Below are 72089 nucleotides of genomic sequence, written 5' to 3' on the forward strand. Positions count from 1 at the left end.
AAAGCTTGACCTCATTCAAACGAATTAGTAACAATGTATAAGCATATGCATATGTATATGCATATGAATATGTATATGTATATGCGTATGTATATATGCATATGCATATGCCATATACTTATTCTTAAGCATATGCATATTCATATACTTATGCATATGAATAAAGTATATGCGTAGGCATATGAATAAGTATATGCATATGCATATGAATATGATATGCATATGTCATATAGTTATTCTTATGCATATGCATATTCATATACTTATTCATATGCATATATATGCATATACTTATTCATATAACTATGCATATACATATTTATTCTTATACATATGCATATCCATATACTTATTTTTATGTATATGAAAATACTTATTTATATGCATATGCATATACTTATTCTTATGCATATGCATATTCATATACTTATTCATATGTATATACATATACTTATTCTTGTGCATATGCAAATGCATATACTTATTATTATGCATATACTTATTCTAATGCATATCTTATTCATATGCATATACTTATTATTATGCATATGCATATGCATATAATTATTATTATGCATATACATATGCATATACTTATAAATATGCATATGGGTATTCGTATCCATATTTATATACTTATGAATATGCATATGTCATATACTTATTATTATGCATATGCATATGCATAATAATCATATTTATTTAATTGCCTTATGCATATACTTATTTTTATGCATATGCATATGCATATGTATATGAAGTATTCATATGCATATGTATATATTTATTCACATGTATATGTATATCTTTACTCTTATACATATAGAGGCATTAAAAATGTTTTTTTTAAAATGTTAATGTGCATATGCATATGTTTTTTTTAAAAAATATGTATATATACAAAAAATATGAATATGCATTAAAAATGTATTTTTTTTTGAAAAATTCTTTTTTAAAATATTAAGTTCGAAATGTAATAAGCATTTTCATTGATTTAAAAAATCAAAAAAATTGAAAAAAATTAAAAAAAAAATTGTAATGCCCGAGTTGCCAGGTATCTTCTTTAGCTGCTTATAAAAAAATAGATAATTTTAATATATGGGAAAGGGTCGTACGTTGGGGGTACATGGGTGAGGCGCGAAGCGGGGGAAGCCCTTGCGTACGCTGGGCGTTCCCATGCATACGCTGGGTGTAGGCTGGCAGATGCAAACCCTAAATTTTTGGGTTTGCACCTTATATAAACACCTTAAAGTGTTTGACCCGAACCCTAAGCCTCTTGCTTGCACTTTGTGCTTACCTTGAGCATTTTTGGTGTTATTTGGTGATTTTAAAGAAGAAGGAGTTCAAAGAAGGAGTAAGGACGTGAAGAGGGCTTGTAGATCCAGAAGTTTGACAACATTTCTGTGACAACCCGTAAATTCCTATCTTGTAAAGTCAATCCAATCAACCAAAAGTCAGACTTATTTCTATTGCCTTCTAGCCTTGTTAAGGGTCATTCTAATAAGTTCTAAGCCTAATACACTTAAGGACTACGTGTTTTGAAGTATTAGCTCGAGATCAGAAGGCTGCACCCGAACCAGAAAATCGAACACATGAGGTTCACGGCCGTGAACACTCTTCTAGCCGTGAACCACCCTCCATATATAAGAGTTTGCTTCATTTTTCTTCATTTCTCCAAGTTCCAGCTGCAAACACTCCATTCTCTCTCAAGTATCATCCAAGAAAAGCTCTCATTTCACTCCCAAAACGTAATCATCTCATCCCTTACTTGTTCATGCTTAGCAATCTCTTTGTTCTAGCCTTGATTCATCACTCTTTGTCACCATCTTCAAGATCTTGAAGGGTTTACGGCCGTAAACCCTTCATAAGATCTTGGGCCGTAAACTCCCTAAAGACTTCCAATTAGTAAGTATCCTATCAATATACTTGTTGTCCATTAGAAGCTCTTGAATCCCCATGAAACAAACACCTTTTTAGCATGATCCTTCAAGAGTTCATGGCCGTGAACCCTTCATTGGGTCGTGAACCCTTCATAGGATCATGATATGGTCGTGAACTCCCTTCAATCAATCACATGTGATTTTAACACTTCATTGCAAGTGTTTCCTAGTTCCTAAGGTTGTTTCCCTTACATATTAGCTATTTTAAACACTAATTATACACATATATGTATCAATATATGTCAATTAGGACTCGTTTGTGCCTCAGGACTTCATTCGTGGAACTCCTCATCCTTACTCGAATCTTCAATTGAATCACCCACATAAGGTGAGTTCATACCCCTGTAATCAATCTTTTAAATGTTTTTAAATGCTTTTAAAGGGGGGGGGGGGAATACAAGTTGAAGAAAATGATATTGTGTAAATATTTACCTGTGATAACCATCACATTAAAGATTTCTTATGCTTTTGTAAGTGATCAAATCTATTCAACAACTCTTTTAAAAAGATGTTAGTTTATTGTTTATAAAACTCCGTTTTAAGGTACATGCTTAACTCAGTAGATAATTGAGTCTTTTCTTCAAGTCAGTAACAGTTCAAACAAGCATACTAGTAAACTATAATAGGTATAGTTTAGGGGTTCAGTTCATACTATAACTAGAACAGGGAGGAACATACTATAACTAGAACAGGAAAGAACATACTAATTCTAGAACAGAAGAACAAATCATGATTCACGAACTTATACTTTACACTCCCAGTAACCTAGGAAGGGAACGTATCATTAACTCATTGTTTATAACAAAATATGATAATATACAAGGTATAAGGATATATATATGCGGTACATCTACAAAGTACCAGGTTCTATATGGGGTACATCTACAAAGTACCGAATGTTATTTATAAAGGGTACATCTACAAAGTACCGGACAATAATAAATACAACATATTAATATATACAAAACTCACAACAGTATCGACTGAGGCGTTTAGCGTATAGGATTTCATTACTTCTAGTAGTCTTCCTAACAAATAGAACAGCGCCACATAACTTCCTAGTAACATGAACATTCAGTTAGAAGGGGGCCTATAATGCTAACTTTATGATTCCTTAGTGGATACATTAAGGATATATATTAATCGGATCCGACACACAGTAGGATGCGTGCTTTCCGCTTCATTTCCTGTTCCTTGTTTGGTTGTGGGCTTATAGCAGATTCACACAACCTACTATCTATTCGATCTTAGCTATATATATATATATATATATATATATATATATATATATATATATATATATCCTGTATACACCAAGTAATCATAGGGAGTAACAGGTATGGGTCAGGTCATAGCATACAAAATCAGTACACCGTTTTCTTGTACAAAACCATACTTTTCGGATAGAACATTAAGTAGGCGAACCTAGAACTTATCTGTAAAAGGTTTGATAAGAATTATTAAACCAGTATAACTTAAAGGACCCTAGGTAGTTTAATTCTATAATACCTTAGCTTATACATCAGGGTTATATGTAATTAATATCTGATAGGCAGTTGAATGTGTGTTTTCCGCCTTACATCTTGTTCCTTGTTTGGTTGTGGGCTTAGGGCAGATTCACACAATTAACTGTCCGTTCGATATTAGATTATATATAGCTAGTATAAACTAAGTGATTATGGAAGGAACTATTGTGGTTACCATTTTTACTAAAGGAAATGTATGATTTTCTTAAAGAATATTTTCACCAAATATAAATAACTATACAGTTAACTCCATAAGTACCAACTGAATACACCAGGGTTATATACAATGAAGATCTAACAAACAATGAGATGTGTGCTTTCTGCCTCATTTCCTGTTCCTTGTTTGGATGTGGGCTTAGGGCAGATTCACACAATCGATTGTCTGTTTGATCTAGATTTTATATAACTTGTATCCATTTAGTACTCATAGAAGGAATTGCAGAGTCATTTTTTACTTATCTTCATCATATCAGAAAATATAGGATTTTCTGGAGGAACAGGCGAACTTTTCTAAAAAGAACTTACACTTTACTTTTGACACTAAAATACTTATGAACTCACCATCTTAAATGTTGATCTACTCTTTCAAAATAACTTGTATTCTCAGGAAACTAGTAGACATGTACGCGCTCAGAAATTCAGAAGATGGAGCATAGTAGCTTCAAGTCTTGTTTTGTTATTTACTTGGAGTCAACCTTTTGTGAATCACATACTTTGTAAACACTTTAATATTAATGCAATGGTTGTTTGTTACTTTGATTACTATGATGCATGTGTTGTGATACTACATATGACGTCCTTCGCCCCCGAACATTTCCGCCGTTCCGGTTTGGGGGTGTGACAATTTCTAACCCATTTGAGGTATAAAGCTTTATCCTTGACCTTGCATGGATAGATCTAGTTTTGGGGTGTTTTATGTTATATTTTGGTCCCATAGTTGAGGTTCCTTGAGTTTTAGAAGTTTTCATTCCTTATGAGCTGTCCTTTTGGTCTCTTGGTGGTGTTTGGAGCCATAAAAATCGGACCTTGATGGTTTGGCCTCAACCATGCAAGTGCTAGATAGCAACTAAGTGAGCTTATGGACTTAATTTGTGTCTTAATCCCCATAAATGCATGCAAAAGCATTAAGTTTATAACTTTATGGTTTAGGACGTTTTTAGGGGCCTGGATCTATGTTTTGGACGTTAGGACTTAATGGATTAAGTCACAAGAAAGTTCTTAGGATGGTAGACCAGTATGCTGGGCGTACTCCTTGGTATATTGCGCGTACTGGGTCAACCTCCCGTGTCTAGTCAAGCCCAGCGTACGCCGGACGTACATGCTGAGTACGCCGCGCGTACGCATGCAGTGGATCAAAAGTGTTGTTTTGGGCAATAGGATATTGGGCCTGGAATTGTTGGGCCTCAAGCCCACCTGTGGACTAATGCATCTGGGCCTAGCCCTAGGATTTATGGTATTGGGCCTTACTAGGCCTTAAAGCTTAGTTGGTTGGACTTGGACATTTTATTTTGAAAGTTGGGCCTTAGGAGGTAGAGGCCCAATAGGGCAAAAATTAGGGAACCTTTGCCTTATGATATGAATCAGGGTTTGGACCTTGGGGTCGGGTTTAGATCCAATGAATAATTACGAAGTTTGTTGTGCTATAGGGAGAGGAGTCCCGAGTCATCCGCGGAGTACGATTTGACATTCATAGTTGAGGTGAGTCTCCCTTCGTGAATGTTACGGGTCGAAGGCACCAAGGCCAACCCTTTATTTGTTGCATAGTATGATGGTTGTCTATGTGATAATTATCATTGTGCACGTATTGCTTGATGATTATATGATTTATGTATGCTATTATGGGGTAGTGGTAGGGGTGAAATAGACCCGATAACCGATTCAAATAGACCGGAGGGTAGGTCGAGCACCCAGATATGCTTGGCAGGGTAGGTCGGGCACCCAGATATGCCTGAGAGTATGTTTGTGTTATATGTGGTATGGTGAGGGAAATTCACTAAGCTTTGTGCTTACTGTTTCAGTTTAAGTTTCAGGTACTTCCAGCTCGAAGGGGAAGGGGCCGACTTGATCGCATTGCATCAAACTATGATTTTCTACAGTAGAGATTTTGGGACTTATGTTCTGATAATGATTTCTACGAATTGTCTTGATTATACACTATAACTATCTTGTGTTCTCATGGTTTTGGAATCAATGATGTTTTGTGTTTATGAATTTGGTAAACTTAAAAATGAAATTTTTGAGTCGTATTTTTGGGATGTTACAAAATTAAAAAAATTTAAAAAAATTATGTTTTTTTCAAATAAGTGAAAATATACCTTATATTTCAAAACTAAGATTTAGAAAAGGAATTTTTCAAAAAGATACATTACTAATGCATATTTTTTTTTGTATATATATACATTTAAAAACAAAGTGCATATCTATATGCATATAATTTTTTTTTCAATTTTTTTTTTCATTTCTATTAGATATATGTATTTACATGCACATTATTTTTCACCTATGCACATTACACAGACACATAACAGCATTTGCCAGATTTAAAGGTAGCCACAAAACCATAATAAATGATAAATGCTATAATTTGAAATATTAAAAGTATTAAATTTAAAACAAGTTCATAGTTACAACTTTTATTTTCTTGTTATTAAATATAAATATCACAGAATAAAGTAAAATATAACTTACAAAAGTTAAAAAAAAAGTAAAACAAAAGACTTGTAACAACATGAACCAATTTGCATTTATAGTTTCAATCTTGAGACCGATGCAAGAAAGCGAATGGAGGCTAATAATTTAACGATGTACGAAAGTGAATGGAGAAAAATGTTGAAATCAGGAAATTTGTTCGATGTATAAGAACGGAAGCAATTGGGCCATCGTTTCAAAAAAATTTATAAGATTATATTTTCTGATTTATTGTGTGATATTGTTCAATTCCAAATAATTGGACTAATATTTTGCTGATTTGTTAGGACCCAGCCCAAGATAATATAGGCCTCAATGCGGGAATATATACTCAGTTGAAGTTTGATGTGAAAAATACTTGATGTTTCTCTGGCTGAATCAAATTGAGAGTTTTTGACTCATGTAAAGTCAACTTATCTGCTTAGAATATCTTTTCTATTTTCATTTCTTACTAAAACAACATTGTACATTGAAAAATCTACCTCATCACTGTTACATGAAAGTATATTGCTATTTCTTGCATTCCTCTTTATAAATAATGTTTTTTCTTTCGATTCAAGGTTTCAATGGTTTCAACACTCAAGCATGACAACTTTGTTGAGTTGTGTGGTTACTATGTTGAGGGAACTACACATGTCTTGGCTTATGAATTTGCGATCATGGGATATTCATATGACATATGCATATAGATGCATTAAAAATGTTTTTATAAATGTGCATGTGCATATGCATATGTTTTTTAAAAATATGCATATAGATAAAAAATTTGAATATACATTAATAATGCATTTTTTGAAAAAAGCTTTTTTCAAATATTAATTTCGAAATTTAAGGAATATTTTCGTAGATTTAAAAAAATAAAAAAGAAACAAAATAAATTAAGAAAAATTAAAAAAGCTTATTTAAAAAAAAAATTAAAATTATATGAAAATATGCCTTATATTTCGAAAATAAGATTTAAAAAAAGAACTTTTCAAAAAAATACATTTTTAATACATATTTATATTTTTTTATGCATATAAATATATATATATATATATATATATATATATATATATATATATATATATATATATATATTCAAAAAAATATGCATATATACAAAAATATAATTTTTTTTTTCAATTTTTTTTGTAATCTTCCAATATATACTTATTAGGCTAAGCGGAGTGGAGGTCGCCACCGTCCTCACTACGCTCGCTAGCTAACTTGAAACACCACCCCTAGCACTCGCTAGAGGGGTCGCTACCGAGCACTCGTCGAAGTTTTGGCGAGAAGAGAGAGAAACAATAACACATTGTGATTGGGTGGAAGAAGACGAAACGGAAATCGGGTGTGGTGTTATTTTACTTTTTGATCTGGGTTTGCGCTTGATGTTCTCCAAAACCATCGATCGGTTTCGAGTTGTCTGTGTTGCATCAAATCAGCTATTGAGAGTGAGAAACGATTGTTCAGACCTCTAATCCAGAAACGATCGCAACTCAATCGCTCGTCTCGCTGGTATCGCAATTTGACAATCTCTTATCTGCTTCATCTCGATTCTTCACAATTTGCTTCGGTGCTTCATCAGGTAATCGGCTACTTCATTGAATTATTGAAATTTGAAGGTACCTGTTAGTTACCATTCAATTAATTAGCTTCATTAACCACTTATCACCCCTATTTGCTTTCTGTGTTTCTTTGATACAATCAACATTGCAATTTGTTACTGTTGATGAATATTATCAGAATGAAGAGAGTACCCATCCTGCACCAGTTACAGATGCAAATAATCCTTTTCGTATTTGATCAAATTGAAAGACCCACTTTGTCTATCTGGAACATTGTGATCAGATGCTTTGTGCAGAGTGATAGTCCTATTTTTGCACTCTATTTGTTTGATGAAATGCGCGACCGAGGACCTGACCGCTGATTCAGATATAAAGCCTTGGTTTCTTGGAACTCCATTATTTGTGGGTATAGTCAATCTAACAGATATCAAGAGGTTTTAATTATTTGTGGGTATAGTCGATCGCATTAAGTTTCTTTATTGACATTAAGAACTCAAACATTAAACCTGATGAAATCATAGTTGCTAGCGTGCTCTCTGTCTGTGCTCATCTAGGCTCAATCGATATGGGCAAATCCGTCCATGACTACAAAAACAACATAAAATAGAATTTATACATTGGGAACTCTTTGATCGATATGTACTATAAATGTGGTTCAATAGAGAATGCATTGGAAGTGTTTGAAGAAATGGAACACAAAGATTCGGTTTCCTGGACCTTTCAGGACTTGCTATGAATGGAAATGCCAATTACGCCCTTGACCTTTTCTCCAAGATGTTAATGTAGTTGATATGTTGAGTCGATCAGGGGATCCTGATAATAGCGGGAATTATGTTCTTTCATCAAACATTTAGGACTTGGTGTTTGTTTGGTATTCTTGAATGAAGGAGGGAATGGAAAAGATAATTCCATTACTTTCAAAAAAAAATTTGGTTGATCACATGGAAATGATAGAGTGATTACCAAAGGAATGTGATTCCTTTTAAACTTTGCTTTTTTGATTCATCGCACACCCCCTATTTTTTATCATTCCTTCATTCAAAGAATGAAAACTACTGATTTTACCCTTTATCGGTTCTTCTTGAGTTTTTGTCAATATCACAACCAAATAGTGAATCAAACAAAAGTCAACAAACTTAACTGTTTAAAGCCAACTTGAGGATCAATTTCTATAGTGAAAAAAAGTCTTTTAATCGTATTGTTGAAATTATCCAGGTCTATGATGGATTGTGTACTAAAATAGTTGAATTTATGTAATATTTTGTGTTTGAAAAAATTATAATTTAATTAAATTTGAAAAAAAAATAGAGTGCTAAGAGTGTACCACTCCTTATGAAATGCTAAGAATTATGTGCTAAGATAAAAAGATGACGTGGCAGGCAAAAAAGTGACATGACAAGGTGTTAGGAGTGTTACCACTCCCTCTAGCCTTAACATGCACATGTGAAATTTGATAATTAAATTAATTATAGATAAAAAGTTTGTTGGTTCTCTCCCTTAATATAGTTATCCATTCATCTGGATATATATATATATATATATATATATATATATATATATATATAATTGTCTGTGAGTCGACTATTCCAATCAAATTGATTTTCAAACAATAAAAATATGATAGTAAATGAAGAAAAATTCAAGACGTATCAAGATTTTGTTCAAAAAATTACTCTGATTTGTTTATTAATAACTTGAATTAATTTTTTTTCTCATTAATATTATTATATCAAAACAGTTTAGTATAATTATAATAAGACAAAACATCATAAATAATCATTGTGGTTTCCTAAAATTTGGGCTTTAGTATCTAACTTTAAAAAACTTTATGAAAGGTCCCTATGGTTTTTAATTTTTATCGAGGTTGGTCACTCACACAAGTAAAAAGACTTCTATATCCTTTTTCATTTTTCATTTTAAATAAATCTATTTAAAAAAACAAAAGAAATGACCCCACCATTGGACCTCTCTCTCTCTCTCTCTCTCTCTCTCTCTCTCTCTCTCTCTCTCTCTCTCTCTCTCTCTCTCTCTCTCTCTCTCTCTCTCTCTCTCTCTCTCACACACACACACAGAGAGTAAAGGAAAAAGTAAAAAACAAACCCATCCTAATTTTCTTTTCCCCAACTCACCTTGTTTCCCTCCCCTTTGACCTGTTTGTGTTATTGAACCTCACAACAACACTTATGTCATCCCATCTCTCAGCAGCATACATGTGACGCCACCAGAGACATAGATAACTTTGCACCGTCATTTGGTGCTAGCAACAAGACACCCCTCTGTCGTCGCCATTGGGACAGAAAACTATCCCATATTCAAAAACAATGGCCCTACAATCCCTACGGGAATCTGAATATACCCCACCAATATCGGCCGCACACCCTCATACCATCTTCATCTCTATCGTAACAACCATCGAAGTATTAAAGATTTGGAGGTGCTTGACAATTTTGATTTTGATTTTCTATGTTTTCAGTTTCCTAGGTTTTGAGGTTCTTAAAGGCTTCGATGAACACACAATCGAAGATTGGAGGTTTCTGAAAGCTTATATATATATATATATATATATATATATATATATATATATATATATATATATATATTCACTGCCTGAATTTAGTTAAAAGTTGGGTTTAATTTGATTAAAGGCAATATAACACGTTCTTAGATTCAAAGTTGGGTTTATGAGTTTAGTTCAATTGTCGATTTCAGAGTTTTTCACCATCGATTTGCAGGTGTCTATATTAATCGCTATATGTGTGTGTATGTTTAATAAGATGAACGCAGAAAATCATTCTGGTGTCGGAGGTATGAGAATACAAAATTCTGGTGCCAGAGGTCTAAGAACACGAAAAAAGATTAAAAGCGTGATGGAGATCTGAGAACACAGAATTCCATATTCGGTTTTTTCCACAAAGATTTTGAGCCAAATTTCAATTTTTTTCACAAAGGTTTGAAGATGCGGATGTGTTTTCGTATAGATTTTCGTCCAGGTTCATTTTGTGTTCATGGTCGTCTTCAACCTCCACCTTTATCGATATCTAGATTTCCATCTTCGATTTTTTCTTCGAAGATTTTAATTTTTTTTTCAGCTTCGATTAGAACTAGATCACTATTTATTTTTTTTAATTTAATGTTAATTTGGTAATATGTTTGTAGTTGGATTTAAATTTGGTTAAAGAATCTTGATCTTCATGTGTTTTCCTATTTTTTTTTCTCATGGTTTGGAGTTTCTCATGGCGTCATGTGATATATATATATATATATATATATATATATATATATATATATATATATATAGGCCCAAGGATGGGGTTATTTATTTTGTTTTTTTTAATAGATTTAATTAAAATTGATTATAAAATAAAATAAAAATGATATAAAAGTCTTTTTAGTTAGATTAGAGACTAACCACAATAAAAATTAAAAACAATACCAAGTTTTTTGAAGCTAGGGACTAAAACATAGATTTTGGAAAACAAGAAGGGTAATTTATTAAGTTTTGTCTTATGATTTTATTATTGGTTTATTATTATCTAAGTAGTATATTTTGATTAATAATATAATAGAAAAAAAAAAGTTGATAACAATTGATTTTTTTTTTAGTCTTACAAAAGTTATTAAGTAAATAAAAAAGGCTAAATAAGCATTAATGGTTTAGAAGGGAGAGTAAAATCTAGGTAGAAGATGAGTTGGGTGACGTGATAGTGAGAGTGAATTTGGTTTGTAAAGCATATAGAGAAATCAAATATCCTTAACATTTTCTTTTTCCTTATCATTCTACTTATTAAATCGAAGATAGCTATCAAAACTAAGAGGGGATTAAGAGAGAATTAATAGTATTCATATTTATACAAGTAGAAAAATAAATGGGAAGAATAGATAAAAAGATATTTAATTTTTCAATCATATATAAATTAATTTTTAATAGAGTTAATTTGATATGTATTACTCGATAAAGGCATGGCCCCTTCTCGCCCTGATTTAGTTTTGTAAGTGGATTATTTTACGTTTTGGTAACGCGCCGTTAGTGGCCGACCAATAAAGAAAAATCAAGGGTTGGCCTGCACAATTTTTTTAAGGGTTGTTTTAATAGAAAATTTCATTTATGACGGCAGTTTCCGTCATAAACTCTGTCATTAAAGAGTTTTACTTACGGATTACATTTGACTGTAAAATAAACTCTGTCATTAAAGAGTTTTACTTACGGATTACATTTGACTGTAAAATTTGAAGGATAGCACGTGCTATCCCTGCTAAATACGATGCCGTTTCTTTTTCTCTCACACACGCTCGCTCGTTGAAATACAAAAATATAACACCTATTTAATAGAAATATATAGATAAAGATCAATGGAGGGCAACTCCAAAACTTATAGCATAACGATGACACTACATATAACAAAGACAACACAAGGAAAAACATGGTTTTCCATATTTATTTTGATATATAGTATATATGTTTTTAAATCTCGCATCCCATCTGTCGCTGGATGAATCTTAGTGTACCCTGCAACAACCAATCACAAAAAATAAATATCTTCTTCGGGTTAAAATATAGTTTAATAATTTGTTCAACTAATAACTATATATTAAGGTCGTTTTGATAATAATTATCTAAACCCTTATAGTTTAAAATTAAAATAAAAAATATCTACGACAACTATTAATGAAGGAAAATGTAAAATTGATTTCGGTTCGTGCCAAAAGAATAAGGAAACTAACGGTTTTTGGATGATATCAGATGAAACATATTGGGTTTTTCGAAGAAAAAAAAATAGTATGTTAGGTTGATGTGTCTAGTCGACGCTATATCCAGTTTAGCGGAATATTACTATTTTAGATCTATTATAAGACGAAAAGATGAAGCCTTAACATTACGTTTAGAAGATGAAATATAAAAATGTATAAATAGGACGACATACTTGGAGCAGTCGATGTCGGGGCTGAACTTAAAAGGAAGATTAACACCACACTTTGCTGGAAGGCCGACGGCATTGCTAGGATTGATGCCAGCATATTGTGTATAAGCAGTTTTCAGGCAACCACAAGCAGTCTTGCGGTCGGGGGTTGCTTGAGTGGCGGCGTTCAGACTCTTAAGACCACTGCAACATGGTGGAGGCAGTGCACCACCAGTCCTCAGGTAGGCTAGGCATGGCAACATCTTGCTCACCACCTGACCGCAGGTAATAGCAGCCTCTGCATAGGGTGCCGACAACACCATGCAAGTCACCACAACACATAAGGCCTTAATTATTGTCACTGCCATAGTTCAACTGAACTTCACTCAATTTAAATAGAAAACCTAACTAACACAAGATAGGTCTCTTTTACGTATATCGGTTTGATGCAAGAAACAGTTATGGACGGTACCACGTATTTATAATGATTTCTATGTATGTGAATGTGCGTATGGTTTCTAATTAAAGGCCATAAAATTCTGGTAGAACATACGCATGTTAAATAAATGTTGTACTATTATCTGAGAGTGACAAATGTTTGAGATTATTTATATAGGTTATGCTTCCTATTCTGTATTATAAAGGATATTAGTCATATATGTTGAATTTTAAGAGTTATAAGATACAATTTTTTTTTTGTAAAAATCAATTATGTATAAATAAATCATTCATACTTGCTAAAAGTTGGAAGATTTGAATTGAGGAAGGTTATTAAGAAATTTAATTTAGGGCAACATAACAATTTTAAAATATATAATTCATATATATAAATTAATGTACATTTTTTAAAATAGATACTGATATTAATTAATTTACATCAAATTTACAAACAGACAATATTAATATAAGGTCTAAACATAAATATTTTATTTAAAAGTGATAATTTTTTATTACATAATAACTAATAATAAAATCTAATAATTATTTTCCCGTTAAAAAACTATGCGTCGAAAAAACTATTTATCGTTGCCGCTTTGCGTGGGTACACACAAATAGGCCCGACTCAATACATGGGCGACTTGGGCTCAGGCCCAGGACAACAAACCATCGAGGGCATCAAAATAATCCAGGTATATGTATAGTATATATAATGATGGCCCAAAAACTTGGCCTATATTGTTGATCCGTTATCGTGAGAACGAAAGTTGGGGGAGACGCGCCAATTCCAAACAATCATCGATCTACTCATAGAGAAACCAAACGTCGCTCATGCCTAGAATCCTGTTCGTGTTGTTGTCGATGGGAGAAATCAATGCCTATATAGAATACGTCTCCTATAAAGAAAAAGTAAGAACAAATTTCTCTTTTGTTTCCTTCCAATTCGATAATCGATATTACATAGCTCTCAAATCTCAATTTGATCATTATCAGTCGAAACTTAGTCCGATATAGCAGCGATTTCTCTAATTTGGTCCAGTTTTCTCTAATCTAATACAGAAAATAGCGATTTTGAATTTTTGATTTAGTGATTCACCGATTTGGTTGTTATTCATTTCTTGTTGATTGTTTCAGACTCTGATTTAGGTGAGTTCATTCGAAGTTTGTGTTTATTTAGGTTTATTTCAGAAATCTGCTTGATTTCTTATTCATTGATGATCTGATCTCTTCTCTATTTCATTACAGGGAAAAATAGTCAAAGTTCCAAAGAGTTCATTCGAATTTTTCTATTTCAGAAATCATATTTTTGTTACAGCCTTTCATAAATCAAATAAGATTTTTCCCTTGTTTGTGTTTGTGCTCGATATTGCTGTTTCAAAAATCATCAAACCATATGTGGGTAAGTTTAAACTCGAAATTTGTGTTTACTTAGGTTTGTTTCAGAAATCTGATTTCTTTCAGCAATCAGATTTGTTTATACTCTTATAGAAATCAGATTTTAAGATTTTGGTTAGTTTAATTTTGATGTCTGTTTGTGTTCATTGTTCAATATTTGCTGTCTAAACATTCTTTCTAAATTTTTGTGTTTGTGCTCGATAAACATTCTTTCTGAATCTGATTGTAGAGGACTTGTTTCAAGAGCATCCCATGAGTAAAAGAAAGCTGAAGGAGCTGTTTGGGCACACCCCATCATATGTGGTATTGTCGTTGCAGGGCAGTGTTTGGGATTCTGGTGGCTTATATTTGTTGTTAATGTTCTTTTGGTGTGGTTTGAATTCTATACAAGATTGTTTTGTTTTAAAAACAACTTTGTTTGATTTTTGGTGGATTGATTAATTGTGAATAAAATAAGACATAAGTTGTTATAATATAATCCCAAAAAAAAGTTTCAAATTGAATTTTCTTTTTGTTTTTTAGAACACTAACTCATTTGATTTTTTTTTTATAAATCCCGTCCTCTTTGTATCAAGTTTGATATTGATATCAATTTTATGGACTATGTTGTTAAGTGATTGAAGAATACTATTTGGATAATAATAGTAACAAAAAATTAAATATAATTTTCAAGTTTATAAAATAAAAGATGTTTTTGCTTCAAATATACATGAAAGCATCTTTTAGATGGTTTTTGTAGGTTATTTTTGTATAATATGTTTGATTATAAAATTTATTGCATTTTTGTTTATATATATAATTTTATTTTTATGTTTTGTCCATCTTACAATACATACATAAGGGCATAAAAATCATATCTCGCCCCGGGTATCAAAAATCAATGGACCGGCCCTGCACACACACACACACACACACACACACACACATATATATATATATATATATATATATATATATATATATATATATATATATATATATGGGTTACGATTAAATGTGTATCATAAGTATTGTATGAATGTGTGACCAAATTGTGGCCATTAGATTAAAAGAATTAATGGCTGTGATATTAGGGTTACATGTTATTATTATGGAATAACATTTACCATATATTTTGATTGAATTACTTGTAACATCTATTTTTTTTCAAGTTTGCTTTCGGACCCTTGAGTTTTGATTTGTTGCAAGAAGGGTCCCCGATGTCAAAATCCGTGACTTTTTGGTGTTGCTCGAGTATGCGGGGCGTACGCCTTAGTACGTTGAGCATACAATGTCTCGTGCCAGTACACTGTGCGTACTCCGGTACGTCGGGCATATGTGGTTCAGACCAAAACCCTAATAATTAGGGTGTGTGCACTATTTAAACACCATTATGGCCCCAAGACCTTTCCCTATATCAGCCTCCATCCAAAGATCGACCTTCTTTGCAAACCCTAGTTCTTTTTGAGCATTTTGAGCTTTTTGGAGTGATTGTGTGCTTCCTTGGTTGTGAAGAAGGACCTTTAAGGAGTAGGCTTTGCTCTCAAGACTTTGGATCCATCATCTCCTCTTCATTGTGCACCGTTTGGAGGTATAAAGCTCCAAACTAGTCTTATGTTTCTTCAGATCTTAGTTAAGCCTTGATTTTCTTCCTTTTTGTCCCAAAGTCTAGAGCTTGTTGTGTAAGAGGTACTCCTAAGCCTTCAAGGTGTCCTTTCAAATGTTTTAAGGCAATTTCATGTCATAAAAATGCAAGCTTGGACCTTGATTTGTCCCCATTCAAGAGTTAGGGTGTTGAAATGGGTTAAGTAAGCAAGGATTTTAGTGTTGGGCTTCTTATAGCCATGCAAAGGCATAAAGTTTGCAACTTTATGGCCTTAGGGTCTTAGTGAGTCCAGATATAAGTTTTGGTCGTAGGGTCTTAAGGCATTAAGACATTTTGCTTGAGTTTGCATGAGGGGTGCGTACGTTGGGTGTACCTCCCTGTACGCCACATGTACTGCATCCCAGTCTCGATCCTTCCACCTCGGCTAAGTACGCTGCGCGTACCAATTGGTACGCCGAGCGTACGACCCAGTCCGGGTTGAGTGATTTTTGGGGCTTTAATCGTTGGGCTTTGCTTGTTGGGCCACTTCTAAAGTTGGGCCCATATTGGACCTTGGATGATCCTTGGGGTTGGGCCTAAGATTTTTGAGGCTTAAAAGACTAACTTGGCCCTTTTTACCTTGGACATTAGGCAAGTAGTGTAGGTTTTTAGTTTTGGGTTATGTCTTAATTATTAATTGGGACTCTATTGTTTAGTTAGCACGGAGATTTCTCCAGTCCAGCAGTCCGAGCGTTTATCTGGGTTTTTCAGCAGTTGAGGTGAGTTTCCTCACTAGATTCGTGGGTCGAAGGCACCAATGTCGACCAATTGTTTGTTGTGTAGAATTTTGGACGTCTTGTGATGATTATATGGAAGACCAGGATCTGACCCCTGTCATTTGTATGAAAGACCAGGATCTGGTCCTGGCAGTTATATAAAAGACCAGGATCTGGCCCCTGGCATTTGTATGCAAGATCGAGATTTAGCCCTCGGCACTGAACGGAAAGACTATGATTTGGCCCATAGCATTTATCTTCTTTCATCTGTGGTATGTGGTACATGAGGAAATCACTAAGCATATGCTTACAGTTTATGTTTATGGTTTCAGGTACTTCCGTTTCCAAAGGGAAGGGCCTGACGTGATGACACAACATTCTCCTCTCATGGATTCCGCATTTGAAATAATTTTTACTCTGATGATTTAATACTATGATTTGTATGGGTTCTGAACAATTAATAAATGATTTGAATGACTTTTAAATGAAAAAAAATTATTCCTATTTTGGAACGTTATAAGTTGGTATCAGAGCCTTGGTTTGAGAGATTCGGGCACACTTACGGGTGTGTCAGAACTCAAACTGAGGAAATGATAATTTTCTTAGGAAAATAAAAATTTTAATTTCTAAAAATGTTTTATAAAAAAGGAGAGGGTGTGATGCATGCGATCAGCCAAGCTCAAGTAAGTGGTTCCCAAGTAACCATACTTATGTGTTATGATTAATGTGCTTGATATGAGAATTGCATGCTAGATTAGGGCTAAGGATACCTTCAAGAATTATATGATAGAATTGCATGATTTGTGTGATGCCTTATAGCCCAATAGAACTTCGTGCTATGTATTACTTGGAATTGATATCAGCTCAATTATTTGCTAAGTGTATGCTTTCAAAGTTGTATACGATTAGGATTGTATCACCCTAGAATGATCGATTTAGCCTCATTTCGTGTTCCTTGTTTGGTTGTGGACTTATGGTAGAATCTTCATTTGACAGTCTATGTGATCCTATTTTGTGTGCAACTTGCATGCATAAGGCAACCAACGGTATTGATTGAGGTTCTTGGTACTGCAAATGGTGAGAGTTGAGAGTTCCTAGGAGAGCCTAGGATATGTATGTTGTGTAGAATAGGATTTATTTATGTTTGTAGTGTGGTAACATAGAGGAATCATGATTGACCTTGATGAAGGTAAGGTAGGTGTGAAAGGTAGTATTGGCCCGTACTACGGGAAGCACATGACCTGTACCTGAGAAAAGAGCAGACCTGGCATCTCTAAGGAGGCCTTTTTGTTGGGAATTTTCCTTTGAGTCATAAGTGATTGTTAATATGTTGTATCTCAGTTTGAGGATGGTGATGATTACTCGAGGAGGTTCAGGTTCGGGTTCTGGTTCTGGTTCAGGCTCTGGTTCAGGTGTTGAACCAATTGATGAGAGGTTGCGCGATTTCATATCGACTGAGGTTCCTCGCGGTATTTTGGATGTTACCCCCGTGTTGTTCGATACCATCAAGGAGGGGATTATGGAGTTGATGGATTAGAGGCTCAGTGTAACGTCCCAAAATTAAGACAAAAAATTTTCGTTTTTAAATTAATGAAACTATTATCCAAAACATCATCATGAAAACATGGTGGAACAAAGTGTATCAAATACATCATAAAACATTAGAGTAATCATAAAATGTGGAATGAGGTGGTGTGTGCACTACAATCATCCCAGGCTCTTCCCATTCGAACCAGAAGTACTTGAAACACAAACTGAAAACCGTAAGCACCAAGCTTAGTGAGTTCCCCAAAATACCACATACCATACATAATAAACACATAATGGGCCCCGCCCGACATCGTGCCCTGCCTAGTATACAGATATGTTAGCCATCGGGCACCGCCTGGTATACATATAATCATATAACAGATAAACACATAACACATGCAATAATCACAAAGATAAATAGCATACAGAATGGTCATCGGGCCCCGCCCGTTAAGCACACCAGCACATAACACATGCAAGAGTCACGCAGACATCTAGCATCCTAACATAAAAAACCATGGGCGGCATTGGTGCCTTTGAACCGCTAAACACAGTGAGGAAACACACCTCTAGCTGTTGAATCACTCAAATGAGTCTCTGTCTGCTGGTCCGGAAAATTCCCACGCTATCAACATCAAATAACATCCAATTAATAATTGGATTTCGACCCATAACCAAGAATCTAAGCTACTTAGCCCCTACTAAGGGTAAAAGTCCATTTTATCCTTTATCTAACTTGGCCTAAAGCCAAGCCCCAACTCAACTACTGTAACGCCCGGTTCCTGGTATGTATTTTAATAAAGAATTATTCATTTTTGCAAAGGGACTCGACGAGTTGGAGGCCCCAAACTCGTCGAGTAGGAATGGGAGAAGTTTGGACGCGGACTTGAAGTCTACTCGACGAGTCGAGAAGCCTCGAATCGACGAGTAGGTCTGCTAGAGTGAAACCCTAATTTTTAGGGTTTGCACCCTATTTAAACACTTTATCTGGCCTCAACTACAACCTCCATCACCTCCAGACCTTAGTCACGAAACCCTAACCTATTGTGAGTGTTCTTGAGCCATTGTTGTGTGTTCTTGGTGATTTTGAAGCTTGAAAAGGAAGAGGAAGCTTGGGGGTTCAAGAGGAGGCAAGTAGATCCACAGATGGTGCTTCATTTCCAGTTCATTTGAGGTATAAAGTTCATACCTTGACTATTCATTTGCTAGATCTTTTCATAGGGTAGTTTAGGGCTTTTGGAGCATAATATGGAACCATTCGTGGATGCAAGCATGTTTTGGGGTAATAACTTCAGATCCAGAGTCTTTGAGGGACTCCATGGCATAAAGGGGCCAACTTTATGGCCATGGGAGTCCCATGCATCCCATTAACCACTTTTTAGGGCTTTTGAGCTAAATAGCCCATGCATGAACGTAAAGTTTGTAACTTTACATGATATATCGACCCTAGGAGGCCAGATCTATGTTTTGGATGCATTAAGACTGACTAAGAACGACTGTATGGATTTGGACCTTGGGGAACTCGACGAGTCGCTCATACGACTCAGCGAGTTGGGTCGTGGTTCCCCAATCTTTTCTGTAACTGAGCAAACTCGTTGAGTCTAGAAGATGACTTAGCGAGTTGGACGTGTTCATGGACTTGAAGATCAAAGAACTCGACGAGTTCAAGGATGAACTCGGCGAGTTGAGAGGAAATGTCCCAATTGATATGAAGGAGAACTCGACGAGTTCAAGGATGAACTCGGCGAGTTGTGAGTGAAATGCCCTGACTTGCATGAAGGGGAACTCGACGAGTTAATTAAAGGAATCGACGAGTAAGATCAGGATTTCAGGGTTTTATGGAGTATGGAACTCGATGAGTTGATGGACCAACTCGGCGAGTTGAGTCAACTAGGATGTTGAATTTGACCAGGATGTTGACTTTGACTTTAACCATTGACCAGAGTTGACCCTTAGAGTGATTATGAGTATGAAAGGGGTAACTAAAGGAGATAATTATGTGTAGGAGTTTGAGAAGAGTTGATCCAAGAGCCGAGGACAGTTCAGCTACTTCATGACATTGAGGTGAGTTACCTTCCAGTAGGAGTGGGTCTAAGGCCACAATGTCAGCCCACTAGTAGGAGTTGTTAGTTAGATGATTGTCTTCGTGATAATTTTCTGGTATGCCACTATCTGTTAAGCTATATGTGTCAGTATGTTATGTTACTATGTGATAGTGATAGGGGTGAAATAGTCCCCGGTTACCGGTTGAAATATACCGAAGGGGAGGCCAGATCCCGGTTACCGGTTGAAAGATACCGAAGGGGAGGCTAGCTCCCGGTTACCGGTTGAAAAATACCGAAGGGGAGGCCAACACCCAATTATGCTAGGCAGTTACCGGTTGAAAGATACCGAAGGGGAGTCCAGCTTCCAGTTATGCCAGTCAGATACCGGTTGTAATATACCAAGGGATGGGCATTATGTGTTTATGGTATGTGGTATGATGGGGGAACTCACTAAGCTTTATGCTTACGGTTTTCAGTTTTGGTTTCAGGTACTTCCTTTTTGAAGGGAAATGACCCGACACGGTAGCTGCGCATCACACACACACGATTTTCCGCATATGAGATTTCTGGGATTTATACTCTAACATTGTTTTATCATGATATGATTTGACTACTGATACTCTGGTTTTGATATGAATTGATACTATGGTTGTTTTCAGACTAATGGTTTTATAATTATTATATTTAAAATGAAAATTTTTGGTCATGATTTTTGGGATGTTACAAGTTGGTATTAGAGCCTTGGTTTGAGGGATTCGGACACATCTTCGGGGGTGTCTGGACTCAAATCGAGGGTTTGAAAGATTTTTCTAAGAAAATGTTTTTTCTAAAATTTAAAGAGTTTTGAGAAAGAGCAAAGGTGTGTGATGCGTGCAATCGACCGAGTTCAAGTAAGTTTTCCCCAAGATACCCATACATGTTATGTTATGATATGATATGATTATGAGAACTGCATGCTAGATTAGGGCTGAGGATCTAGGAAGGATGTCTTATATGCCTATTGTATGATTATGAGAAATGCATGCTAGATTAGGGCTAAGGATCTAGGAAGATACCTTATGAGCCTGCTATATGTGCTTATTGAACTATATGCTAGAGCTATTGAGTCAGTGATATGATAACCTGATTAGGATATGCTTGGTTTGGGTTACTCAATGCTCGAATGTTGCTTTCTTTGTGCTTTTAGGAATTCTAGTTATCTTTAACTAACTAGTAAACGAATACTTTATGTTACATATTATGAGGACTAAATAATTTCAGAAGGTTAGGTCTAGCCCTATTTCGTAGCTCTTGTCTGAGTCCAACCGTTGTAGCGTAGGACCTCTCATTCGAAGAATTATTTGGTCTTAGTGATATGTAATGGTATTCGCACGCTAGTTAGGTAAAGGTAGCAGAAATTTCTTATGCAGCTGATGGCGGAGAGTAGGTCGGAGAGTTGCCCTAGGGAAAGCCTAGGATGAGCTTAGTGCAGCGGGCAGTGTTAGTAGTAGGGACTTGGTGAAGTCAAGGCAAACCTTGAGGAAACTACGGATAGATGTGGAAGGTAGTATGTGCCCGTACTACTGAAAGTAGAGGATCCGTACTCGAGTCAAGGAGGGCTGAGATAGAACCAGGGAATTTGTAGAGTGTGTGAGACCTCTAAAGGTTATGTATGACCCTGATGATTATGTGTTTTGTTTCAGAATGGTGGTGAAACATCACAGAGCGGGAGGTTCAGGGTCAGGATCAGGTTCAGGTTCGGGTTGGGGTTCTGAGCCAGTGGATGATGGATTGCGCGAGTTCATCGCGTCTGAGATTACTAGAGGCATCCTTGAGGCGACCCTGGTGATTTTCGGGCCGATCAAGTAAGGGGTCATTGAGCTGATGGAGGATCGTCTCAGGGCGTTCAGGAGTGACATGACATCTGGCCAGTCAGGGACACACACACACATACACACACACACACACACACACACTCTCTCTCTCTCTCTCTCCTTTAAGGATTTCAGGGGATGTGGTGCTCCAGACTTCCACAGGGTGAAGGAGCCCATCGTGGCCAGGAGGTGGATCACGAACATGGAGTTTGCTCAGTTGACGAGCTTCTGCCCTGAGGGGTCAAATGTCCGGTATGCTGCAGGGTGTTTGGTGGGAGGCGGTCAGTGACACATTGGGAGCCCCAACCATTGAGGCTATGACCTGGTCTGACTTTGTGACCAGGTTTAGGGCTGAGTTTGCGCCGGCTGTGGAGCTTCAGCAGTTGGCCAGGGAGTTTATGGATATGAGGCAGACGACTGGGTCGGTGGCAGAGATTACCGCCAAGTTCAGGGAGAGGGCCTTATTGGTGCCTCAGTATGAACGGATGAGGAGATGCGGAAGACCCACTACCACAACATGTTGAGAGCTGACATTCGGAAACATGTCAGCTACTCGGCATGCCTGACATTGGATGGCATGATTGCGAGGGAAGGGAGAGGCAAATTGACATAGAGCACATCAAGAAGAGGAAGGCGAAGATTGAGTAGGGTACTGGGGTTTTAGGGAAGAAAACCAAGGGATTCGGCTCTAGGTCGAAGGGCCAGCAGGGCCGGAGCCGCTATGGGAAATGCGGCAGGTCACATGAGGGAGTTTGTCGGACTGGGGGATCGGGTTGCTATATGTGACATCCCCAAAATCACGGCCAGAAAAGACCGGTTTCATTTATGCTTTTAAAATAGTTTCAGAGTAAATCCTTTGATTTAAAAGAGTTGCGGAATTTGTTCCCAAAAAACAAAATATGATAAAATAATATTTACCAAAGCATTTCATCAAGAGATGCATTTTCATTATATAACAATATTCGGGATGTCATGTTCCGATAAACAGACCAAAAGCATAAACAACAAAAGATAGACCATACAACAGTTACATATAACAACTGGTCTAATATCAAAAGATCTTGATAAGTCATCCAACTCATGCTCTCGCGCCACTACCTGTAATACAAAAAAACTGAGTGGGTCAGGCTTGGGAACCTGGTGAGCATATAGGGTTTTCAACCCACAATAAATAATTATATTTAATTTCACCAACCAACAATAACCCGATTACCCATTCCCGTTATCCTCACCTTACGTCCCTAAAACAACATCTATCTCAAGGGACCTAATCTAGGATTTTTCATCGGGACGGACATTACTGCAAGGGGTTTCCTCAACAATAGATGTCCTAAAGGCAACCATGAGGGGGATAGAGTACACCGGTGAACACATCGTTCACAACACCTACAGGTTATGAGCCTGCTAGCGTTCCACGGGACTGTCTAGAAAGAGTCCGTGGTCGTCATCCATACTCCGCTAGATGACTAGATCAACAACAACAACATCGAGGCCTCTCATCATTTTATAACACATCAACTATCTACCCATGCTTTTCCCCAACATTTTAGTAGATAAAAAAAAATATATAAACATACATATACAACTTTAAATCATGTATAATATATCCATTAAATACTCAAACCAGATAACAGATAATATGCAACACATAGCACATATTCTTATAGAGATACTTCATATCTATGTGTTAGCATGGGAGAGAGAAGGGTGAATTAGCAACCTTGGCTGGCTGCCCCTTCAAATCTATTTATAGGGCAAAATTTTCATTTTCCACGTCGTGGTCTTGAACGTCATTGCATGCGTCATCGTCCACTTGCTTTGTCAGGCTCCAGAAGGCGTCAGAAGCCATGCCACGTCGTGACCACTGTTTCCACGTCGTGGTCTCTGACAGTTTTGGGATTTCGCGTCCCGAACTTCAGAAATTCATAACTTTCGCATACGAACTCCATTTTCGACGTTCTTTATATCGACGCGTAGGTGAGATTATGCTCTACAACTCTCGTTTAGACTCCGTTGGCTAACTTTGAATTTTATTTTAATATATTATTAATATATTATTTTTAGTAGGCCGGGACAGGAAAACTCCGTTCGAAATTCATAACACCTTCATCTGAACTCCGTTTTCGTCTGTATTTTTATCGTTGGACTACTATCGATGAGATCTTCAATTCTCATTTAGAAAGTTTTGGCTAAATATCACTCGATCTCTATTTCGAGTATTCGGGCTGCATACCGCTAAGTCAAAACTTCGAAAAATCATAACTTCCTCATACGAAGTCAGATTTAGACGTTCTTTTTATGCACGCTCGCGGTTTAACGTATTCTACGACTTTCGTTTAGATCACTAAGGCTAAATACCGCTCTATCTTAAATTTGTATTTTACGTCATTCCGCGTCGTGCCGGTTCTGTCGCGAAACTTCGACAGATCATAACTTCTTCGTTATAACTTGGATTTCGGCATTCTTTATATATTCGGAAACCTCGTCACGACCCTTACGTTTTCGTGTATCAATATTGGGTTTATCTAACATTTCATTTTCACGCTTATTTTTTATTCTTAATTCATTTAAGACACACAATTAAGCACAAAACACACAATACTCAAATAATACACTTCTATTATTTCAAAATGGGTTACAAAGGTCAACCTAGACTATCACATCATCATTAATGCCTGGCCCAGAAACACGGGCATTACAATTCTCTCCACCTTAGAATGATTCCGTCCCCCGAATCACACACCAACAAACAAATGCGGATAGCGACCCATCATGTCACTCTCCATCTCCCAGGTGAGATTTGGCCCATTCGTATGTTTCCAACGGAGAAGAACTAACTCGTCCATCTTGCGTCGCAACTTCATAGTCTTTCGGTCAACGATTGCCTCTGGTTCTTCAATCAACCTTTTGTTCTCATCAATTCTTAATTCAGAAATTGGAATTATATCGGGAACTTCTCCCGTGAACTTCCTCAAATAACACACATGGAAAGTGTTATGAATCCCATTCAGTTCTTCGGGTAAATCTAGCTTGTAAGCTTGGTTCCTAATCCTATTAAGAACTTTAAACGGTCCAATAAACCTTGGACTTAACTTTCCCCTTTTACCAAATCGTATAAGTCCCTTCCACGGTGAGACTTTAAGCATAACCGAATCTCCAACTTCAAAAGTCATCGGTCTTCGCTTGTTGTCAGCATAGCTCTTTTGACGATCCTGAGCTGCTAACATTCTCTCCCTAATTATTTTCAACTTTTCAGCAGTTTGATGGACTAACTCCGGTCCCATAAACTGCTTTTCCCCAGCCTCAAGCCAACAAGACGGCGTACAACACTTCTGTCTGTACAAAGCTTGATAAGGTGCCATCTTTATGCTCGAGTGGAAAATATTATTGTAGGAAAATTCTACCAAAGGTAAATGTTCATCCCAGTTACCTTGGAATTCCAGGGTACATGCTCTCAGCATATCTTCAAGTGTTTGTATTGTTCTTTCGCTCTGACCATCAGTCTGTGGATGGTAAGCTGTACTTAAACACAACTTGATACCCATTTCCTCTTGTAGACTTTTCCAAAATCGCGAGGTGAAACGGCTGTCACGATCTGACACAATCCTTAACGGAACACCGTGAAGCCTCACAATTTCCTTCACGTAAGAATTCGCAAGCTTATCCATAGACCATTTCTCCTTGGCTGCTATGAAGTGCGCACTCTTAGTGAAGCAATCAACGACCACCCAAATCATGTCGTGTCCGTTCTTTGTTCTGGGCAGTTTAGTGACAAAATCCATAGCAATGTCTTCCCATTTACCCATAGGCACAGGAAAAGGTTCTAAACTCCCATATGGTTTCTGATGTTGTGTCTTGACTCTCGCACAAGTCACACACTCGGCCACATACTTTGCAACATCAAGCTTCATCGTCGGCCACTAGTAATAGGGTTTCAGGTCCCTATACATTTTAGTGCTGGCAGGATGAATTGAGTACATGGTTTTGTGAGCTTCTTCCATCAGAAGATCTCTGAGTCCTCCTGTCTTAGGTATCCAAATCCGATCTTGGAACACCTTTAGTCCATGACTGTTTATACTGAACACCAACGTTTTGCCCAAACGTTCTTCCTTTCGGTCATTCTTCTCAGAAGCTTCCTCTTGAGCTTTCTTTATACTTTCCACAATGGTCGAGACAACTTCTATTCTCAACGCTCTTGGCCTTTTCCTTTCAAGATTAACTTTCCGACTGAGAGCATCAGCGACAACATTTGCTTTACCAGGGTGGTAAAGTATCTCACAGTCGTAGTCCTTGAGTAACTCTAGCCAGCGTCGTTGCCTCATATTCAATTCTTTCTGATTAAAGAGATATTGGAGACTCTTATGATCAATGAAAAGTTTGCACTTCGTGCCATAGAGGTAATGCCTCCATATTTTCAGAGTGAAAACTACCGCTGCCAACTCCAAATCATGAGTGGGGTAGTTCTTTTCATGCTCTTTCAGCTGTCGAGATGCATACGCGATCACCTTATCTCTTTGGGTCAAAATACAACCCAATCCAACCCCAGACGCATCGCTATAAACAGCGAAGTCTTCAACTCCATCGGGTAGAGATAAAATCGGTGCCTCACATAGTTTCTTCTTTAGCAACTTGAATGCTTCTCTATGCTTATTACTCCAAGCATAAGCAGCTCCTTTGTGAGTCAAAGCTGTTAATGGAGTAGCAATCGAAGAAAAGCCTTGGATAAACCTTCGGTAATATCCAGCTAATCCCAAAAAGCTTCGGATCTCCGTGGGACTTTTCGGTTGTTCTCACTTCATTACAGCTTCAATCTTTGCTGGATCAACCATTATCCCTTCTTGGTTGACCACGTGATCCAAGAATTGCACTTCTCGAATCCAAAAATCACATTTGGAGAACTTAGCATACAACTTCTCCTTCTTCAAGACTTCTAACACTTCTCGCAAGTGTCTGCCATGCTCTTCTTGGCTTTTTGAATAAATCAGAATGTCATCTATGAACACTATCACAGATTTATCAAGGAACGGATTACAAACTCTGTTCATTAAATCCATGAATGCTACTGGAGCATTGGTTAGTCCAAACGACATAACCAAAAACTCGTAGTGTCCATATCGTGTTCTGAATGCAGTCTTCTCTATATCCTGCTCTCTTACTTTCAGCTGATGATATCCTGACCTCAGGTCGATCTTTGACAAATAACTTGAACCTTGTAGTTGATCGAACAGGTCATCAATCCTCGGCAACGGATATCTATTCTTTATTGTTGCCTTATTCAGCTCTCTGTAATCGATGCACATCCTCATACTTCCATCTTTCTTCTTTACAAATAACACCGGAGCTCCCCAGGGTGATGAACTAGGTCTAATGAAACCTTTGTCCAATAACTCCTGAAGTTGCATCATCAGCTCCTTCATCTCCGTCGGTGCTAATCGATAAGGTGCTTTTGCTATTGGCGTCATCCCTGGTAACAAGTCTATTCTGAACTCCACTTGTCTATCAGGCGGTAATCCGGGAAGATCTTTGGGAAATACTTCCGGATAATCACTCACGACAGGAATGCTCTGCATCTTCTTTTTCTCATTCTTAGCATCGATCACGAATGCCAAATATGATGTACATCCTTTGGCCAAACACTTTCTGGCTTTCATTAGCGAAATGATTCCAGAATTTACTCTGCGTTTGTCCCCATACACCACAAATGACTCTTTCCCTGGCGGGTTTACTTTTACAATCTTCTTCTTGCATAAATCTCGGCATCGTTGGCGCTAAGCCAATCCATCCCCAACACGATGTCGAAACCGTTTAGCTCAATAGGCAATAATTCCTCGTTGAACTTATTCCCATTCAAGTCAATTAAGATGTTTTTCATACGATGGCTGACAGGTACAAACTTGCCCCTAGCAACTACGACTAATAAAGCATTATCTAGTCTATCAACAGGCAAAGCTAGTTTTCTACCAAATTCATGCGAAATAAAGGAGTAGTTGGCTCCAGAATCAAATAAAATTTGGGCAGCCAATTTGTTTACGAGAAAGGTACCTGAAGCGACATCAGCTTCATCTTTCGCAGCTTCCAGTCTCATCTGGAAGGCTCTCGCCTTCGGCTTTTGCGGAATGTTGGGTTTTGCTGCCTCCTTCTTCTTCGGGCAGTCCCTAGACATGTGTCCCTCCTCACCGCAACCATAGCAAACTTTCTTGGTGAGAGTGCATTCATTGGCATAGTGTCCTGGCTTTCCACATTTAAAACATGTGGCCACTACCTCACATTTTCCATGATGCTTCTTCTTACATTTGTCGCACCATTTCGCTTCGCCTCCTCCTCCTCTCGAACTAGATTTCGAGAATTTACTTTTCTTGTTGGACCCTGAAGGTCCATCGAACTTCCTTTTCTCACCAACCTCTATTCTTTCCAGATCCTTTTCCTTCTGCTGGGCCTCCAGATTCTTAGTTGATCGAACAACTGTTTTCAGAGTGGTTGCCATCTTGACTGTCGGGCCAAAGTCGGCAGGCAGTGCATTAGCGAACCTCTCAATCTTGGAGAGTTTCGTTGGCACTAGGTATGGAAATAACTTCATTTTCTCAGTGAATGCAGTAACATATTCGTCTATGCTCATTCTCCCCTTCTTCAAGTTTTGGAACTCATTGTTCAGATCAATCAGATATATCTCTGAACAATACTGCACCCTTAATTGTTCCAAGAACTCCTCCCATGACATTTTCAGGGCTTCTCCTCGTGGTATAGTATCTGCCAACAACTTCCACCAGCTCAAGACTCCGGTCTTCAGTTGTCTAACTGCAAAGATAGTCTTCTTTTTGTTGCTACAGTCGCAACTTTCAAACACCATCTCCATTTCGGAGATCCAGTCCATAATCTCAAGAGGATTTGGGCTTCCAGAAAGACTTGGCGGCTTGGCGCCCAAGAAATTCTTGTACATTCGCCCATCCTTGTTGTTTCCCCTTCCCGGGTCATTCCTTCGTTCTTCTTGAGTCCCAACTTGACTCACAGCGCGACTATTGTTTCCTTCCTCCGATTGCTCGGGAATCAGTTCTGGTTCCTCAATGGGTATGATAGGTTCGCCCCTATTTTCATGCAACATCTGTCGCATTTCTTCCCTTTGTTCGGCTAACATAGCCCGAATCATGGCTTGCACCCCAGCCATTGTCATTGGCTCTGGTGCTGCTACTACAACAGGTGCTTGCTTAATCACTGGTGGTTGATTCCTGTTTTCATCTGCGTTTCCAACGCCACTTCTGGTTCTTACCATTTTTGATCTACACACCAATTAAGGTGAATTTAGATCCTCATTCACGATAGATAATCAAATCATCCTTATCACTCCGAAACGTTTACATGCTAGTTCTAATACCGTCGTCATACGTTTAGAACCCTAAACACATAAGGTTTCCAGATCCGGTTGGCAACAAACCATAGATCCGAACAAATAATATCATATATGGCAACATATAACATTTAGCACATAAAAGCATTTTAGGCAGCTTCCTATAATAAACTAGTGCTCGTGTCTAAAATATGACAGACACTCACCCCAAAATCTTTACTTAGCATTATAAGTTTAAGTCTAGAAATCCTACAAATTCCTTGTTCGCTTAAACTAATGCTCTGATACCAACTGTGACATCCCCAAAATCACGGCCAGAAAAGACCGGTTTCATTTATGCTTTTAAAATAGTTTCAGAGTAAATCCTTTGATTTAAAAGAGTTGCGGAATTTGTTCCCAAAAACAAAATATGATAAAATAATATTTACCAAAGCATTTCATCAAGAGATGCATTTTCATTATATAACAATATTCGGGATGTCATGTTCCGATAAACAGACCAAAAGCATAAACAACAAAAGATAGACTATACAACAGTTACATATAACAACTGGTCTAATATCAAAAGATCTTGATAAGTCATCCAACTTATGCTCTCGCGCCACTACCTGTAATACAACAAAACTGAGCGGGTCAGACTTGGGAGCCTGGTGAGCATATAGGGTTTTCAACCCATAATAAATAATTATATTTAATTTCACCAACCAACAATAACCCGATTACCCATTCCCGTTATCCTCACCTTACGTCCCTAAAACAACATCTATCTCAAGGGACCTAATCTAGGATTTTTAATCGGGACGGACATTACTGCAAGGGGTTTCCTCAACAATAGATGTCCTAAAGGCAACCATGAGGGGGATAGAGTACACCGGTGAACACATCATTCATAACACCTATAGGTTATGAGCCTACTAGCGTTCCACGGGACTGTCTAGAAAGAGTCCGTGGTCGTCATCCATACTCCGCTAGATGACTAGATCAACAACAACATCGAGGCCTCTCATCATTTTATAACACATCAACTATCTACCCATGCTTTACCCCAACATTTTAGTAGATAAAAAAATATATATAAACATACATATACAACTTTAAATCATGTATAATATATCCATTCAATACTCAAACCAGATAACAGATAATATGCAACACATAGCACGTATTCTTATAGAGATACTTCATATCTATGTGTTAGAAGAAAGTAACTACACACTCACCTGATCAGAAGATGATCGGACAGCACTACGGCTTTAAAAGTAGTATTCTTCGGTGAAACCGGGATCACTTCACACACCGGACTTCTCGCGGCAGAGCTTCGGCTCGGAAACTCTTTTCTTCTCGGGATCTTTGGGCTTCGGGACTTGCTTCGGGTCTCGGGATGATACCGGGGCTTCGGGGGTACTTCTTTGCATGTAAATCGAGGTAATATGGGAGAGAGAAGGGTGAATTAGCAACCTTGGCTGGCTGCCCCTTCAAATCTATTTATAGGGCAAATTTTTCATTTTCAACGTCGTGGACAGTGTTTCCATGTCGTGGTCTTGAACGTCATTGCATGCGTCATCGTCCACTTGCTTTGTCAGGCTCCAGAAGGCGTCAGAAGCCATGCCACATCGTGACCACTGTTTCCACGTCGTGGTCTCTGACAGTTTTGGGGTTCGCGCCCCGCACTTCAGAAATTCATAACTTTCGCATACGAACTCCGTTTTCGACGTTCTTTATATCGATGCGTAGGTGAGATTATGCTCTACAACTCTCGTTTAGACTTCGTTGGCTAATTTTGACTTTAATTTTACTATATTATTAATATATTATTTTTAGTAGGCCGGGACAGGAAAACTCCGTTCGAAATTCATAACTCCTTCATCTGAACTCCGTTTTCGTCTGTCTTTTTATCGTTGGACTACTATCGATGAGATCTTCAATTCTCATTTAGAAAGTTTTGGCTAAATATCACTCGATCTCTATTTCGAGTATTCGGGCTGCATACCGCTAAGTCGAAACTTCGAAAAATCATAACTTCCTCATATGAAGTCAGATTTAGACGTTCTTTTGATGCACGCTCGCGGTTTAACGTATTCCACGAATTTCGTTTAGATCACTAAGGCTAAATATCGCTCTATCTTAAATTCGTATTTTACGTCATTCAACGTCGTGCCGGTTCTGTCGCGAAACTTTGACAGATCATAACTTCTTCGTTATAACTCGGATTTCGGCATTCTTTATATATTCGGAAACCTCGTCACGACCACTACGTTTTCGTGTATCAATATTGGGTTTATCTAACATTTCATTTTCACGCTTATTTTTTTTTCTCAATTCATTTAAGACACACAATTAAGCACACAACACACAATACTCAAATAATACACTTCTATTATTTCAAAAGGCCAACAGCCCTCGACTATCACATGATCATTAATGTCTGGCCTAGAAACACGGGCGTTACACTATAAGTGCGACAAGACTGGGCACTTTGGCAAGGATTGTGCTGCCCCTACCCCCACCTTTCAAACATCAGACCTGATTTGTTTTCTTTGCAATAAGAAGGGCCATAAAAAGGCCAACAGCCCTCGACTGACATCAGGAGCGCCAGTGGCGGCGCCAGCTCCAGCGACCATGCAGATCACGGATGGCCGACAGGGCAAGACAGATGCTCTAATGGTGAGGAGCTGAGCCTTCCACATGACCTCCGAGGAGGCACGTGCCACACCGGATGTGGTGACAGGTATGTTTTCTTCTCCCTAAATCTTATTACATGTCGGTTATGATATTTTTGTGCTATGTTTATGTGTTTTGTTTAGGATCATTCCATGTGAACGGCATCCCAGTTCAGGTGTTATTTGATTCGGGGCTACCAGATCATTTGTCTCTCTAACTCTTAGCAAGAGGTTTTCTAAGTCTTCAGGCATATTAGATTGTCGTTTAGAGGGCGAGATTGCTAACGACCGATCTGTCCGGGCATCATAGGTTTACAGAGATTGCATTTTTAGGTTATATGACGAGCATTACCTTGTGGATTTGGTTCCCATTCCATTGCATGGGAACAAGGTTATCATCGACATGGATTGGATAAGCCCTAATGGGGCGGTGATCGACTATACGCAGCAGCTAGTGCGTATCAGGACCCCAAGTGGGGGAGAGTTGGTGATTCAGGGCGAGAGGCCACAACGAGGACCAACTTTGTGCTCAGCAGCGTGAGCTAGGCGCTACCTTCAGCAGGGTTGCGCAGGGTACATCGCCTACGTTATGGATACCCGGGAGGCAGGCAAGACGACTATGAGAGATATGCCAATGGTGCAAGAGTACCCGGATGTGTTCCAATAGGAGTTGCCTAGGATACCTCCGAAGAGACAGGTGGAGTTCAGGATCGACCTGGGTCAGGCACAGCTCCGATAGCCAAGGCACCATATCGGTTGGCTCCTCCCGCGATGCAGGAGTTGTCTACATAGCTACAGGAGCTGTTAGACAAGGGATTTATCAGGCCGAGCAGTCCGCCTTTGGGAGCCCCGATCCTATTTGTGAAGAAGAAGGACGAGTCGCATCGGATGTGTATAGATTACCGGGAGCTGAACAAGGTAACGGTGAAGAACCGTTACCCACTCTCGAGGATTGATGATCTCTTCGACCAGCTACAGGGGGCATCTTGGTTTTCCAAGATTGATTTGCGTTCATGCCACCACCAGATGCTAGTTAGAGATGAGGATGTACAGAAGACTGCTTTCCGGACTCGCTATGGCCGCTACGAGTTCGTGGTGATGCCCTTCGAGCTCACCAATACTCCTTCCGCATTCATGGATCTCATGAACCGCATGTGCAGACCGATGCTGGATCGGTCTGTGATAGTTTTCATTGACAATATCTTGGTTTACTCCAAGACCCAGGAGCAACATGAAGAGCACTTGCGAGAGGTGTTGGATACCCTAACGAGAGAGAGCTTGTACGCCAAGTTCACCAAGTGCGAGATCTGGTTGCGCGAGGTGCAGTTTCTAGGACACCTTATCAACCAGAACGGGATTTTGGTCGACCCGGCCAAGGTAGAGGCCATGATGAGATGGGAGGTTCCGAAGTCTCCATCTGAGATTCGGAGTTTCCTCGGGTTAGAAGGCTATTACCGGAGATTCATTCAGGATTTCTCCAAGATAGCAGTACCCTTGACTCAGCTGACGAAGAAGTTGTGACAACCCGAAACTTCTACCTTGTACCTTAGTCAAATTCTATCAATGTTAAACTCGTTTTAGCTATCTTTTAGCATTGTTTTGAGCCTGTTTGGATCATCTAAAGCCTTGTACAACCAAAGTTTGAATTAGGGATGGGTTGGCTTAAGATTTAGGGTTGCAAAAGGCCAAACACTCCATTAAAAGGAGTGTGTGGCCGCACACCCGAGTGTATGGCCGCACACATGAGTGTGTGGCCGCATACCTGAGTGTATGGCCGCACACATGAGTGTGTGGCCGCACACCCGAGTGTATGGCCGCACACATTAGTGTGTGGCCGCATACCCGAGTGTATGGCCGCACACATGAGTGTGTGGCCGCACACCCGAGTGTATGGCCGTACACATGAGTGTGTGGCCGGACACCCGAGTGTATGGCTGCACACATGAGTGTGTGGCCGCACACCCGACTGTATGGCCGCACACCCATCCTCCAGCCGCACAGTCATCCCTATTTATATAGGGTGAGCCCTTCACTCATTCCTTTTATTTGGCTGCACTCTACTTTCTCTCTCTAAAAACTTCATCCAAGAACGCTCTCAAGGCCTCAAAAACGTGAGCTTTCCATCACTTAGCTTATCATACATGAAGGAAACATTGATCTAAGCCCTTAACCATCAAAGTTCATCATGTTCTCCATCGCATGAAGGTGTACGGCCGCACACCTTCATAAGGTGGCCATACATACCTTAAAGCTCTCCAAAGTGAAGAGTTTGTCCTTCATGCACTAGTAGGACTTGGTATTAGCACTAGAACATCTAAAAATCGACATTTTGGGCACAAATGAGGAGTGTACGGCCGCACACTCCTGTGTACGGCCGCACACTCCTGTGTACGGCCGCACACACCCTCTGTACGGCCTCACACTCCTGTGTGCAACCGCACACACAGCCTGGCCGCACACACACCCTAATGACCATACACCTCCTTTGTTTGATCACATAAGGTCCCGACAAGCATTTCCAAGTCTTTAGGGTGGTTTCCCGTTATGTTTTGTCATGGAATACCTAAATCTAATACATATATGTGCTATTATATGTTACTAAGATCCACTTGAGTGCGAAACCTCAATTGACACTCAACACTCGTAACCGATCATCCGCTCGAATCATCCGTCAAACAGTGAGTTCATACCCCTACGTTTTCTGAGTTTTCATGTTTTCAGGGGGGGAATACAAGCAAAAGTACAAGGAAACTTGTGCTCAAAATATATTATTTTGCTTAAGATAATAATATTTTCAGTATGCTTTTAACATGGAAAATAGTTTTTACCAAACGATTAAGAAATCAACTCGTAGAAACAGTTTTCAAAACTAGGGTAACTAACTTGTGAATCATGTAGTAAAATGTATTATTTTATAACGGATTCATGCAAATCATAAACAGGATTTTCAATATTATTACTTGTAAATTTGTTAGTCTGAGTTGGAGACACGTCCTTGGTAACACTCCCATAGAATCAGAGTGTAGGACTAGCACTTGTAACCAGAATCTCTTGTAGGGAGAGCGTGACTGTTGTGTATAGATCTATACGGGACTGACAATCCCGCACCTCACTGCTAGCTACAGTCGGACCGGCAGGTCTGCGGGTGACAAAGTCATTAAGGATACAGGCCGTTGCGGGCTATATCCAGTCAGTTATGGTTATAAAACTCAAAACCTAGATAAAAGATATTTACTTTTGTAATAATGAATCAAGTGAAGTAACCTCAAAGTAATAACCGATTTAATTACTGGAGGGTATTAATAATAATATCTTCAGGACTTAGTTCATCTTGGTTTTCTTTTATTTAGTTTTTTTAAGACTAATATACTTCTCTGGGTGTAACCAGGGTTTTTAAAAGAAAACTGCTTTTATATACACGAGTATGGTAGATACTTGCAAACATCAGTTTAAAACGGATAATCAACCTTTAACCTTCAGGGAAAATATAGGATTTTCCCGGGATATATCGGCTATTCAAAACGGATTGTTTTACAACCAACGGATATTCATATTCATTCCACAACTCATTGGATTGTACATGTTCTGTACGAACCTGGAAGTCATGGAATGAATGGGTTTTCAAACACGCTTCTCATAAGAAAATATAGGATTTTCTTGAGGAACACTTTTCAAAAGGATTCAAGGAACATTTTTCCACCAAAACTAAATGCTTATGAACTCACCAGCTTTATGCTGATATACTTTCAAAACTGCTTGTATTCTCAGGGAATCAGTAGACAGGTACTTCTTGGATTAGAGGAGCCGGAGCAATAAGAGTCATGTTTTTCTATATTTTACATACTTTAGATGTATTTAAAACAAGTTTCAAACCAATGTAAACACTTTTCATGATTGTATTCAATGTTTGGTTGTGTTTACTATGCTTGCTATACAAATGTTGTGGTACTACACATGACGTCCTCCACCCCGGAACGATTCCGCCATCACGGTTTCGGGGTGTGACAGATTGGTATCAGAGCCCTTGTTTATAGCGAACTAAGTATACCGAACCTTACATGGTATACAACTATAAATATTAAGGGGCCTAAGTGCTCTAAACTAAAAGTATACTTTCAGAAATACAAGTATTTTTATAAAAGTATATAAGTATACCCGAGTATCATAATTCGTGTCGTAAATAGAACAAAACAAAAGTATTCGGATGTTGGACACTGTGGTTAAACCTGGGCAGTTATGTAATCATGTCTAGGGTCAATATAGCCTGATCAACTATATTAATTCGAGACATGACCAACATGTGCTTGGGAGTGACTATGGTGTTGCAGCAAGCCTAAAAACTTACCAAAAACATCTCACATAAAATACTATAGGAGTATTTTAGCTAGAGCCAAACCCAGTATATAGAATCACTCCAAGTGTTGCTACCTCTTCTTTCTTAAGCGATAACTTACTTGCATTAGTAACCTTCCTGTGCTTATCGTTCGGTAGAACACTTTTATCATCAGGATGAAATATATCTCGTTTCATATATCTTGAGGACTTACCGTCCTCTTCTTCCTGATTGTTTCTAGAAAAAGATGCCTCCTTGACCAAGACCCAACAGAAGGGACAACACTCCGCCACCACCACCACCTCCCCAGTTCGACCCCGTCATGTTCTAGGCAACAGTTACCGCCGCTGTAACCGCAGCAATGGCACAAGTAAACTCTGGTGGGGCTGGAGGTGGAACCGATCCGCAAAGACAAGACAGAAGTCAGGGACATCAAAAGGAGTGTTCCTACAAGGACTTCATGACTGCAAAACCCAAGTCCTTCGATGGAAACGGAGGAGTCATCGCTCTGAATCGATGGTTCGAGAAGATCGAATCCATCTTCGAAATTTGTGCCTGTTCCGAAGCAAACAAGGTAAAGTTCGCCGCCTGCACCTTCACCGACAGAGCCTTGACCTGGTGGAATGGTCGAGTCAAAACCCTAACCCTACCAGTGGCTAATGCCATGGGTTGGGAAAGGCTGAAGGAACTCATGCTTGCAGAATACTGCCCGAGGGGCGAAGTGCAAAAGTTAGAGCACGAACTTTGGAACTTGAAGATGAAGGGTTCTGACATCGCCGCCTACACTGCTAGGTTCTGTGACTTGGCACTCCTCTGTCCGGAAATGGTCACCCCGGAAAGCAAGAAAAGCGAGAGGTACATCTGGGGGCTGACGCAACCAACCAAAGGAAATGTCTTGGCTGCGAGGCCGACCATATTTGAGAGCGCCAAGAATCTGGCTCAGACTCTGATCGATCATGGAGTCGATCTTGACGAGGTGACGACTGCTCCTGCACCACAGAAGGAGAGTAGTGGGAAGAAGAGATTTCGAAACAAGCGCAAGGACCAGTCCTCTCAGGAGCCCTCCAAGAAACAACAAATAGTGGCAGTCCATGCTGCTACTACTCTTGCTACTACTCCTACTGCAGTCCCCGTTACTCCAACAAACCCCAGTTGCTACGCTGGAAAACTACCTCTGTGCAACAAGTGCAACTACCATCATCAGGGACAGTGCCGGGAGATGTCATGCACCAGCTGTGGCAAGAAGGGACACACAACTCGATTTTGCAAAGGACCAGTCCAACCAACCAATCAGGCTCCTGGGGCGGGTGCTGGCCAAGCCTGTTATGGCTGTGGAGAGGTGGGGCACTTCAAGAGAGATTGTCCCAAGGCAACAACGGGTGGCAATGCAGGAAGGGTGCTGGCAATGGGCCAGGAGGAGGCGGTCGCTGATCCTACCGTTGTTACGGGTATGTTCCTCCTTGACAACTCTCATGCATGCATTCTTTTCGATTCTGGTGCGGAGAGGAGTTTTGTTAGTCATGCATTCAAACATCTAATTAAACGTAAATCCCAACCTTTAACCAAAACGTTCACCGTTGAGATGGCTAACGGAGAGAAAGAAAGCACGAACGACATATTCATAGGCTGTACTCTTACCTTAGGCAATCATTCTTTTCCTATCAACCTTATGCTAGTTTCCATAAAGAGCTTCGATGTCATCATCGACATGGATTGGTTGAGCCCCAATCATGCTGATATTCTTTGTTACGAAAAAGCTATCCGTCTCAATCTTTCCCCGGATGAAACTCTTGTAATCTACGGCGATAAACTCAGTTCAAACCTTCGCATCATTTTGTGCATCAAAGCCCAGAAACTCCTACAGAAGGAGTGTTATGCATTCCTAGCCCACGTCATTAAAGAGAAGAAGGAAGTTAAAGACCTCGAGAGCATCCCCGAAGTCTGCAACTTTCCCGATGTTTTTCCCGAAGATCTTCCGGGAATCCCTTTTGAACGCCAAGTCGAGTTTCGTATCGACTTAGTCCCTGGAGCTACTCCCGTAGCTAAATCTCCATATCGCCTAGCACCAGCAGAAATGCAGGAGCTATCTAGTAAGCTCAATGAGCTGCTCAGCAAAGGATTCATCAGACCGAGTTCCTCACCCTGGGGAGCCCCGATCTTATTTGTGAAAAAGAAAGATGGATCTTTTTGGATGTGCATTGACTATCGAGAGCTGAAGAAGCTCACAGTCAAAAACCGTTACCCTCTTCCTCGAATCGACGACCTCTTCGATCAACTTCAAGGAGCCAGTTACTTTTCCAAAATAGACCTAAGATCAGGGTACCATCAGCTGCGAGTCCAGGAGAGTGATGTTCCTAAGACAACATTTCAGACTCGGTATGGTCACTACGAATTTGTAGTGATGCCCTTCGATCTAACCAACGCACCGGCAGTATTCATGGACCTGATGAATCGGGTGTGCCGTTCTTTCCTGGACAAGTTTGTAATCGTGTTCATCGACGATATACTTGTCTATTCCAGAAGTGAGGAAGATCATCGACAACACTTGACATCGGTGCTGGAAACCTTAAGGACAGAGAAGCTGTACGCGAAATTCTCCAAGTGCGAATTCTGGATTCGAAGAGTAACCTTCCTAGGTCACGTGGTAAGTGAGGAAGGCATACACGTGGACCCCTCCAAAATCAAAGCGATAGAGAACTGGTCAGCACCGAAGACACCCACATAAATTCGTCAATTTTTGGGTCTCGCTTGCTATTATCGCAGATTTATTCAAAATTTCTCCAGAATTGCCAAACCCTTAACCACTCTGACTCAGAAAGGCGTACCCTTTTGTTGGAGTGAAAAGCAAGACACTGCGTTCCAAACATTGAAGCAGGCCCTATGCAGCGCACCTATTTTCTCCCTGCCCGAAGGGACGGAAGACTTCGTGGTCTATTGTGATGCATCCAATCAGGGCCTAGGCTGTGTGCTCATGAAACGAGGAAAGGTCATCGCCTATGCCTCGAGGCAGTTAAAAACACATGAAGTCAATTATACAACTTACGATTTAGAGTTGGGAGCAGTGGTCTTTGCGTTAAAGATCTGGAGACATTATCTCTACGGAACCAAGTGCACTATCTTCACCTACCATAAGAGCCTGCAACATATCTTTGATCAGAAGGAGTTAAACATGAGATAGCGACGATCGGTAGAGCTACTCAGTGACTACGAGTCCGAAATTCGTTACCATCCCGGCAAGGCCAATTTGGTAGCAGATGCCCTCAGCCAAAAGGAGTATTCAGGGCGTAAGGTAAAGGCACTAACAATGACCATCCATTCCCATCTGTCCGCACAGATCAGAGAGGCTCAGCTGGGAGCCTTAAACCAGAAAACATCATGGATGAAGCCTTGAGGGGAATGGATAAGAACTTAGAGGTCAAGGGCGACGGAGTTTACTATTTCATGAACCGGATCTGGACTCCAAAGTTCGGCGGGTACAAAGAGGTTGTCATGAATGAGCCTCACAAGACGAAATACTCCGTTCACCCAGGTTCAGATAAGATGTATTTGGATCTCAAACAACTCTATTGGTGGCCAAACATGAAAGCGGAAATTGCAACCTTCGTGGGCAAGTGCTTGACTTGCGCCAAGGTAAAGGTGGAATATCAAAAGCCCTCAGGTTTACTTCAACAGCCAGAGATACCTGAGTGGAAGTGGGAAAGGATAACCATGGATTTTATCACCAAATTACCCAGATCTCCGAGCGCGCACAACGCCATCTGGGTGATTGTCGATCGGTTGACTAAATCCGCCCACTTCCTGCCAATCAAGGAAAACTTCAAGATAGAGAGACTCACACGGATCTACATTCAAGAGATAGTTCGCCTTCATGGGGTACCTGTATCCATTATCTCCGATCGAGATAGCAGGTTTACCTCGAGATTCTGGCAATCACTACAGAAGGCTCTTGGAACTAAATTGGATATGAGCACGGCTTATCATCCGCAGACTGATGGACAGAGTGAGAGAACAATTCAGACATTAGAGGATATGTTGAGAGCCTGCGTCATCGACTTCGGCGCATCGTGGGACACTCATCTTCCTTTGGTCGAATTTTCCTACAACAACAGCTACCATACCAGCATCAAGGCTGCACCGTTTGAAGCCCTCTATGGCCGCAAATGCAGATTCCCTCTATGCTGGGCTGAAGTGGGTGACACGCAGCTAGTCAAGGGTCAAGTTCCCGACATCACTCTCACTCGTCCTGAAATTATCCGAGAGACGACTGAAAAGATCGTGCAAATCCGAGAACGACTGAAAGCCTCACGAGATAGACAAAAGAGCTACGCCGATAAGCGACGGAAACCCTTGGAATTCCAGGTCGGTGACCGCGTCCTTCTGAAGGTCTCGCCCTGGAAAGGCATGATATGTTTCGGAGAACGTGGAAAGCTAAACCCAAGGTACGTTGGACCATTCGAGATCCTTGCTAGGATCAGTCCCGTAGCATACAAACTCCAGTTACCACGAGAGCTCAACAACATCCATCCTGTCTTCCACGTGTCGAACCTAAAGAAGTGTCTGTCCGATGAGACACTTGTGATCCCTCTCGACGAGATCGAATTGGACGAGGGTCTGCACTTCGTGGAAGAACCTGTCGAAATCATGGATCGGGAAGTCAAACGTACGAAACAGAGCCGCATCCCCGTAGTGAAGGTCCGCTGGAATGCCAAGCGGGGTCCTGAATTCACTTGGGAGCGCGAGGATTCAATGAAGCGGAAGTATCCCCATCTCTTTCCATGTTCATGATTGTACTCTACTCTTGGATTTCGGGACGAAATTCCCTCTAACAGGGGGATGATGTGACAACCCGAAACTTCTACCTTGTACCTTAGTCAAATTCTATCAATGTTAAACTAGTTTCAGCTATCTTTTAGCATTGTTTTGAGCCTGTTTGGATGATCTAAAGCCTTGTACAACCAAAGTTTGAATTAGGGATGGGTTGGCTTAAGATTTAGGGTTGCAAAAAGGCCAAACACTCCATCAAAAGGAGTGTGTGGCCACACACATGAGTGTGTGGCCGCACACCCGAGTGTATGGCCGCACACATGAGTGTGTGGCCGCACACCCGAGTGTATGGCCGCACACATGAGTGTTTGGCCGCACACCCGAGTGTATGGCCACACACATGAGTGTGTGGCCGCACACCCGAGTGTAAGGCCGCACACCTGAGTGTGTGGCCGCACACACGAGTGTGTGGCCGCACACCCATCCTCCAGCCGCACACTCATCCCTATTTATATAGGGTGACCCCTTCACTCATTCCTTTCATTTGGCTGCACTCTACTTTCTCTCTCTACTTTCTCTCTCTAAAAACTTCATCCAAGAACGCTCTCAAGGCCTCAAAAACGTGAGTTTTCCATCACTTAGCTTATCATACATGAAGGACCCATTGATCTAAGCCCTTAATCATCAAAGTTCATCATGTTCTCCATCGCATGAAGGTGTACGGCCGCACACCTTCATAAGGTGGCCGTACACACCTTAAAGCTCTCCAAAGTGAAGAGTTTGTCCTTCATTCACTAGTAGGACTTGGTATTAGCACTAGAACATCTAAAAATCGACATTTCGGGCACAAATGAGGAGTGTACGGCTGCACACTCCTGTGTACGGCCGCACACACCCTCTGTACGGCCGCACACTCCTGTGTGCAAACGCACACACAGCCTGGCCGCCCAGCCTGGCCGCACACACACCCTAATGACCATACACCTCCTTTGTTTGATCACATAAGGTCCCGACAAGCATTTCCAAGTCTTTAGGGTGGTTTCCCGTCATGTTTTGTCATGGAATACCTAAATCTAATACATATATGTGCTATTATATGTTACTAGGATCCACTTGAGTGCGAAACCTCAATTGACACTCAACACTCGTAACCGATCATCCGCTCGAATCATCCGTCAAACAGTGAGTTCATACCCCTACGTTTTCTGAGTTTTCATGTTTTCAGAGGGGGAATACAAGCAAAAGTACAAGGAAACTGGTGCTCAAAATATATTATTTTGCTTAAGATAATAATATTTTTAGTATGCTTTTAACATGGAAAACAGTTTTTACCAAACGATTAAGAAATCAACTCGTAGAAACAGTTTTCAAAACTAGGGTAACAAACTTGTGAATCATGTAGTAAAATGTATTATTTTATAATGGATTCATGCAAATCATAAACAGGATTTTCAGTATTATTACTTGTAAATTTGTTAGTCTGAGTTGGAGACACGTCCTTGGTAACACTCCCATAGAATCAGAGTGTAGGACTAGCACTTGTAACCAGAGTCTCTTGTAGGGAGAGCGTGACTATTGTGTATAGATCTATATGGGACTGACAATCCCGCACCTCACTACTAGCTACAGTCGGACCGGCAGGTCTGCGGGTGACAAAGTCATTAAGGATACAGGCCGTTGCGGGCTATATCCAGTCAATTATGGTTATAAAACTCAAAACCTAGATAAAAGATATTTACTTTTGTAATAATGAATCAAGTGAACTAACCTCAAAGTAATAACCGATTTAATTACTGGAGGGTATTAATAATAATATCTTCAGGACTTAGTTCATCTTGGTTTTCTTTTATTTAGGTTTTTAAGACTAATATACTTCTCTGGGTTTAACCAGGGTTTTTAAAAGAAAACTACTTTTATATACACGAGTATGGTAGATACTTGCAAACATCAGTTTAAAACGGATAATCAACCTTCAACCTTCAGGGAAAATATAGGATTTTCCCGGGATAAATCGGCTATTCAAAACGGATTGTTTTACAACCAACGGATATTCATATTCATTCCACAACTCATTGGATTGTACATGTTCTGTACGAACCTGGAAGTCATGGAATGAATGGGTTTTCAAACACGCTTCTCATAAGAAAATATAGGATTTTCTTGAGGAACACTTTTCAAAAGGATTCAAGGAACATTTTTCCACCAAAACTAAATGCTTATGAACTCACCAGCTTTATGCTAATATACTTTCAAAACTGCTTGTATTCTCAGGGAATCAGTAGACAGGTACTTCTTGGATTAGAGGAGCCGGAGCAATAAGAGTCATGTTTTTCTATATTTTACATACTTTAGATGTATTTAAAACAAGTTTCAAACCAATGTAAACACTTTTCATGATTGTATTCAATGTTTGGTTGTGTTTACTATGCTTGCTATACAAATGTTGTGGTACTACACATGACGTCCTCCACCCCGGAACGATTCCGCCATCACGGTTTCGGGGTGTGACAGAAGTTCATTGTCTTTCACTGGGGGCCTGAGCAGCAGGCAGCGTTCGAGACGCTGCAGCAGAGGTTATCAGAGGCGCCAATCTTAGCCCTGCCAGAGGGCGTGGAGGATTTTTTAGTGTATTGCGATGCGTCCATTTCAGGATTGGGTGCAATTTCGATGCAGAGGGGGCACATCATTGATTATGCCTCGAGACAGCTGAAGCCTCACGAGGCGAACTACCCGACGCACGATCTGGAGTTGGGGGCGGTTGTCTTCGCCCTCAAGATTTGGCGACATTACCTCTATGGGGTCTGTTGTACCATTTACATGGATCAGAAGAGTTTGAGGTACCTCATGGATCAGCCAAATCTGAAGATGAGGCAGAGTCGGTGGCTAGATGTGGCGAAGGATTACGACTGTGAGATCCTCTACCACCTGGGGAAAGCCAATGTTGTGGCCGATTCGCTTAGCCGCAAGGCAGCCCCAATCAGAGATATTTGCTTGAAGATGACGGTAGTGACTCCGCTTTTGGAGCAGATCCGGGAGGCCCAGCAGGAGGCTATGAAGGAGGAACATCAGAAGAGCGAGCGTATTGTGGGTCAGGTTTCCTCCTTCGACTATGATAGTCGCGGGTTGTTGACACTACACCGTAGAGTGTGGGTTCTATATCATGGAGGTGTGCGCCAGGTTTTGATGGAGGAGGCGCACAAATCTAAGTTTTCTATCCATCCCAGGGCGATGAAGATGTAGAGAGATCTTCGTCCTGATTATTGGTAGCCCTGCATGAAGCGGGATGTAGCCTGGTACGTCGAAAGATGCCTGACCTGCAGGAAGGTCAAGTCCGAGCACCAGAGGAATCACGGCAAGACACAGCCGTTGGATATCCCTATGTGGAAATTTTTGGATTAGTGTCTAAGTCCATAACTATAATTGGAATGTACTTGACCTGATTTGGAATGGTCCATTTGGGTTGCATGGCATCAGAACAATTTGTATAGACTTTTGTGAGAAATGGATAATTATGATTTGTTAATATATTATAAGTTCTAATATATTAATATGAAATCATATTATTTAATTAGTATTGATCAATAATTAATTTGGAATTAATTTTGTGATAAAAAAGAGACTAATTAAATATATGGGGATTGATTGTGTAAATCATTCATTCTTATATATGTGGGCTTATGATCCATAGTTCTTCATGTTGGGCTAAACCCATGGAGTAACCCATGGATACTCCATGGAGGTTTTAACCCATGGAGCATGAAGAATATGGAAAGACATGGGTTACATGGTGTAACCCTAGTAGCCACCATATATAAGGACCCCATAGCTCAAGAAATTGGCACTAGTGTGTGTACACATGAGGGCTAGCCAATTTGAGCATATGAACCTTTTCTCTCAAGTTATTCCAAGATGTTGGTGATGTTGTGTGAACCATTTGAGGTGTCACACTTGAGGCACTAGGCTCTTAAGCTCCATGGAATCAAGCTACAACAAAGAGGTATGTAATTCTACTAGAATTTATATTATATGTTCTTCATATTATGCTAGTTAGAACAATACCTTGGAAAAATTGATATTTGCATGTATAATAGAGAAAACATATATCCAAGGTATTTAGGGTTGCATGTACACCTTAGGAGTGTTAGAATGCTCAAAACCCTTCAGTGGTATCAGAGCCAAGGCTTGTTTTCAATTATACTTGATGCAAATTGCTGAAAAAGCTAAAAAAAATCAATTTTTGGCTGTTTGGGCACTAGACTCGCCGAGTCCATGAAGAAATTCATCCTACTCGTCGAGTAGGTTCATACACTCGACGAGTAGAAGCCCCTGACAACATATTTTCGACTTTTAAGGCTGGAATTGGACTAGGAACATTACCGTAAGCTGTTTTTGAACTTATAAACCTGTTTTTGATGTGGTAATGTTCATGCTAATCCAATTTCAAAGATAATTGTCAAAATTTAAAGATTTGTATTAGTTTTATGTTCATGCTAATTTCTTGAAGATTGATGATTTGAATTATCTTGTTCTTATGAGTTAGCTTAGATTAATAGAAAAGTTATGAGATAATGTGTTTTCAATCCATATTGATCTAAAAGTTATTCATAAAATGTGTTTTTGTAACTTGTCCTCAAGTTATATGAAAAGTCACATTTATGATTTTTAAACATTCATAAGATTTCCATAAGTTATGAAAGTGAAGAGTCTCATTTTTAAATGCTTTAAAGTCTTCCATAACTTGTCCTCAAGTTATGGAACTTGAAGAGTTTTTTCATTAAAACTACTTTAAACACATAATTTATGGAATTTAAAAGTTTTGTAGTGTTCAAACCTTGTCCTCAAGTTTTGGAATTTGTAAAGTTTCCCCTCATGAATACTATAATTCCAAGTTAAGCCCTTAGAATTTTAAAAGTTAAAATTCAACCCTTATACTTTATAGTATTATAAGTTAATAATATATATATATATATATATATATATATATATATATATATATATATATATATATATATATATAAGAGCAAGTCAGTCTTACCGTTAGTAGGCCTCATCCACGAAGCCGGTCTATAAGGGGGAGGTATAACATTAATGCCTATAAAATGGCAGTTTAATGGGTGTCCACTCTCACCCACCGCTTCCTTGACTGGTGGAGGGTCGTTAGCCGAACGAGTAGGACAATGACTAGAATTCTCCCTTCATTAAAAGTATTAATGATAAATATAAAGTAACTAAACCTTTTATAAATTCCCAATCTTAGTTACTTTAGGAAATTGTGAATTTGGTGCTGACCCATGAAATTACACTTTGCACTTTGCTTAAGTCGTTAGTGGAGCGTGTGTGGTTAACCGGCACACTAATATGGATTTAACAAGGTAGGCAAAGGGTAACTTAATGTTTATCATAGTATCGATGGAGCGCGTGTGGTTAACCGACACATCGATTGAGGGGTAAATATTAAGGGTACCAAGTATATTTTCATGGTTATTCACACCTTGTTTTGTAATCCTCGGCATCCCAGTCACAAAATTTGAGAGGGCACTATCGAGATTGAAACATGCCATTGAAAAGTTCAATGAATCTCAAAAGATCTAGGAGTTTCAAATCCAATTAAAACCTAATAAATTATTTTGTTTTTCATGGTGGAAATTGGTGAATCGTCATTCGCCTACCTTCAAATATTCTATAGCTTGGATTACGGCATCCCTCTTCCAAGTTATAAAATATTGTGTTGGGTCCTAGCCTTAATATTTCATATTGGGTGTTATATTAAGGACTTTAAATCAACTATCTTGAATATCTCCCAAAAGATGTCTGGTTCAGACAATTATGATCTTCCCAAAACTCTTGAAGATAATGTCCCAGAAATCATTCTTCACTCCCTCCACCTCCTCCAATTATTCTCCCTAGCCTACAAGTTCAAGGTCACTCAAACCCTATTGGAAAGCAAGGTCTATGTGTGCTCACATCTTGGAGATAAAGTCATATATTGACAAGCCGGGAGAGTTGGGTGTCAAATTCTTGAGAAAGTTGGTTGTTCAATCACTTTCCAAGTCACACAATGAGTTTCTTTGGGACTACTATGTAACAGACTATGACATGACCCTAATGATCTTATCTATTTGCTTGATGCTGCTGAATCAACAATGATTTGGAGCTCTGGTAAAGCAAATAGTAGATCAACTTCCCAAACTTCCATGGACATTGACAATGGTAACATTGAAAATCCAGAAAAGCTTTTTCTTCCCAATGGAAAGGGATCGGCCATAGTCAACTCGGTTGACCAAATGGTAAAGAGAAAGGCTAAGTATGAGACAGTCTCGTGTACCATTCCCAAAGAGTCCATATGCTTATATTGCCAAAGGAAGGGGCATTGGTTGCAAAGCTGCCCTATTTACCTGAAAGATCATAAGGTTGGTCAAGTCAAAAGTTTGACTCTGCTTCAGGTAAGTCCACTGTCTAACTCTATTAAGTTCCTATTTGGAGATTCTTATTACATGATGTGACTGGGTCACATGCTGAAGTTTTAAGAATCAAAGAAAAGAGAGGAAGCTTAAAGAAGAGTAAGCTGATTCTGATCGCGAAGATGGATTTCGATCGCATGGTTCGGTGATCAGAATTTTTGAGCTGCTGCTTAAGAGTTGTGATAGATTGCTTAGGAATAGATAACAACATAGTTTTCATATACATTTGCATTGTAAGGATAAGTTTTTCCGCAAGTTTTAAAATAAAAGAAAATTTTTGATTTTATTTATTTTAAGTATCCTTACAATGGCATTTGTGGAAAAGTTGTTGTTTATATGTTTCCATTGATAGCAATATTGGAAAATAGATTTGATTTTGTCGTTTGTGGTAGTGTCATAATTTACCAAATAAGGAAAGATTCTCATCGACCAAGTTTCAGTCGGAAAGAAACTTGGAATCATGCAGGTTGGATTGTATGGTGAATGAGCATTTTCATCTTTGGAAAATTAAGACTAGTTCCTTGTTCACATGTATATGTGAGTCAAGTGAAGGACTAAGGGATCGAGTACACATTCTTCTGCACTGATCAAGTCCACCACAAAGATCGATAAGACTATTCGTCATGGTTTACTAAAGTTTAGTAAACATGTTTATACTTACAAGTTTAAGTATAATTCTGAATCATTGGAAAAGTTTCAATTTATGGCAGAACGAATGAGAAGAATCAAATTTGGCAGAAAGATAAAAGTTTCTCAAATCTGAAAAGATGGGAGAGTACTTTAGTATCATGTTTTATGATCATCTTAATGATTATGAAACCATATCACAATTGATCCTCTAAGGACATCTTAGTGTATTCCTATGGCTAAGAAGAGAAATCGTGAATTGTTGAAATGGTTAAATCAAGAAGATGAGTCATACTTCGTTCCAAAACAATTCTTAGAGTCATACTCCAAGATTGTAACTTGAGTGACACATCTTAAAGAAGGTTTATTAACACTTGTCAAATGTAAGAGTAAAATGTGTTCTACTCTTGTACATTTGAAATTGGTAAGTTGTGATGTTTTGGATAAAACAAAGACTAACTAAGGCCAATTGTGTGAAGTGTTTGTCTTGATAAGAATCCGCACTATCTCTTGAATATTTGTTTGTCAAGCAATGGGACTTGGCAAGAGAGTCTTATATGTCAAGAGGACAGTGCGAGTCTAAAAGATCTTGAAAGAGTCTAATCAAGAATAAAACCTGTAGTTTATCATTAGCACACGACTTGAGGTTTATAACCTTTCGTGTTGACATATTCCTATTTCTGTGCCCATTCTAGTTAAAGTTGGCTTTGCATATGAGTTCTGAGAGTTCTCAGTTGGTTGCATAACAACTTGGAAGCAATGGCAGGCCCTTGTGCTGCCAGGTGGCAAGAATTTAAGATTTCACAAGTTCAATCCATATGAGGTTGGATTTGTCACTAACCTTGTCTTGTGATTATGGTTTTGACAAATTCACATGGATAGGAACACATACACCATAAAATCTAAGTTTCATAAGGTTTCTCTCCGATTCATGAAAATGATGGTGAGGAAACGCTTTCACTAAGTAGATTTTAAGTAGATAGCAATTGTGATATTTGCATTCTCAAAGTCGTTAGTGGAGCATGTGTGGTTAACCGGCACACTAACATGGACTTGTGAGGAATGGAAAAGGTGTAAACATTTGAGATATGATTATGGCATCCCTTTTCATAGTTCTAAAATTGTTTAGACACACATGTGAGCTATCTAAGGAAAGGTGTATGATTTTGATAAAGTTTTATCAAAGCATCTCGTATCGGAAATCTGAACTTTGGTAAGAAAGTCAATAAAGTATTGATTTCTAGAAGTCCAGCTGATTTTGAGTACATGTCAAAGCTAGTGGGAGCATAAGTGTTATGCTAATAATCATTATGTTAGCGGGAGCATGATAATTATGATAAGTGTTGCAAGTTAGCAATGTTAATTATAGAAAACAAAAGTTTCAATTGGGAAAAAGTTGTTTTGCTATAATTAAGGGAGAGGAAATTATACATCATTTCAAATCTAAAAGCTTAGATCGTGAGATTTTAATCAAATTTAGTCAAGTATATATATGAATGTTATGTTGGAATGGTTCAACATAAGGAAAATCTATATATGGGAACAATATTTGCGTTCTAAAATTCGATTATGATTACGACATCCCTTTTCATAATCTAAATTATTAGAACTTGGCAAATAGAAATAGAAATATTATAGCAAAAGGCTGATCTAGTATCATGTCTTTATGTGAGACATCATGAATCGTGTCCCATATGCTTCGGATATAGGATCGATTGCATGTGCTATAATATTCATCTGTTTTAAATTTTTCCAAATGCCTAGAGCATTAAGAGGGAAAAGTACTAGAACTCGATATGACTAATTTGATTAAGCAATTGTCGAGAACAATCTAAGGTTTACCAAAGATTGGTTGCTCAGGGACAGTTGGAAGTATAGTCTTAATTTTGGAAGGACCATATTGACATATTCTGAAAAGAGGCAACTCTTGTTCAGAGGTGATAGTCAAAATGAGAATATGGAAATATTCCTATAGGTGGAAGTTACTCATTAGATCTGTGTAAGATTAGGAAACTTAATGCAAGAAGGATGTTCAAAGCATTGTACTTTGAATTTGAGACTTCATTTCCATGAAATGATCTCCATTGGAATACTCTATAATGACTGTTGACAAGTCTTTGTGACTTTGTGCATAATCATTACAAGAGGATCAGTGCATATAAGTTTAAAATCTAACAGATTTCGGTAAATGGCAGGAATTTGGAATTCTAGCTTTTGCGGTAAGGATTTGGGATTGTGAAATGAGAATCAATGGAATTATGTTCAATCGATCTATTTCACAGAGTAAAGATCATATACAAACTTAGTGTGCATACTTGGTGTATGGCATAACTAATGTTTAGACAAACATAGTGTGCATAGTTGGTGTATGGCATGACTAGTGTTTAGAAAACATAGTGTAAATGCTTGGAGCATGGGACAACTATTGTTTTTTAATTAAAGTACAAAGTTTATAGTTTGAAACAGTATGCAATGAATGATGGGAAATCAATATGGTGATAAATAAAAGGTGTTCTATTTATATTCATAAGTTCTGAGACCATATCAGATTCGATTATTCTTGCGTTTCACTTTGCATGTTTTGACTTCCAGAATAACTAGGTCGTTATTCCTGAATGACTAAGTTATTCAAACCATCCACAGTCGGTCATATGTTGGAAGTAGATATGAATCAAGACTGTCATGAAGCTAGTTTGTAGATGTCCAAGGTAGTGGACATAGCAAGAGTTGCTGCAACATTCATGAGTGCTCATAAGTTCTGAGTATTGGATTAAACCCACGCTCATTTGACTCACTTCATGGATTTTATCACGAGTGATCATGAGATGATAATATCTTATATTCTTTAAACCTAGAGATATGAGTTGTTTCTTATGAGTTGGTTATACATTGATTGTACAAAAACGCATTGGTAACTCGATGTTATAAAACGTGCCTTTGTGTATGATTCAACATGTAGTAGAACAAGCACATGAGTCGAAGTTTATCCATTCCTTTTACCCTTAAAGGGATAAAAGCGATATCTGTGGGCCCCTCGATGATTTAGTGATGACACCCCGAAGTCCTTGGCCAAGCCGGGACTGATTTGATTTGTTCAATTAATCGGTCGTCATAAATCAGAAATCGGGAAATAACAAATGGACATAGAGAATGATTATAATCCATGTATCAGTCCATATGATATCTAGAATGGATGAATATCTGATCCCTTATCTAATGGATGCGTCATTGATTTGTTCAGAGTTCGACAACAACTTTTAAGAGCTACGATTGCTAGTAGGGTTTTAAAGTCATACGCAATAATAGTTTTAGACTTATCCAAGTGGGAGACTGTTGGATTAGTGTCTAAGTCCATAACTATAATTGGAATGTACTTGACACGATTTGGCATGATCCATTTGGTTTGCATGACATCGGAACAATTTGGATAGACTTTTGTGAGAAAGGGATAATTATGACTTGTTAATATATTATAAGTTCTAATATATTAATATGAAATCATATTATTTAATTAGTATTGATCAAGAATTAATTTTGAATTAATTTTGTGATCAAAAGGAGACTAATTAAATATATGGGGATTGATTGTGTAAATCATTCATTCTTATATATGTGGGCTTATGATCCATAGTTCTTCATGTTGGGCTAAACCCATGGATACTCCATGGAGGTTTTAACCCATGGAGCATGAAGAATATGGAAAGACATGGGTTACATGGTGTAACCCTAGTAGCCACCATATATAATGATCCCATGGCTCAAGAAATTGGCACTAGTGTGTGTACACATGACGGCTAGCCAATTTGAGCATAGGAACCTTTTCTCTCAAGTTATTCCAAGATATTGGTGATGTTGTGTGAACCATTTGAGGTGTCACACTTGAGGCACTAGGCTCTTAAGCTCCATGGAATCAAGCTACAACAAAGAGGTATGTAATTCTACTAAATTTATATTATATGTTCTTCATATTATGCTAGTTAGACCAATACCTTGGAAAAATTGATATTTGCATGTATAATAGAGAAAACATATATCCAAGGTATTTAGGGTTGCATGTACACCTTAGGAGTGTTAGAATGCTCAAAACCGTTCAGAAATAGGAAGATATTACTATGGAGTTCATCACAAAGCTTCCCAAGACTGCACGAGGAGTGGATTCGATTTGGGTCATCGTGGATCGGTTGACCAAGAGTGCTCATTTCAACCCGATTCAGGAGAGCATTTCGGCCGAGAAGCTGGCCGACATATACATCAGAGAGGTAGTAGCCCGTCACGGAGTGCTAGTTTCCGTGATTTCTGACCGAGACATGTGATTTACTTCCAGATTCGGGAAGAAATTTCATGACGAGTTGGGTACTCGCTGCATTTTAGCACAACGTTTCACCCTCAGACGAATGGTCAGAGTGAGTGCACCATCCAGACCTTGGAGGACATGCTGCGATCATGCGTATTAGACTTTGGTGGTAGTTGGGATACCTACCTTCCCTTGGCAGAGTTTTCCTACAATAATAGCTACCACGCGAGCATCGACCGCCCTCCCTTCGAGATGTTATATGGGAGGAAATGCAGAACCCCGATATGTTAGGGTGAGGTTGAACAGAGCGTCATGGGGAGTAACGAAGTGGTACTCAAGATGACAGAGAGGATCCATCTGGTCTGGAGAAGAGCTACGCCGACAGACGCCGATCGGACCTGGAGTTCCAGGTCAGGGATATGGTTCTCCTGAAAATGACACCTTGGAAAGGTGTCATCCGGTTCAGGAAGCGGGGCAAGTTGGGCCCAGATATATTGGTCCTTTCAAGGTTTCATCCCGGGTGGGCAAGGTGGCATATATACTGGATCTGCCAGTCGAGCTTAGTCAGATCCACAACACCTTTCATGTCTCCCAGCTGCGGAAATGCTTGGTTGACGACTCCGCAGTGGTACCTATAGAGGATATTCAGGTGGACGACAACCTTAGCTACATCGAACGGCCGGTAGCCATCATCGACAAGAAGACAAAGGATCTGAGGAACAAGAAGGTCGAGTTGGTGAAGGTGCAATGGCAGCACCGCAAGGGCTCAGAATGGACTTCGGAGCCGGAGGACGAGATGAGGGAGCACTACCCCGAGCTATTTCCAGATGCAGCTGACTTCGAGGATGAAGTCTAAAATAAGCGGGGGAGATTTGTAACGCCCGGTTCCTGTTATGTATTTTTAAAAAAATTATTCATTTTTGCAAAGGGACTCGACGAGTTGGAAGCCCCAAACTTGCCGAGTAGGAATGGGAGAAGTTTGGACACGATACTTGAAGTCTACTCGATGAGTCGAGAAGCCTCAACTCGACAAGTAAGTCTGCCAGAGTGAAACCCTAATTTTTAGGGTTTGCACCCTATTTAAACACTTTATCTGGCCTCAACTACAACCTCCATCACCTCCAGACCTTAGTCACGAAACCCTAACCCATTGTGAGTGTTCTTGAGCCATTGTTATGTGTTCTTGGTGATTTTGAAGCTTGAAATGGAAGAGGAAGCTTTGGGGTTCAAGAGGAGGCAAGTAGATCCAGAGTTGGTGCTTCGTTTCCAGTTCATTTGAGGTATAAAGTCTATACCTTGACTATGCGTTTTCTAGATCTTTTCATGGGGTAGTTTAGGGATATTTGGAGCATCATATGGAACCATTTATGGATGCAAGCATGTTTTGGGGTAATAACTTCAGATCCAAAGTCTTTAAGGGACTCCATGGCATAAAGGTGCCAACTTTACGGCCATGGGAGTCCCATGCATCCCATTAACCACTTTTTAGGGCTTTTGAGCTAAATAGCCCATGCATGAACGTAAAGTTTGTAACTTTACGTGATATATCGACCCTAGGAGGTCAGATCTATGTTTTACCCGACTAAGAACGACTGTATGGATTTGGACCTTGGGGGACTCGACGAGTCGCTCATAAGACTCGGCGAGTTGGGTCGTGGTTCCCTAACCTTTTCTGTTACTGAGCAAACTCGTTAAGTCTAGAAGATGACTCAGCGAGTTGGACGTGTTTATGGACTTGAAGATCAAAGAACTCGACGAGTTCAAGGATGAACTCGGCGAGTTGCGAGTGAAATGCCCCGACTTGCATGAAGGGGAATTCGACGAGTCCATTAGAGGACTCGACGAGTAGGATCGGGATTTCAGGGTTTTATGGAGTATGGAACTCGACCAGTTGATGTACCAACTCGACGAGTTGAGTCAACCAGGATGTTGACTTTGACCAGTATGTTGACATTGACTTTGACCATTGACTAGAGTTGACCCTTAGAGTGATTATGAGTATGAAAGGGGTAACTACAGGAGATAATTATGTGTAGGAGTTTGAAAAGAGTTGATCTAGGAGCCGAGGACAGTTCAGCTACTTCATGACATTGAGGTGAGTTACCTTCCGGTAGGAGTAGATCTAAGGCCACAATGTCGGCCCACTAGTAGGAGTTATTAGTTAGATGATTGTCTTCATGATAATTGTCTGGTATGCCACTATCTGTTATGCTATATGTGCCAGTATGTTATGTTACTATGTGATAATGGTAGCAGGTGAAATAGTCCCCGATTACCGTTTGAAAGATACCGAAGGGGAGGCCAGCTCCTGGTTACCGGTTGAAAGATATCGAAGGGGAGGCCAACTCCCAGTTACCGGTTGAAATATACCGAAGGGGAGGCCAACACTCGATTATGCTAGGAAGTTACTGGTTGAAAGGTACCGAAGGGGAGTCCAACTTCCAGTTATGTCTGTCAGATACTGGTTGAAAGATACCAAGGGATAGGCATTATGTGTTTATGGTATGCGGTATGATGGGGGAACTCGCTAAGCTTTGTGCTTACGGTTTTCATTTTCGGTTTCAGTTACTTCCTCTTCGAAGGGAAAGGAGCCGACACGTTAGTAGCGCATCACACACAATTTTACGCATATGAGATTTCTAGGATTTGTACTCTGACATTGTTTTATCAAGATATGATTTGACTACCGATACTCTGGTTTTGATATGAATTGATATTGTGGTTTTTTTCATACAAATGGTTTTATAATTATTATATTTAAAATGAATATTTTTGGTCATGATTTTTCGGATGTTACAACTACTCAAAAGGCCCAAATCCTAAATGGCACCTAAAGCCTAAATTATGTTATAATCTTCCAAATTGGGCCAAAAACCCATCATGGGCCTAAACCTAAGGGAGCCCAACATACTATTTCAAAGTCCAAAACTGAAGTCTAATGGCCCAACAAGGCCCAAACTTACAAACCCAAATTATGTCCCAATACCGAAGCTTGTCGAGTCCAATAACCCATCTGCTGAGTATGCGGGGGGGGGGGGGGGTACTCAGCTCGTACGCCCATCATACTCCCCTGATTACTAATATTCTTCATTGAGCACTTAAACAGTTAAGACATTTTACCAAACTCTCAGATCTGGTTCCTAAGGGTGACTTATCATGTAAAGTTGGCAACTTTACACTCATGCATGGCTTAATGGGGCTCAAAGCTCAAAAAGAGCTCAATAAAGGTCTTAATACTTGCATGAACAGAAAACACCCATAAAGTTTACATTTTTATGAACATAGGGCTTAAATGGAGCTTAGATCTAGCATCCATTGCTTCTGGAGTAGATCAAAAGCTCATCTTTACTTCAAAAGACTCAAAAATGCCCAAGAAACACCATAAAGTAGATCTAACACAAATTATCATCAAGGTGTGAGCTTTTTACCTCAAAAAGCTTGCAAATGAGAATGTGATCTTGGATCTACAAGCCCAAGCTACTCCTCCAAGTGTTTCTCTTCTTCTTCTTCACCACAAAACACCAACAAATCACTCTCAAGCTCAAAAACTAACTAAATGCTCTTAGGGTTTCGATATCAAGGTATGGGAAGATGGAGGCTGATCAAAAGTGTCCAAAAGATGTTATAATGAGGTTTAAATAGGGTGCAATCCCTAAAAATTAGGGTTTTCCCCAGCACTACGTACACCATGTGTACTCCACGTACGCCCAACATACGTGGGTTAAACCCGCGGTTAACAAATGGGCTAGTACGCTAAGCGTACCCATAGAATACGCCCCGCATATTAACCAGGGGACCAAAATGTTAGCAAATTTTGCATTAAGGGCTATAAGAGAAACTTACCAAAACTTGAATATTACAATTCTCCCCCACTTGAATCAGAATTCGTCCTAGAAGTCCGCTACCTAAAATAACTCTGGGTAGTGCTCCCTCATCTCGTCCTCCGACACCCACGTCCATTATGAACCCTTACGATGCTACCACTGAACTTTTACCAACTCAACAACCTTGTTCCTCAAGGTTTTTGTCTTCCGGTCAAGAATCGCTACCGGTCTCTCGATGTACTTTAGGCGATCATCCACATGAATATCCTCCAATGGAACCACCACAGGATCATCCACTAAACATTACCGCAACTGAGAGATGTGCAATGTGATATGGATCTGACTGAGCTCCTCGGGAAGATCCAAGCGATAAGGAACCCGGCCCACCCGGGCCAAAACCCTGAAAGGACCGATATACCTGGGGCCCAATTTTCCCCTCTTCCTGAATCGGATGACACATTTCCAAGATGACACCTTCTGGAGAACCATGTCCCCTACCTGGAACTCCATATTTGATCGACGCTTATCGGCATAACTATTCTGCCGACTCTGACCTGTCTGGAGTCTACTCCGAACCTGCTGTATCAACTCAGTAGTCTTAAGTACCACATCGGTACTATCCATGACTCGCTGACCCACCTCACCCCAAGAAATCGGGGTCCTACATTTCCTCCCATAGAGAATCCGAGAAACTATGTTTCGACTCCTAGTATCAGCCTGAATTTGTAACACATAATTCAGTTTGTGATTCAAGATTTTAAACTACTTTCCTGACATAAGCATATGATCAGGAATGTTCTCTTCCTCTGTGTCGACATTTGTGTCCATATTAGATATGTTCACATGGATGCTTGAGGTTCGAACCTCCTCCATAACAGATTCAACCATCGAGACCTCAGGTGGTATGACCACAGTCTTCTCACGGATGGAATGAGTAGTAGAATCACCCAAAGTAGTGGTTGTGTTTGTATTAGATACTTTCACAGAGCAACCAAGACTTCCAGTTGCCTCGAAATATGACTTAATTGAAAAGTCCCTTTGAGGTGATTCGAAGCCAATGTCATCATTTTGAATTGGAGACTGATCACTGCCATCTTCGAAATTAATTTCTACCACAACCTCATCAAGAGAATCTTCCAATTTCTTTGCTTTCTTCTTGATATTTTTCACCAGTTCTTGGGCTTTGCGTTTCTTCGAGGCTGGTGAAACAGGATCTGAAACCTCTCGAATTCACACACCCTTTCGATTGAGCTGGGTTTTGCGAATTTTATTGAACTTCAAAACAAAACTATATTGTTGTGTAGAAACAGGATCAAAAGGAATATCCAGAATCACTAGTCTTTCAGGAGAATGATGAGGTCGATGGGCAGGTTTCTTTGTTCGTTTAAGAACACATGTTTTCGAACGAACTACTTCCTTTTGAACTTCTTTGACAACAGTTTTATGAATAGGTTGAACAACCTCCTTCTCAATTGGCTTAGGAATAGACTTCGGTTGGTCAGTCTTCTTAGAATTCTTGGAAGCTTTACCACCCTTTGAAGTGCCTTCCACCCCTTTAGGTAACAAAACCCCGACTTTTTCATTAGGGTTTATGGTTCCCAAATAATCAACAAGAACATGATGAGTCTAATCCACCTTTCGCAACATAGCATCAGGGATTCGAGCTACTGAAGGAAATAGAACTGGATCATCTTCAACACTTTTCAGATGCTAATAAATGGTAAAATCTGCCTTCGGAACATCAGATGGAACCAGGTTGTCTTCTTTTGCATACACTTCTTGCAAAATCAAGCTATAATATCTTGAATAGGAGACACCATTCGCAACGTTGGTATGAGAGATACTCATTCCAAACTCTTCCCACAATTGTGTAACATAGTCCACATTAAGATCATAATATAGCCCTGAAACCAAGGCATATATCTCCAATTTGGATTTTTCAAGACCAACAGTCCGACCTATAAGACAACGCAAAAAAATCCCAAATAAAAAGTTCCAGATACAAGGTAGAGTAGACTTTAGAAACTGACTAATTCATGTGAGTGGGGGTTGATGACCCATCTCATTGAACATATGAACCTCATGTTCATTGTTTACCTCGTAAAACGGACCTGTATGTTGAAGCTTCAAGATTTGAGCAAACTGCTTCTTCTTGAGTGTGTTCTTCTAGTCATTGGTTAATTGAAACGTCACTACCTTGGATGTTTTGTTGAACACTGCTATTGAGCCAGCCAAGGATAACCAAGTCATAGGCACAGAGAAAGAAGTGGTCATGACTGTAGAAAGAATGTAATGATTAAGGGCAACAATCATCATCTTCAATTCTTCTGGGTACTTCAATACATTACGTTGAACTCGATATTTAGAGCTTTGTATCTTCAACAAGGGTTAATATGTTGCTTCATCAGTTGTGTTGGATGGATCAACATGATCAGGTTGGGCCGCCATTGTTTGGGTTTTTGAAGAACAAATAATTCTTGTGAAGAAAATATTTTGGGAAAATTATAGCAGATTGCGTAAATTCTATAATTTTGACCACCAAAATCCTTTTATAACCTACATATATTTTGAATTTGAAATAACCATCAATCAATAACTGCCACATGTACTCTGGGATAGAGGGACAGTTTCCGGTAAAGGCGCCATGTCTGATAAAATGATGAGTACTTTTCCCTTGAAAACAGTGAAGAAACTAAATCGTCACATCTGCCAGACGTTACGTTTTCCCCACGAGAATAAGAACCATCACATGACCGTCGCTTTGAGGCAGGGCTCATTTGCTTTTGGGATGAGAAACGAAGTCATAGCCAGACTTTTGAAATCTAGGTTTGAGTTGGTATTACTCAAGACCTTAAGGATTTCTATGCAAATGTGTGCCAAAGATATAGTGGGAACCAAAATAAAAAAAAAATATGTGTGTATAGTGACATCAAAATAACATTCGATATAAGGCAGATGGATCCCGAGAAAAGATCACTTCATTCGACATCAAGAGAGACATCAAACTGCTTGAGTGGTATCCATGAAATACAATCAAATACTCGTGAATGAGTATCAAAGGGCTTCTTTTACATAGGCTTCGAAGGTAGGCTCAATTTTAGTCATAACCATAACTTATTATAAGTGTGAATTAAATGACCAAAATTACCTATATTACCAGTTTAGTCAGGGACAAGTGAAGGTTGGATAAATTGTAAAGTGGCGAAGGATCAAGAGATATTCAGACGGAAATCTTATTCCATAAAATAAGAATTGGATCTTGTTGGGCAAAAATGTCTTGGTGAAAGAACATTTTAGTAAGACCACGCATAATGAATGGAATACGATTTTGAATATCGAATAAAGGTACAGAAAAAAAGGTTTCGTTAAAATCTTGAACAAAGTTCACCGTCAATTCCTTAAAGAGTTGGAAATGTTGGGTTTCACCATCATCACAGACTCATGAATCAGGATCATGAACACAGACTTGTGCAATATCTACATTCTGGTTGGTGTTTACTAGAGATGTCGAGGATATGCAAGTGAAGTGTGTGAATAATGAAGAACAAAGTGGATGAAAAAGATTTGTTAAGAAACACGGTGTACCTCTGCAAATGATATAGAATTAGCAAAAATCTCTTAACTCAAGATGGCAAGAGAAAGGTAGCTCGTCGACTAATGTGAATATAGCTTGATTGGGAAGGAACACTCGGAGTGAGTGATCCATTAAGGCTTCAAAACACATTGAGTCTATGAGGCTTAGATACTCATACAACAACATGCTTCTAGGGGCCCTTAACTAGTACATAGATTCGAAATGATACCTGGCCCTTTGTCACAAAGCGATGTCCACCTCAGTATGTTGATTAATATTTATACTGACAAATGTTAACCACACAAAACAAAACTAAAAAATACTTTTGGATTTTTATTTTTGAAATGAAAATACAAACATAAAAAAAATCTTTTTGGAATTTTTGATTTAGAATTGAAAAGATAAAAATAAGAAAATCTTTTTGAAGTTTTTTTGGGGTTTTTGTAAAATATAGGAACAAAAATAAGAAAATATTTTTATATTTTTTTGATTTTGTTTTAGAAAACAAGAAATAAAACAAAAAGAGGTTACCAATCAGTCGATGTAATAAGTATCGACTTCCAGACAATGGACATCCAATCAACAAATCTTTCTCAGACAACGAATTGTGCGCTGAACCATTCATAGGTATTTTGAATGCGAATTGGGTCGAATGTTGAATGATGAACAATAACATCTGAACCGGTAAGCAACATTGTGACTCCCTTTGTTTTTCACTATGATGACGAACTTGGAACAACACTTGCATCGAGCATTCCTAAACCCGACAAAATCCTTAGAAAAGATTTCTCATCCAAAGGCTTAGTAAAAATGTCAGCACGTTGATCCGTCGTTTTGACAAAGTGAACGTCGATATTACCATCCTAGACATGATCCTTGATGAAATGGTATCTAAGTGCAATGTGCTTTTGTCTTCGAATGTTGCACCGGATTATGAAAAATGCATATTGCACTTTGTGAATCACAATACAAAGTTATATTTTTCATATTTATTACGTAATCATGAAGTTGACTTTGTATCCATATGACCTGAGAAGTGCAAGCTGTAGCAACAACATATTCTGCTTCTGCTGTGGAAATCAAAACACAAGTTTGTTTCTTCGATTGCCAACTCACAAGCTTCCCATCCAAAAGTTGAAATCCACCAGTAGTGCTCTTTCTGTCTAGTTGACACCCACCAAGGTATGCATCTGAAAACGCCTGCATTAAGAAACTAGTCTTCAAAGGGTACCATAAACCCAATGACACAGTTCCTTTGAGATATCAAAAGATATTCTTGACAGTTGTTAGATGGGGTTCTCTGGGATTCGACTGATACCTGGAATAGTTGCAAACAACAAACATAATACCAGGTCTACTACAAATTAAATATAGTAAAGAACCTTTCATGCTCTTGTACAACGTGAGATCGAAATAATGCTTATCCAACGAAGGACCTAAACGCGTGCCGACTGCCATTGGTACTCTTAATTTCGAACTAGTCGTCATTCCAGACTTCTCAAGTAGGCTACGTGAGTACTTCTCTTGATTGATGAAAATCCCATCCCTGCTTTAACGAATATTCAGACCCAAAAAATTATTGAACTTCCCCATCATACTCATCTTGAACTGACTTTTCATCATATTCTCAAATTCGCTTGACAACAAAGGGTCAGTGGAGCCAAAAATAATATCATCTACAGAAATTTAAACAAGCATAAGATGATCCCCAACTTTCTTTATATAGAGATTAGGATAAACTTATCCTTATTTAAATTTAGAGAGTTTTAAGAAATTTTTAAGAGTTGCATACCAGGATCGTGGTGCTTGTTTAAATCCATAAACAGCTTTATCAAGAATATAACAATGATCAAGGAATTTATCATTTACAAAACCTGGTGGTTACTCAACATACATAGTTTCTTCCAATACGCCATGCAGAAAAGCGCACTTGACATCCATTTGATGGACATCGAAGTCCTTGTATGCTGCATAAACAAGAAATATTCGAACAGGCTCGAGTCTTGCGACAGGAGCAAAGGTTTCATCATAATCAATACCTTCTTGTTGCGAATATCCTTTAACAACCAGCATTTCCTTGTTTCGAGCAACATTACATTCTTTGTCTATTTTATTCTTAAAAATCCATTTTCATCCAAGTACTGAGACATCATCAGGTTTTGGAACTAAACGCTAAACCTTATTTCTTTCGAATTCAACTAATTTAGATTGCATTGCAACAATCCAGTCAGGATCATGCAGTGCAACCTTATCTATTTTCGGTTCCATTTTCAAAATAAAGACATTAAACATACAAAATTTTTGGCGTGCATTCAGTACCTCATTTTTGCCATATAGCTGAGCCCTTGTCAAAACACCAGCTTGAGGGTCACCAATAACTTGTTCTTTAGGATGATTCGTTATCCATCTGTCCAGTGGTGGATATACATGATCGAAAAAAAAGGTGCATCTTCAAACATTTCATCCGTTTCAGAACATTCTCATGCATTGGACACATTAACAGACACTTCATGAAAAACAACAGATTGTTCATTTGAAACATTAGGTATTAATCTATGTTCCTCCCCCTCAATAATTGGATTCGAATTGTGATGCTCCCCTTCGACAGTTGGATTTGAATTGTGATGCTCCAACTCGACATCTGTACTCAAATGTCCATGCTCCCCCTCAACATTAGACTCATTGAAATGATTTTGTGATATTGAATTCAAGTGCTCCCCCTCTATTTTATCACCTGGTAACATAAGATGACTTTCGACATGTGTTGGAGAATTAGAGGTTGAATGAGAATCATCATCTTCCTGAGTAACTGTCGAATCATCAGAATGTTTTGATACTTCAGGAATCCGATTATCATCTGCATCAACTTTTGCATTTATTGCCCTGTCAGGAACACCAAAAATTAAGTCATAATCAAATCAAGAGAACTAGTAATTTATGAGTCATCATTTGTTTCTAGAATAATATGCTTTTGTTAAAAAGTCTTTTCGACACGTTTGACATTTCGAATTGTGAGAATATCCTAACATATCCCTTCATCAGCTTTGGACTGAAATTTCAAAAGGTTATCTTTTAGATTCATTATGAAGCACCTGCAACTAAAGATATGAAAAAATTTCACATTTGGTTTTCTATTGTTGATAATTTAATATGGAGTGATGTTAAAACGACGATGAATGAATGAACGGTTTTGAGTAAAATACGCTGTCGATACTGCTTCGGCCCAGAGATATTGAACTAAGTTCGCGTAGGTCAACATCGTCCAAGCAGCTTCACATAGAGATCTGTTCCTCCTTTCGACAACACCTTTTTGTTGTGGTGTGTAAGGTGATGAAAAATTATGCGTAATCCCTAGTTCAGCCAAAAATGAATCCAGAACTTGATTCTTGAATTCTGTGCCATTATCGATTTTGATTTTTCTGGCTTTCTTTCTCAAATTGAGCTCGATGTGTTTAATGAAATAAATCATCACTTGAGCCGTTTTAGACTTCTGACGAAGAAAGGAAACCCAAGTGAACCTCGAAAAATCAACAACAATGACCAAGATGTACCTCTTCTTGTTGAGAGTCTCAACAGTAGAAGGTCCACAAAGGTCAATGTGAAGAAGTTCAGTGGTTCGATGATCTTGGAGTCTATCATGATTGGATGACCTTGACGGTGTTGCTATCCCTGTTCACACGCTGCACATAACGAATCGTTATCAAATTTTAGAATAGGAAGGCCACGTACTAGATCATTTGTAACCAATTTGTAAACGTTCTTTAAATTCAGATGAGAAAGTCTTCTATGCCATAGCCAACATAGATCAGATGATGCCTTCGAGAGTAAGCATACAGAGGGAACACCGACCATTGGCTTGATGTCTAGTGTGAACATATCACATTTCCTCTTAGACTTAAGCAAAACTTCTTTTGTGTCCTTGTTCGAGATGACACTACCTTCCTCATTGACGACAACTTGATTACCATTGCCCACAACAAGTTGTGAAACACTTATCAAGTTGTGTTGAAGACCTTCGACGTATGCCACTCAATTGACTGTAAACTTTCCATTTCTTACTTTCCCATAGCCTTTAACCTTGAACTTTTGGTTATTTCCAAATTTCACAACATCGTCATTTTCCAGACTACTAAAATCATGCAAATTTTCCTTCCGACCTGTCATATGACGAGAGCTACCACTATCAATGTACGAGTGTTAATCGTATTGCTCATCACACAGTACCTACGATCATTTAAAAAATTTAGGTCCCCAAGGCTTTTTGGGACCTTGGTTGTTAGAATGAAATGCATTGTGAAACGAAGATCCTAACACCCAACTTCGAACTTTGGATTTTAGACTATCAATTAACTCAAGTTCTACTTTCTTAGGTATTGAAATGAAATCATTCATTGGTTTTGGTGTAACACTGACTTTCCCTTTTTCGTCAGCAGTTCGTTTTGCCTTAACTTTTGCTTTAGGAACTTCTTTCCATTTTTGAACTGAAGGATTCGAATCCTTTGATGAAGAACTCCCAGTTGTGACTCATTTAGGTAACTTTCGTAAGCAAACTTGATTTCCTTTTGAGAAAATTTTCCAGATTGATAAAGTTTTCCTTTGCCTTCGATCCAATGGTTTATGTTCTTCACATCATTTTTCTCATTGCTAAATGAAGCATTGACCTTCTGCTTTGAAAGTGAGGTTGTGAAGGTTTAAATGGTTCATTTCTTTTTCCTTTAACTTCCAATTTTTCAAACTTTGTTTTTGGAAATGATAATTTTGAAGGACTTTGAAATCGATTTTGAAAATGTTTGTTATAATCGACAGATGTACGATTAAAAAACTTGTTGTCCATTCGAAAATTTTTGTTGACCATGAGGTTTATGCACATGTCTTTGTTCGTTAGGTTGAAAACCATTTCTTTGAAAATTGGTTTGTGAAAACTTTGCATTTTAACGATGAGGAACAAAATTCCTTTGTTGTTGGTTTTGAACAAAATTTTCACTTCTTGGTTTTTGAACAAGAGGTGTTCGAATTGGTTTTTGAACTTTTGAATGATCTTTTGAAAAATTATTTTGTTTTTGAGGGGGTTTTTTCTGATCAAAAGACTTATTTTGTGAAAAAGTCTTAACTTGTTCAGTCGGTATCTGTTCAGACGATTTTTATGAAAACCCATTTTGTTTCTTAAAAGACTTAACATTTTTCCAATAAACTTTGTTTTGTGCCTTTGACATCGAAACAACTTCTTCCTTTGAAACCTTTTTAATTTCTTCATTGAAAATTTGTGCTTTTGTCTTTTGATTTTTTGAACTTGATTCTTTTGTTTAATCAACAACTTTTGCTTTTTCTGAATTTACTTCCCAAATTCTTTTTGTTTTTTTTCTTCGAAACATCGATGAGTTTTTGTTAAGGTTATTTTCAATGGTGCTTTGGTTTGAGAAAAACCCAACTTTTGTCGCTCCTTTGTTGTCTTCATCAACAATATTGTTGATTTCAGGATTCACATTGTCTCCATTTCCTGTAGTAATAAACACCTGTGGGAAACACCAAATCCTCAATGCATTTGAAAGATGGATATACGACTGGGTTCGATTCGAGATAATAAGGACCTTTTTCCTTCATCACTTTTTCAAATTTCTCTGTTTCCTCATATACTTGATCGACAACAACTCTGGGAATAATTGTTTCAGTTGGAACATCATCTTCGACAATATCACTATCAGTTTGACTATCTTTGACAACCACACAATCATAGTCATGAACTTTTGATGTTGAGGGTTGATCAGTATTATCCTTTTCCAACGAATCATTACAAATTTCTTTACCCTTGGACATCGAAGTGACATTAATGATAGACAACTGAGAGCAATCAACAGTTTCCTCTTCCTCAATCTCACTGATATTGTAAGAATCATCTTCAATATCAACAAAATTGTCTTGAGAGTCAAATGTCGAATTCTCAGTTTTTTTCAAAATTATGAGTTGTTCTGTCTTTGTCAAGGTCTCATTCACAATATTTACCTAATCATTAGCATCTAAACATTCATCTATTTTAACAATACCATATGCATACGAGTCATTTGGGACCTTATCAAATGCAGAGATCTTTTTCTCACAATCATAGGATGTCGAATCTATTTTCTCCCTTTCAAATACCAAGAAGGGCAATAGTTTCCTATGTTGTTCCTTACTTATATCAGAAGAATGATGTAAAGCTATAAGTTTAGAATACAATCTTTTTGCTGAATTGCAATATATGTTACGTTGTTTCATCAAAATACAATTATCAGCTCTAACATTATCCCTATCAAGAGTAACATTTTTCAATTGTAATTCAAGGTTATCTACCCTACTCCTCTTTGTCTCCAGATGTTTCTGAGTTTATAGCAACAATGATTTCGATTTTTCAGCATATCTACTAACAGAAATAAGCATGTCATTAACATAAGACAAAGTATCATCGAAGTCAGATAAAACAACATCATATGAACTGAAAGGAATATCAATAGATTCGAGAAGAGAACGTACCTTCAAAGTCATTGGAGAATTTTCTACTCCAGTTGAAACAAAGCACTTTCCAGTCACTTTGTCCTAATCCAGACTTCTGTTGGATTAGTGTCTAAGTCCAAAACTATAATTGGTATGTACTTGACCCGACCCGACATGGTCCATTTGGGTTACACTTCACCGGAACAATTTGTATGAATAGACTTATGAGAAAAGGATATTTATGATTTATTAATATATTATAAGTTCTAATATATTAATATGAAATCATATTATTTAATACGTATTGATCAAGAATTAATTTGGAATTAATTTAGTGATCAAAAGAGACTAGTTAAATATGGACTCATATAGTATGGGCTAAAGTTATTTAGGATGGGCTAAGCCTACATGGAAGTCCATGGATAGTCCATGGAGCTTTTAACCCATAAATCCTAAGTAATGTGGAAAGTCATGGGTATTAGGGTTTACCCTAATCATGCATACTATATAAAGGAGTCCTTGGCTCATAAAATTGGTGCTAGTGTGTGTAAAAAGAAAGAGAGCCGATTTTGTGAGCATCCATACTTTCTCTCAAGTCTTCCAATTTGTTGGTGGTGACTTGTGATTCCACTTGAGGCATTCACACTATTGGTGCTAGGCTCTTAAAGCTCCAAGTAATCAACTACAAGAAAAAGGTATGTATTCTATCTAGTTTTGTTATGCAAATACATATGATCATATGCTAGTTAGGGTAATACCTTGGAAACTTCAAGTTTGCATGTATAATAGAGAAAACATAGATCCAGGGTATTTAGGGTTGCATGAACACCTTAGGAGTGTTAGAATGCTCAAAACCCATCAGTGGTATCAAAGCCAAGGCTTGTTTTCAATTATACAGGCTGAAAATTGAAGTTTTTTGCTGTCTGGACAGGGGACTCGACGATTCCATTGAGGGACTCCACGAGTCCATGTACAAACTCATCCAACTCATCGAGTTTGTTCTTGCACTCGGTGAGTTGGAGCCACTGACAGCATATATTCGAGTTTTTTGGCTGGAATTGGACTAGAATCATTACCCTAAGCTGTTTTTCAACTTATAAACCTGTTTTTGATGTGGTAATGATCATTCTAATCCAATTCAAAATATAATTATCAAAAGTTTCATGTTTTTTATTAGTTTAATGGTTAGGCTAATTACATGAAAATTGCTTGATTTGAATTGTCTTGTCTTGATCTTAATGTTTTTTAATGGATTCCATAATTTGTCCTCAAGTTATGGAAAACCAAAAGTTTTTGTGTTAAATCTTCATTATAGTCTTTAAAACCTATATTAAACTCATATGTTATGGATTCCAAAAGTTTTTGAATTGTTCAAAACTTGCCCTCAAGTTTTGCAATTTGTAAAGTTTCCCCCCATGAATACTTTAATTCCAAGTTAAACCCTTAAAATTTTAAAAGTTAAAATTAAACCCTTATACTATTATAATATTATAGGTTTAATATGTATATATATGTATAAGAGTAAGTCAGTCTTACCGTTAGTAGGCCTCATTCACGAAGCCGGTCTATAAGGGGGGTGTAAGGTTACTGCTTATAAAATGGCAGTTTAATGGGTGTCCACTCTCACCCACCGCTTCCTTGACTGGTGGAGGGTCGTTAGCCGAACGGGTAGGACAAGGACTATAATTCTCATTAAAAGTATAATGATAAATACTAAGTAACTAAACACTTATAAATTCCTAATCTTAGTTACTTAGGAAAATGTGAATTTGGTGCTAACCCATGAAATTACACTTTGTACCTTACCAAGTCGTTAGCGGAGCGTGTGTGGTTTACCGGCAGACTAACATGGACTAGTAAGTGTGGAAAAGGGTAACTTAATGTTTATCATAGATCGGTGGAGCGCGTGTGGTTAACCGGCACATCGATTAGGTGATAAAGTTAAGGGTACCAAGTTCATTTGCATGGTTATTCACACCTTGTTTGTGATCCTCGGCATCCCAGTCACAAACTTGAGAGGTTACAATCGAGATTTAAACATGCCCTTGAAAAGTTCAATGAATCTCAAAAGATCTAGGAGTTTCAATCCAATTAAAACCTAATACCTATTTCGTTTTGCATGGTGGAAATTGGTGAATCGACATTCGCCTACCTTCAAATATTTTGTAGCTTGGATTACGACATCCCTCTTACAAGTTATAAAATATTGTGTTGGGTCCTAGCCTTAATATTGCATATTGGGTGTTCTATTAAGGACTTAAATCAACTAACTTGAATTTCTCCCATTGTAGATGTCTAGATCGGACAACTATGGTCTTCCCAAATCCCTTGGAAAAAGCTTTCCTAATGAAGATGATGTCCCACGATTGGATCATGGAAATCATACTTCTCTTCCTCCACCTCCTCCAATTATTCTCCCTGACCCACAAGCTAGAAGACTTGAAACGTTCAGGATCACTCAATCCCTATTCGATAGTAAACACAAAGATGGAAAGCCTATATGTTCTCATGTCTTGGACATGAAGCTACATGCATATTGATAGGTTAAGGATGTTGGATGTCGTCTTCCCAAGGAAGTTGGCTATTGACTGGGTCCTTCAGTCACTTCTCGAGTCATGTAGTGAGTTCGTTAAAGACTACTATGTGACAGATCACGACATGACCCTAATTGATCTTACCTATTTGCTAATTGATGCTGAATCAGCAATGATTTGGCGCAATGGTCAAGCAAATTTGATTGGAAGGTCTACATCCCAAGTTGACATGGACATCCCGGAAGAGATTTCATCTCCTAAAGGAAAGGAATTGGGCATGGTCAAAAGTTTTGATCATAAGAGAAAGGCCAAATCTGAGATTGCTCCATGTGAGCCTGTGTGTTTCTATTGCCAAAGACAGGGACATTGGAATCGAAGCTGCCCAGACTACTTGAGAAGTTTAATCAGAATGTGTGGTTCTGCTTCAGGATCAAGAAAAGGGAAGGAAGCTTAAAAGAAGAGTATGTTGAATCTGATCGCGAAGATGGATTTCAATCGCATGGTTCGAAGATCGGATTTCTGAGCTACTGCTTGAGAGTTATGATAGATTGCTAGGAAATATGTAATAACATAGTTTTTCACTTATAATTGCATTGTAAGGAAATTTTTTTCCACATTTTAAAAATAAATAAAATTTTGTTTTTGTTTTATTTTATATCTCATTGCAATGGCATTTATGAAAAATTGATGTTTGTATGTTTCTAGCAATATTGAAAATATGAATTTGATTCTTTCACTTGTGGTAGTGTCTAAATTTACCAAATAAGGAAATATTCTCATCACCCAAGTTTCAATTGGACCGAAACTTGGAATCATGCAAGTTTTATTGTATGATGAATGAGAATTTTCATCTTTGGAAAATTAAGACTAATTCCTTGTTCACATGTATATGTGAGTCAAGTGAAGGACTAAGGGATCGAGTATACATTCTTGTGCATTGGTCAAGCCCACCACAAAGATCGATAAGACTATTCGTCATGATTCACTAAAGTTTAGTAAATATGGTTATACTTTCAAGTTTAAGTATAATTCTGAAGCATTGGAAAAGTTTCAATGCATGGCAGAACGAATGAGAAGAATCAAATTAGGCAGAAAGATAAAAGTTTCTCTAATCTGAAAAGATGGGAGAGTACTTTAGTATCATGTTTTATGATCATCTTAATGATTATAAAACCATATCACAATTGATCCTCTAAGGACATCTTAGTGCATTCTTATGGCTAAGAAGAGGAGTCATGAATTGTTGAAGTGGTTAAATCAAGAAGATGAGTCATACTTCGTTCCAAAAACAATTCTTAGAGTCAGACTCAAAGATTGTAACTTGAGTGACATATCTTATAGAAGGTTTATAACACTTGTCAAATGTAGAGTAAAATGTTTTCTACTCTTGTACATTTGAAATTGGTAAGTTGTGATGTTTTGGATAAAACAAAGACCAACTAAGGTCAATTGTGTGAAGTGTTTGTCTTGATAAGAATCCGCACTAACTCTTGAATATTTGTTTTGTCAAGGAATGGTTCTTGACAAGAGAATGTTATATGTCAAGAGGTCAGTGGGAGTCTTAAAGATCTTGAAAAGTTTCAAGAATTAATCAAGAATAAAACTGTTGTTAATTACTAGCCCACGACTTGAGGTTTGTAACATATCGTGTTGACATATTCTTGTTTTTGTGCACATTCCAGTTAAAGTTGACTATGCATGTGAGTTCTATGAGTTCTCAGTTGTTTGCATAACTACTTGGAAGCAATGGTAAGCCCTTGTGCTGCCAGATGGCAAGAAGTTAAGATTGAACAAGTTCAATCCATATGAGTTTGGATTTGTCACTAACCTTGTCTTGTGATTATGGTTATGACAAATTCACATGGATAGGAACACATACACCATTAAATCTAAGTGTCATAAGGTTTCTCTCCGATTCATGAAAATGATGGTGAGGAAACGCTTTCACTAAGTAGATTTTAGGTAGATAGAAATTATGATATTTGCATTCTCAAAGTCGTTAGTGGAGCGTGTGTGGTTGAACGACACACTAACATGGACTTATGAGAATGGCAAAAGGTCTAAACATTATGATTACGACATCCCTCTTCAAAATTGTTTAGACATATATGTGAGCTATCTAAGGAAAGGTGTATGATTTTGAGAAGCCTTGATAAAGTCTTATCAAAGCAACTCGTATCAAAAATCTGAACCTTGGTAAGAAAATCAATAAAGTATTGATTTCTAGAAGTCCAGCTGATTTCTGAGTACATGTCAAAGCTAGTGGGAGCATAATGGTTATGCTAGTAATTATTATGCTAGTGGGAGCATAATCAATTATGATAAGTGTTGCAAGTTAACAATGTTAATTATAGAAAAAAAAGTTTCAATTGGGAAAAGTTGTTTTGCTATATTTAAGGGAGAGGAAATTATACTTCATTTCAATTCTAAAAGCTTAGATTGAGATTTTAATCATCTTTAGTCAAGGATATATATATATATATATATATATATATATATATATATATATATATATATATATATATGAACTTTATGTTGGAATGGTTCAACGTAAGGAAATTCTATATATATATATATATATTGCGTTCTCAAAATTCGATTATGATTACGGCATCCCTCTTCATAGTCAAATTATGAAAACATGGCAAATAAAAATATTGTAGCAAAATACTGGTCTAGTATCATGTGTTTATGTGAGACATCATGCATCGTGTCCCATATGCTTCGGGTATAGGATCGATCATATGTGCTATAATATTTATCCTTTCTAAATTTTCCAAATGCCTAGGGTATTAAGAGGGGGAAAGGTCTAGAAATTGGATATGACTAAAATGATTAAGCAATTAACGAGGACAATCTGAGGTTTACCAAAGATTGGTTGCTCATGGACAGTTGGAAGTATGGTGTAATTTTTTGGAAATGACCATATTGACATATTCTGGAAAGAGGCAACTCTTATTCAGAAGTGATAGTCAGAATGTGAATATGGAAATGTTTCATAGGTG

General features: G+C 38.5%; 1 pseudogene; it reads right to left on the minus strand.

The window, feature by feature from the left end:
• Positions 1-12535: 12535 nt before the first annotated feature.
• Positions 12536-12970, minus strand: LOC145139462 (non-specific lipid-transfer protein pseudogene; annotated as a pseudogene).
• Positions 12971-72089: the final 59119 nt, after the last annotated feature.

The sequence above is a fragment of the Lactuca virosa genome, chromosome 9 (genome assembly GCF_052849685.1).
Source record: "Lactuca virosa cultivar CGN04683 chromosome 9, Lactuca_virosa_CGN04683_v6, whole genome shotgun sequence".
NCBI classification, from domain to species: domain Eukaryota; kingdom Viridiplantae; phylum Streptophyta; class Magnoliopsida; order Asterales; family Asteraceae; genus Lactuca; species Lactuca virosa.